Source organism: Schistocerca piceifrons, chromosome 2 (assembly GCF_021461385.2).
Source record: "Schistocerca piceifrons isolate TAMUIC-IGC-003096 chromosome 2, iqSchPice1.1, whole genome shotgun sequence".
NCBI lineage: Eukaryota > Metazoa > Arthropoda > Insecta > Orthoptera > Acrididae > Schistocerca > Schistocerca piceifrons.
The window spans coordinates 1,037,299,423-1,037,371,511 of NC_060139.1; the positions used below are offsets into that span (position 1 = coordinate 1,037,299,423).

The 72,089-nt window shown below is 45.1% G+C and overlaps 1 protein-coding gene across 1 annotated transcript; it reads right to left on the reverse strand.

Annotated features, from left to right (window-relative positions):
• Positions 1-16,350: 16,350 nt before the first annotated feature.
• LOC124777986 (facilitated trehalose transporter Tret1-like) lies at positions 16,351-49,461 on the reverse strand. Its single transcript, XM_047253553.1, has 8 exons — positions 49,137-49,461; positions 36,165-36,662; positions 23,097-23,222; positions 20,681-20,804; positions 20,278-20,586; positions 18,125-18,366; positions 17,702-18,005; positions 16,351-16,728 (listed from the first exon to the last, which is right to left on the reverse strand). Exons 1-8 carry the CDS (start codon positions 49,197-49,199, stop codon positions 16,451-16,453), a joined length of 1,944 nt encoding a protein of 647 aa, XP_047109509.1. The 5' UTR covers positions 49,200-49,461; the 3' UTR covers positions 16,351-16,450.
• Positions 49,462-72,089: the final 22,628 nt, after the last annotated feature.

A 72,089-nucleotide genomic window follows, 5' to 3' on the forward strand; every position in this document is an offset into this window, starting at 1 on the left:
ATCTCCAACAATTATTTGGCTTAGTTGCAGGGATGTATCGTTCACGGGTACACTGGCTTATTTTTCTTGCTCAGGAATAACTGTTGTTTCTCGAAGATCTCCAGGACTGGCTAATGGGTTGGGTTGTTTGGGGGAAGAGACCAAACTGCGAAGTCATCGGTCTCATCGGATTAGGGAAGGACAGGGAAGGAAGCCGGCCGTGCCCTTTCAAAGGAACCATCCCGGCATTTGCCTGGAGCGATTTAGAGAAATCAAGGAAAACCTAAATCAGGATGGCCGGACGCGGGTGCTAACCACTGCGCCACCTCGCTTGGTCGGCTTATGGGTATGGTGCTAATGTTGTCCTGATTTTCGGGCCAACGAACTTCAGCAGATGTCATCCGTGAGAGTAAGTAGCTCTAGGTGGCTACACTTGATTTACATCTGAAGACCCCAGCCTAAGTCGGTTGATTATCATCCATTTAGCGTAGGCCAGGCTAAAACCAGGTGCTGGTTTCATAGTAAGATGTAACACTGCTGTTGCCATAATGTTAGATTCTGTGAACCTGGTGTAACATATTTCCTGCCCGCGCCTCTGTGCTAATGGTGTGGCAGCTGTGTGTACCAGAGCCAGTTTCCATTCTCCAGGAAAGAGTCCTTTCAACAGTCTGAAGATGATACCTTGGTCTTTCCTAAATCCCCTTAAATGAGTGGTGAGAGAGACATAAGAGGCTACGAGTGATTTTCTATTTGGGAGAAGTGTTTCCCAGCACCTCTTGAAGTCTGTTTTTGAAAAGCCTGGGAGGATACTACGTTTTGCAGTGCGAAAGGGAAATTACCAATGAAATTGCCTGCATGCAGCTACTAAATCTGATTGCCTGGAAGGCCTGAATGTTAAAATAATTTCGTGAAGCGTTTTTGGAGCTCTGTAAATCGGGAGGTTGATCGGCAGTCAACCTGGGTGTCTGAGCTGGGTCTCTTGAGTGGAGGTGTTGATTAAAAAGTATTACTGATCTCTGTTTTCGAAGATTTGGTGATCCATGAAGTATTTCTTCCAGTCCACGATGGAATTTCTATGAATGACAATGCGCCATGTCACTGGACCAGAATTGTTCATGATTGGTTTGAAGAACATTGTGGACGATTCAAGCGAATTATGTGACCACCCAACTGACAAGCGTTTCTCGAGCGTGCATCTGGAGTGCTCAACGGGTTTTTCGTTTATGTAGGTGAGAGTTGACGTTTAGGGAGTGTGTGGTGCACGCGCTCAGTAGGCCTCAAACTACATCGGTTGTGGAGGCAAGTAGCTAACTGGACTGTCGTACTTTTGTGACTCAGCGAGATATAATAGAAGTCAAGAAATTAAATTTGTTTCCATGGAACTATGAGTGTGGAATTTTATTTGACTTTTCCCCTATTAATTTCTAACTGTATTCCTGTTTTGTTGTAGTGATTTATCGGCGGTAGTATCTTGTAGCTAGTTGGTGGCTGTGTATGAACTGTTTATGTGCTGTACAGTTTCCAGTCCAGTGACCTAATCTCTGAATCTTCCTGAGAGCAGTTAGCTGTTGGACATATAATTACTGACTTCGGAGTAGTAGTAATTTTAACCCTGTATCGCAAGTAGAATTGAGGACGACGAATCGTACTTCGACCTACAAGTTAGCAGTTCAGAAAAGTAATCCTGGTCCGGCAGTAAATATTTTCGATTAAATGTATGGAGCAGAACGTCGCGTAATTTGTTTAGCGCGCCGCACATCGCCACGAGTGCGTGGATTCCGGAAGCGGTAGCCAGCCACCCAATGGCTGAAGGATATGCTGATTCTGTGTGAATGGGGCGCACGGGAAATACGGATCCCGCAACGACCTTGTAACGTCACACTAGTTGCCTTGCCCAGCATATATCGCGAACGCTTCATCTGAGACCAGGCAGTAAATCAGTATACCAGTGGAAAGGTATCCATAAAGGCGTTAACTTTGTCGTATGGAGTGCATGTGTATATTTAAACGATCAGCTACGAAGTATTAAAGTGCTCTCAAATAGTAACTCGCTCCTCACTGGAGACGGCCGCTACAACACGCAAGTACTGTACTGTCACATGCTGTGATGTACGTGACAGGGCACTTACACTACGTGATCAAAAGTATTCGGACACATGACTGAAAATCACTTACTAGTTCGTAGCGACCTCCATCGATAATGCTGGAATTCAGTATGGTGTTGGCCCACCCTTTGCCTTGATGACAGCTTCCACTCTCGCAGGTATACTCTCACTCATGTGCCGAAAGGTTTCTCGGGGAATGGCAGCTCATTCTTCACGGTCGGTGAGGTCTGGCACACCCGTAGGTTGTATTTTTATTTATAGTACGCTACTGTAGAAAAATTAAAAAGTTCTTCTCAACCAGTTTGCTGATCTTCGTAAGTTGAAGAAGAATCATGATGTTCCGATTCTTCCTCAGATTCTCCTGAATGTGATTCCTCCCTGATTAGGCTACCGAGTCCCTTTCCATTTTATCTTTCCTTGGACTGTACTGTATGGATTTTTCCTTGGGATCAACAGGCTTAGGTCGTGTTCCTGCTCCATTCATCAACTTGCAGTTATAGGAGAGATAGGTTAGTTTTTCAGCTGTCTCTGATGAGAGTCTTTCTTTTTTACTGTGGATACATTCAAAAGTGCTGAAGGAATACTCTGTAGAAACAAATGTAACTGGTGCACGACCGAGCGAGGTGGCGCAGTGGTTAGACACTGGACTCGCATTCGGGAGGACGACGGTTCAATCCCGCGTCCGGCCATCCTGATTTAGGTTTTCCATGATTTCCCTAAATCGCTCCAGGCAAATGCCGGGATGGTTCCTTTCAAAGGGCACGGCCGACTTCCTTCCCCGTCCTTCCCTAATCCGATGAGACCGATGACCTCGCTGTCTGGTCTCCTTCCCCAAAACAACCAACCAACCAACCAACTGGTGCACCCAGAAGTTTTATGACAATTTCTGCCAATTCAGAAGTTCCTCCTAAACCTCAGCACCACAATAAAGTTTTTACACGAAGATTTTTATGTTCCTGAGGGAGAAGACCCACTCCTTCCCACGTAAAATATTTGGACCAAAATCCTTGTTTGTAGCCCAGTGTTCTTTGCTGTGCGACAAACAAAACTTATTGCATCAAGCCTCTCGGTAGGCTTCAGGTTATTATCTTGTTGTGCTGGATCAAGATGATTAGCTTCGATGAGACCTCCTTCCAACTTCTTGAACATTGTCACTCTTTTTTGGCCTTGAAGCTCATTTAAATCTAAAGCTGTAATCAAATGAACGATTGGGTTCATGAGCTCTATCATTTTCTCAGCTCTCATCCTGAAAATATGATCATCAAGAACTCTTTTCTTTATTTCTGACTGCAGGTATGACAGTGGTTTTTCATTTACAACTAAGGTTTGTAAGACAACTTCGTTTGACTGCAAACTTTTAAGACAAAAAAAATATGGCTCCACCATCTTGTCTTTCCTGGAAACTTCAGCTAAATAATGTCTTTGAATTTTTTTCAGCTGCTGTTTCATTGAACACTGGTCTAAAATGTGATTGTGTTTTATTGTTTTGACAACCTCTACTGCGTTTGTCATGAAAGTTTCGATTGTTTAACAGCCTAAAATATCTGAGCACAAGTTTAGTAGGCAAGATCGGCACCCAAATGCAACAGTGTGAGGGAACTTATCGTTTACCAGATTCAATGCATTTTTCATGTTTGCAGCATTGTCATCTGTCGCTATCAGTAACTTTTCTGGTCCATACTTCTGCGAAACATTTGTGATAATGTGAGCAAGATACTAGACATTGTGGCTGCTGTTTTTATCATTGCAGACTCGACGAAAAGTGGTTCAGACTATGAAACTATGAAGTTAGTAAAGAATTCATTTTTGAGATTGCTTCGGCTATCAAACTGCAGATGAAGATTTCTTGCCTTCTTTAGTTGCTTGTTTATATGAACTTGCATTTCTGTTTACTATGCATATAAGTAGAGGATAGCCCATATCGTGAAAGTAACTGGAAGCAAGGTTTAATGCTTTTGAAAAAAATCTATCAAAAGTGAATGTCCTGCCATGGACAAGACAGATCCACTGACGAATGTTGCTTTGGTGAGGCTTTGTCTTGGGGGGGGGGGGGGGGGGAGCTATAAGACTGAATAAGTGTGTCAAGCTAAAACTAAAAAAATACACAACTAAAATCATACAGTTCGCTAAAAATCTTGCCTTTACACCATCCCAAAAATAAGACTAAAAAGTTACAGCTGTCTGGAAATGAAGGTAAAAATTTCTCGATGTCATCGTCATTTGTCAGGATCTCGGATAAAAATATGGTTAATTATTATCTATTTAAAGTAAACTTCACGTTTTGTTGTAAACTCAAAAAAGCCTTTGGATGGGTAATAGTAGTGATAATAGCGGCCTCGTTTTTTAGAGCCTCTACCCTAGCCTACCTAATGTTTAGTATTTTGAATATTTCTACTTACATTGCTTTTGGTACCCTTAAGGTCAACATAGGACAAGATTCTCTGTGGAGTTGAGGCCGAAACAGGTTGTGGAAGCAGCTCAGTAGAGGAACCTGATTTAAATGATCCTGGTGAGCTTTGTCCATCCTGTTCCTGACTTCATCCAACAAGGGTTTATAAGGGCTTTTCCTTTGAATAGATTTCTCAAACACTGTACCTAACTCTAACACTTTTTCAAATTCCTGGGGCACCTGAAGCATTTTCGGATATGCTTTTCATTTTGTCGGAAGGTGCCTGTTTACATTCCTTAAAACAATATTTACAGGACACGCCTTTCTCTTTTAAATTGAAAAAAGTTCCAAACCGGTCCTTTTTTCTTGACCATCTTGCAACTTTTAAATTGAAAAAAGTTCCAAACCGGTCCTTTTTTCTTGACCATCTTGCAACTTATCAATATCCTATTGTCTATAACACTGTAAATAACACACAGACAAGGTTATGTTGCTTCTCTCTCAAGCACATATACAAGGATGACTGTGAGATCGTCAGACAAGTGCTGCCAATACCAATTAACGAAATAACCCAAAGAATTGCATGAATTACTTGAAATTACCAACCACACACTCAAAATTTCATCTTCTAATTGCAATAATATCAACAGTACTAATATTTTCTTAGAATAACTGGAATTAGATTAAAAAACAGTTTATCCATAATGACTGTACTTAGTGATATGTACAGATTCCACAATTCCAAGAATAGCGGATTCCCTAGAAATAGACCAGCATCGAAATTAGATTCCAGCGTCTAGGGCATCGATCCATTTGTAATTAATTTTTTTTCTTTTTTTTTGTTCCCATTTTATCTTCACACCCCGATTGGTAGAACGTTACACTTTCGTTGATTATTCAATTTTTATCTCATGGCCACCTTCCCCTTGTCAGTCCCCTCCCGGAGATCCGAATGGGGGACTATTCCAGAATCTTTTGCCAATGGAGAGATGATCATGACACTTTGCAATTACAGGCCACATGTTCTGTGGATACACGTTACGTGCCTTTAATACAGTGGTTTCCATTGCCTTCTGCACCCTCATGCCGTTGATCATTCCTGGTTCTTCCGCCTTTAGGGCCAGTTTCCCACCGCTAGGACAAGTGCGTGTCCTGAACCTTTTCCCCGATCCTCCGCCCTCTTCGGCAAGGCCGCTGACAGAATGAGGGTGACTTCTTTTGCCGGAAGTAGTCGGCCGCCAATGCTGATTATTAATCAAAATTTAAGCAGCGGCGGGATTCGAAGACGTTTTGATTATGAATCAAAGACGCTACCCTCCCCCCCCCCCTTTTGGTCCTTGCGGACGTCACATGACTTTCGGTCAGGTTCGTTTGTTGATACTTCCACTCAGTCTTTTATTACAGATGCCAACCGGCTCTCTGACCGAACACGCTGAGCTACCGTGCCGGCATCCCTAGACCACTGGATGTTATTGGCGCGTAACCATTCTGCCACAGGCCGTGCATTAGGAACAGGTGCTCGATCGTGTTAAAAAGATGCAATAGGCATCCCCAAATTACTCTTCAACAGTGGGAAGCAAGAAGGTGCTTAAAACATCAATGTAGGGCTGTGCTGTGATAGTGCTACGCAAAACAACAAGGGGTGGAAGCCCCCTCCGCCGGCTGCTGTGGCCGAGCGGTTCTAGGAGCTTCAGTCCGGAACCGCGCTGCTGCTACGGTATCAGGTTCTAGTCCTACCTCGGGCATGGATGTGTGTGATGTCTTTAGGTTAGTTAGGTTTAAGTAGTCTAAGGGACTGATGAGCTCAGATGTTAAGTCCCATAGTGCTTGGAGCCATTTGAACCATTTGATTTGAAGTCCCCCTCGATAAAAAACACGACCACACCAGAACACCACAGACCCCGAATTTTACTGTTGGCACTACACACGCTGGCAGATGACGTTCACTGGGCATTCGCCATACCCACACAGTGCCATCGGATCGCCACATTGCGTACCGTGATTCGTCCCTACACACAACGTTTTTCGACTGATCAATCGTCCAATGTTTACCCTCCTTACACCAAGCGAGGCGTCGTTTAGCATTTACCAGAGATATGTGTGGCTTATGAGCAGCCGCTCGACCATGAAATCCAAGTTTTCTCACCTCCCCCCTAAGTGTCGTAGTACTTGCAGTGGATCCTGATTCAGTTTGGAATTCCTGTGTGATGGTGTGGATAGATGTTTGCCTATTACACGTTACGACCCTCGTCAACTGTCGACGGTCTCTGTCAGTCAACAGACGAGGTCGGCCTGTACGCATTTGTGCTGTACGTGTCCCTTCACCTTTGCACGGAAACAGTGGACCTAGAGATGTTTACTAGTGTGGAAATCTGGTGTACAGACATATGACGCAAGTGACACACAATCACCTGACCACGTTCGAAGCCCGTGAGTTCCGCGGAGCGCCCCATTCTGCTCTCTCACGATGTTTAATGATTACTGAGGTCGCTGATATGGAGTACCTGGCAGTAGGTGGCACCACAATGCAACTAATACGAGAAACTTGTGTTTTTGGTGTTGTGGACTGGCAAGACAGCCAATCCACTATGACAGGTAGCCGAAAGGCACGCGTTTAAGCTCACGCAGGATGGCGTGAGGTCTGGAACAGGACAAGGTCTTTATAGTAGCAAAAATAGTACGTAGCTTCTGGAATACTTAACTTTAATCCATAATTGGTGAACATCGGTCTGACGGTACATGCATCACAAGATAAATAGCAATTGATAATGGCGCCTTGCTAGGTCGTAGCAAATGACGTAGCTGAAGGCTATGCTAACTATCGTCTCGGCAAATGAGAGCGTATTTTGTCAGTGAACCATCGCTAGCAAAGTCGGCTGTACAACTGGGGCGAGTGCTAGGAAGTCTCTCTAGACCTGCCGTGTGGCGGCGCTCGGTCTGCAATCACTGATAGTGGCGACACGCGGGTCCGACGTATACTACCGGACCGCGGCCGATTTAAAGGCTACCACCTAGCAAGTGTGGTGTCTGGCGGTGACACATTTGGTATGTTCGGATACTTTTGATGACATAGTGTAGCAACCCGCCTCTGAAGAGCTTCGATGTGTTCCTTCAATCGGACCTGTTGAGAATGAGTCGCACTGGCGTTCTGTATTTGGGTTCCTTCATAGATGAGCTACACTTTCCTAAATATCCCCCAGTAAGCTGAAGTCGACCATTCGCATTCGCTCCTACCGGCCCTACATGCTTGTTCCCTTCCTTAAGCCCACAGATTTAAACGACGTTACTGTGTCAAGCAGGATACTACAAATCTATATCCGAACACTACTGCATTTAGACGTAGCTGCCATCCGTCACACCAACTAGACATTTTGTCTACGTCATCTTGTATCCTCCTAGAGTCTCTCAACAACACCTTCCCGTACACCACAGCGTCATCCGCAAACAACTGCAGATTAACACTGGCCAGCTCGTCTAGGTATAAAAGGACGAGCCTGTCGCAATACGACGCGCCGCTTCGATTTAAACATCATCAATAATTTAGCCGTATACATGTTTTAAGCTCCAGTAGGCTAGTAACTGCACACTCTGTAATATGCGGATATGACGTCATATATGGAGGAAAGTCTTAGCACACGAATGAGTCGGGCTATTCTGTTTTCGTCGCCATGAGATCAACTAGTATACTATAGTGCTCACAATGTTTTAATTAACAGTTCAGTGTTAGTGATCATTTACATAACGTCCCGCAAAAGTTCTCTCTTGGCTTTTTACCTTAAGTATTTAAAAACGTCTCAGTATCCAAAGACCCACCGAGCGAGGTGTCGCAGAGGTCCACCACTGGTTTCGTCCGGTGGTTGACAGGTCAAATCATCAACCACTTAAGGCCAGTCCGGGATGATTCCTTTGAAAGGCCACGATCGATGTTCTTTCCCCCATTTGACGAACTTTAATTTCGTCTATTATGACTTCGGCGTTAGCGGGACGGTAAACCCCACCTTAACTTCCTTGTTTTCCGTAATTATCTTGAGGTGTCACTTATCTTGAGGTGCCACAGTCTTCCAGATCTTTGTGTTGCAGAGCAGAGATGCATGCGCGTGTTCCCATCGGGTCTGGTTTTTGGTTGATACGGTCGTAATAAGCTGCGCGCTGCTTTGATTGCTCATACCGCTTTTCATTCATTTTCTTTAAAAAGGCGGTAATGTATCGCCAGTGATACATCTGTATACTGTTTGACTTCTAGATGGATTGCAGATCCTTCATGTAGACTGTAGATGTATATAAGACGCACCCTAGATCAGACCATACACCATGACATAAGGAATTACTGCCCATTGTTAGATACGTGCTCCCCTGGCGAGTAGCAGTGGTTCGTAGAGGTGGTGTTTAACTCTCGACGCATCTCAGGTCAAACCCAGGTCCAGATGCACCAAGGAAAAAACTGATGCACCGTTACAGTATGTCACCCATACACACTGAGGTGTCAAGTCATGGGATACGTCCTTAAGTGAAGGCATAGGCCACTACGTTGTCTGTAATGGTTGAAATTTGGTATTCTCGGTACAGTCTTGACACTGTAGTTCTCGGAATACTGAATCCCCTAACGATTTCAGAAATGGAATACCTCATGCGCCTAACTCCAAGTACCATTCCGCGTTAGAAGTCTGTTAATTCCCGTCGTGGGGCCATAATCTCGTCGAAAACCTTTTCTGTGGTCGAGCGGTTCTAGGCGCTTCAGTCCGGAACCGCGCTGCTGCCACGGTCGCAAGTTTGAATCCTACCTCGGGCATGGAATTGTGTGATGTCCTTAGGTTAGTTAGGTTTAAGTAGTTGTAAGTCTAGAGGACTGATGACCTCAGATGTTAGTGCTTAGAGCCGTTTGAACCAATTTCGAAAACCTTTTCACATGAAACACCTGTGTACAAATGACTGCTACACCAATGGCGTATCTTTTTATAATTTGTGCACGCGAAACTGCCGCCATCTGCACATGCGCATATCGCTATCCCATGACTTTTGCCACCTCAGTGTAGACCGCAAACATCATTTTTCCCCTACGAAGTGCATGCATGTCGTAATGTGCTGGAAGTTATTCAAGGCACTACACTGATGAGCCAAAGCATAATGACCATTGCCCACAGCGACGTTGGATCCCGCCTGAAGGTGTTATGGGCACGGTAACGAAAGTATGAAAGCGCAGCAGACACGGACGGGAGATCATGCCGAAGAGAAGGACTGCAAATAGAGAAATCCGTTGAGATAAGCGGCTTTGCCAAAGGGCAAATTATTGTTGCGCAGAGCCTGTGATACGAGCTCAAAAACAGCGAAGTTGGTCGAATGTTTACATGCTACTGTCGTGAGCATCTATGGAAAGAGGTAGGACAGCGAAACTACCACTTGGCGCAAAATGGTTGGACGTCCACGACTCTTCACAGAATGTGGGGTTCGAAGGCTTGTTCGCTCTCTAAAGTAGGATAGATGGTGATCCGTGGCACCTCTGCCGAAAGAACACAATGCTGGTGCACGCACAAGTGTTTCGGATCACACCGTTCGTCGTATATTGTTGAACATGGAGCTCCATAGCGGACCATACCTACGTGTTCGACATTGTCAATTACGATTGCGGTGGGTACAGGACCATCAGGATTCGTCCATCGATCGGTGGAAACGTGTTGGCTCTTCGATTGAGTCACATTTTTGCTACACTGACCACATGCCCCTCCATATCCGTATCCAGTGACGCCTGTTGTCTGAGGATTACACGGCGGCCGGTCGGTACCGTTTGACCTTCATGACCTGTTCGGGCGGAGTTCAGTTTAGTTAGTGTCGATGGTCTTCTCCGCAAACGCCATCATCGATGTGAACGACTGCTCGAAACGTGCAGTGCGCCACGGATGCAGGTTGATGGAGCAATATTATGCTATGGGAGACATTTTCCTGCGCTTGCATGGGACCTGCGGTAGTCACCGAAGACAGGCTGACAGCTGTGAACCACCAGAATCCCTTCTTGCTTGATGTCTTCCCTGACGCTAATGTCATCTTTCAGCACTATAATTGTCCGTGTGTCGGAGCCAGAACGGTAATGCAGTGGTTTGAGGAGCATTCTAGGGAACTCACATTGATGTCTCGACGACCAAATTCCCCTGATGTAAATCCTATGGAACCCATGTGGGCCACGCCATCACCGCATACGCAAATCAGTGGTCCGTTATTTACGCGAATTCCACGACCTGTGCGTAGACGTGTAATGCGACATACCTCCACAAACCTACCAAGAAACTGTCAGATCCCGGATACGCAGAGAGTAATGTATTTCGTTACAAAGATGGACAAACAAGCTGTTAAGCAGGTGGTCATAATGTTTTGGCTCATCACTGTTGTTCTCTTGTTTTCACGACTGATTTCAGTCGTAATGCTTATGTCTCAGTTCAGAGCGTTTGTTTCTGTTGGGTATAATTTTACGAATTATCTTTTGTGCCTAGTGGTGGTAGCCAACGAAATTTTCTTGACAATATTTTAAATTTTACTTACCTCATTGTTGTCCCGTCCCTGTTCGGCGTACTGTTACTACTACTAGCAGCAGCAGTGGTAATAGTAGTAATAGTGCCATAGATATTGTACAACTGGCACTGTGCGCCCATGAGCTTTCATCGCGGACATTGTCGTGGCAGTAAAGTATATGTGCTTGTCAGTTGTGTATATTCAGCGCAGTAACTTGAGTTGACGTGTCTGAAGAGCAGAAAGGAGCTATACTGTTTGAATGTCCCATGACTCCTCCACGAATGACTATTTGTTATATCAATGTGGAGTGTCCAAAGTGTCTACAAGGAACTGCGTGCTACTTGCAGCTATGTAACACGACGTAAGAACAGTGGTCGCAAAAAGGTCCTAACTGAGGGGCCCTGAGACAAGGGTCACGCCTTGTCAGTGGCAGTTGAAATCGAAGCTGACAAGAACTGCTGCTGTCACTGAATGGCGGTGTGTCTTAAACAGTTTCTGTGCAAAAACTGAGTCTGCTACCTGGCAAAAGCGATTGCTGATAGTGCCGCGAAAGGCTGCACGTCTTTATTGTGCCAAACATACAAACTGGACATCAGCTGTTGGAAGGCGTTTAGTGGAGTGCAAAGAATCACAGATTTTGCCTCTTTTCAAAATTGTGCAAGGTGTTGACTGTATCGATTGTGTTTAACGTGCAGTGTGCAGAGGGTGCAATAGGCACTGGAGCACACTGGCTGGCCTGCTAAGTCACGCGATGGTTTTAACCCTCACAGAAAATGTCTGGGGCTATTTGGAACAGCAGACAAAATGCTATTATTCAACATCGTCGCAGTTTAGCTGTAAGTGGATGTGGACTATGTGACGAAACTTGTGAACTCGCTCCCTCTCCACACTGAAGCCAATATCAAGGCTAGAGGGTGTGTTGCCTGGTGTTAGCGTGATGTCACTTCGAGGTGCGTAATTTTTGTCCAGTGCGCTTAGTTATAGTAATCTGCTATTGAATGAATTTGTGTTCCCCCTTTCACACTTCGATGTTGATGAGATGTTAATCTGAATCTTCCTTCCTTTTCCTTTTTATTGCATACATTTGTAGTATATTCACTGTATGGGAGCCATCAACTTTCGACAGAGTTTTGTACCTCTGTAGTCGAACTAGCTGTTACTGTGGCTGTGTTCACATGCCAGTAGTTTTGCTATGATGAATGATGGTTAGTAAGTAAGCTATTGCATCTGCAATAACGTCAGCTGCTCTCGTGTGTCTGGCTGTTTGGGTAAGCATAGCCCTCCCCCACCCCTCCCTCCCCCTAGTGCCCCAAAAGCATGACAGCGGCTCGCGCAATGTCGCTGTCTATAGGGGCGTGCAAAGGGGCGTTGGAGGAGCGTGCATCGATATGCATTGTACTACTGAAGTAGCTACATATTATGTGATTTTTGTGTTCACTGATGTGAAAAAGGATCTTACATTTCTTACTTCTCCCAGTTGGGCGTCCGATTCTGTTCTTTGTGTTGTAATTTGAACTCTCCTTACAAATACTGTACTGCAACGATAACCTTGTGAGGAAGAGTGACGCAAATGGTTCTCAAATAATGTTTGGTAGATACTACAGTTTAAATCATCTACGTAGTTCTCTTGGACGTGTATATCAAGCTGGTGACGTTGTTCCTTGTCATGGAACAAATATTTCTTTTGGTTACATTACACTTCAAAAAATTCTTTCAACATTTCTCATGTCTTAAGTCTCCAATCTTTCTAAATCTGCAATCTGCATTCAACACTTCGTTTCTGCTTTCTGGATGAGCTTAAATATATCTCTAGAACAGCAGATACTGAAAAAGACTTTCACCAGTATCTGTGAAAGGCGGAGACTCATAAAAGTAAAACCTATAAGACCTTGTAAAATGTAAGCAAATATATGTTCCAACACATATTTACGTTCCTTTTAATGGACGCCCCAGATTATTTCTTATGCAGTCAATAACATGAAAAATCAAAAAAAGAGTGGCCTTGGTTGCATCGCAATACATTAATAACATCCCGAGAAATTGCAAAGCGAAGTTGACGCATGAAATAAACGACATGCGCCGAGATGCAAAGGTGATTCCCCCCCCCCCTCCACACACACCTTTGTTTGTGGCAGGAAATCCTGTTATCACTTTAGGTCCTCTGACACCACTGAAAGTAAGATTAAGTACGTCAATCGCGTCGCGATTATGAGCAACGTGGGGTTCACCTTTGCATCTCGAGATGTGCAAGAGCGGCGCTGCATCTCGAGATGCACATAGCGGCACGTCCCAAGCTAAATGTGCGCTTTAAAAAACCTAAAGTTGCTACAGAAATTATTTAATAATTTACGTAAAAGCGTTAACACTAAAGTCAGTCTTCTTTAACGTAGCCTTCATTGCTAGTTAGTTCAATTCAGAATTTACAGGAAGTTAATACTTTGATCTCTCACTTACTTAATGTAACTTCAATTCATTTAAAGAGCGGTGACGTTAAAAAGCGTTGCACGTTTCATAAGCCGTTTGTCCCTTTTCTCCGTACTGATCTTTCTCTTTTATAGCTTCCGAAATAACAGCTCTAGACGGAATAGGTATCTTATTAGCTAATTTACTTAATTTGGCCATGTCCAGAAAATACTCTGCGTTCTCAAACTACTGATTCAGGGCTGTGCGAAAGCTGCATTGTGGTTGGAAGGTGTAAATGCGAATTGAATACTGCAGACTGATGTGCCGACGGTCGTCGCGAACAAGGCCTGTGCCGACAAACAGCGTGTAAAGTGCCCTGTACTACTCACATCTGACGCTTGTGGCCTGGCGGGAAATTTGCATAACTTTGCGTGCGGTAGTGAACATGTTAAATGTCTCTCACTGCAGAATGTTTGCCTTTTCTATGGTCGACTGACCTCATTTTTTGCAAGTTAATGTTTTATTTTCTCTGTACGTTTTAGGTGGATTTCGTTGTCATTATGTTTAAATATATTTAATTTTTTCGTACATTATATGAAATATGATACAGTGAAGTGGTGTATAATTTTTATAACGTATTCTTCGTGGCGTGCATCCTTACGCAGTTCAATGTAAAATTGTATGTGTCTAAAGTAAGTAATCCTAACTACTACTGAGGACAAAATACAGTTTCCTTTCACGGCTTACGCGGCAAAATTTCACTAATGGATTATTCTGTGGATTCGAACGTAACATTTGTACAGTTGACATTGAAGTATTAACATGAAAATAAAAATAAAAGACCTGAATATGAACAATATACAGCGAAGGTTTGACGATGCGAGCTGTGTCGACTTGTCACTAAACAAATGAACAGCAGGTGTTACACACGTAACAGTCTTCACTTTTTATGGAATGACCCTGACCTTATCTTCACTGTTCGAATTTTGTTGTGACTTTTCTTTTTAATGTCTCGGCATAACTTTCTATGCACCGCACATTTTCAGATTTTGTTTATCATTTGTTATCTTAAAGCCAATAACTCTCAGAACACAACTTTTTCTCAGCAAACTGAACTCGTCTTTTCGTTATTCATTCGATGAATCTCTATTACCACCAATCATTGCTGTTATTTTCTCGAATGTTTTACTGTGTAACGTTGGAAGGGAAGGTCATAACAGAAAACGTTAGCTTTTGAACTTGCTTTGAATGGCTTAGAGATTTCACGACAAATAGTTTGGGTACATTTGCTACTAGCCAGTATCTGCAATGTGGTCCACCTTTCTTCAAACTGATACTGAACTGATGCTTGTCTGTGTGGTGCGACAAGACGAGAATTCATTTTGTGAAGATTATTTTTCCGGTGGTGGTGGTGGTATGATGATGCTGTTTTCCTCCTGGGTACACCTGTGTGCGTGTGTGCGTGTGTGCGTGTGTGCGTGTGTGCGTGTGTGCGTGTGTGCGTGTGTGCGTGTGTGCGTGTGTGCGTGTGTGCGTGTGTGCGTGTGTGCGTGTGCGCGTGTGTGCGTGTGTGTGTGTGTAGCCTCGTTACACTATGTTTAATTCAGTTAATTGTCGAGAATTTGCAGCAGAATAACGAATAAAATTTATAGTGAAATATCGAGTTTTTGTTTAGTACTGTAGGCAAGAGGACTCGGGGACAGTTTGTAAAAGGAAACGCTTTTGTAAAAAAATATCTTTAATGATCTCAATCGCAGTAGGTCCTACTGGAATGCTTACAACTAAAATATCACATGGTAGTATCAATAATTAAAAAAGACTGTGATACAATGTGTATCTTTTACATTGGAAGTCAAAGATTATACCATGGAAGTTACAGGTCATACCATAACTCCATAATATTGCTGCCTTCACGAAATAATGCGCAACAGAATGTTGCATATATCATAGAGTGGAATGTACTAGCACGCTGTGGAGTAAATTACTACCACAACAATTTAGAGGAACTAAATGCACTGAAAACTTGAACTTCATCTTCAACTCCCAATAATATCTCAAGAATTTATAGTTACTCTGTACAATATTTACATTTCAATGACTATAGTGTGATGTTGTCTAATAAATATTTAACATTTTATTTTAGGTAACAGAAATGCCATGGTAATTTTACAAAAACCTTCCATTGACAATGCTGTCTGTCCATTTTTCTGTTAGCTTTGCAGGTACAAATGTGTAACATTACACTGTGTACATTTGGAATTAATACTTTTCGTATCATGATACACACAAGCCTTCGATTTTGCCCTTGGGCTTACACAAAATTCTGATCCGTTTGTTTACAAAGCAGCATCACGGACACTTATGAAATTGTATTCAGTAATTTCGTTCTGTAAAAGAATACTTGGTCTGATTGTTAGGGGCGATTACCTAAATTCTGAATTTGATGTTGTTTTAATTTGATCTGAATTCCATAAACTCAAGCAGTTAAATTTTTGAAGATCTAGAACGAAACAGGTGCGCTAGAGTTTCATCCCGTCCTGTGCACTCTGCTTGCAAGATGGCGATTTTACTACTTTTAAAGAGAGTATGTATAAGTTTGTCTTTCCAGACTGCGTGGCACAATACGAAACAGTAAAATAAAAAATAAATTTGATTTCTTGGTGAATTATTTGTACAAAAATATCAAAACATTAGTTCTACAAGTCAAAGACTGATTGCATATTTGGTTTGATTCTCATTTGGCTTCAGTATTTTGTGGCCCCGTAATACATATATTTACAATGCACTGGCGCGGTGCAAGGGCTAATGGGCGCCCTCTTGCTGCGCCAGACCTATGGTGATGACGTCGACGTAGCTCGTGATGGAAGATCTATGTTCGATGACCAACATGAAGTGAGTAGATGGCGATGACATTGATCATAAATACTCTTGGGGGGGTTTTCTTAACCCGAGATTCACCAAAGTCAACGGAGGTTTGATTTCAGTTCCTTTATTCCACGCCGGTCTCGCGCGGCCAGCAGTCGTCGGCTCGCGACGGCTCGGAGAACATCATATACAGAGCCTTACAATTTCGTCAGACGGCCATCGGCATAGGCTTCAGGTTGGCGATCGAGCTCATTCGCCTGACGGGTCCGTTGAACTTCCTCTCGATGTCCTCGAGGCTCTTGCCCTGCGTCTCGGGAACGCAGAATTTCACGAAAATCAGCGAGAAGAAGCAGATGGTCGCGAAAATCCAGAACGCTCCGTACGGACCTACTGCTTCCTTGAGATCGCTGAAAGTCTTGGTGACGATGAAGGTGCACGCCCAGTTGAAAGCCGTGGCGATGGACGCTGCCGGTCCTCTAATCTTGGCTGTGGAAAGAGAGAAAATGGCGCTTTCAGTCAGGCACTAGAGTATTGGAATCAGAGCATAGATTACTGGCGTGGTTACTTATGAAATAAATCTCAGCGTCTTCTGTGGCTTTATTACTGCGTGTGAACTGTTCTAAACTGGTGTCATACAGTGCCACGCCAGTGAAACAAAAGTAATGAATATCGTCTCTTAATACCAGTTGTCATTTCATCTTGAGACAGTAACCTAAAGCCAGATGACAGGAAGGATTTCATAAATTTCGTGCTGCCTCCCCTACATCTGAGTCATACGGACTCCATAACTTGTACATGCTCTACATTCGACCTCCGCAACTTGCGCATAACTGCTCTTACCGCCAGTACAAGAAATTCGCAGTAAGAAGCACATGTGTACTTTTCTCTTGGCCACTCCCCGAAACACATCAGTACACCATATTGTAGGAGTGTGACAGTATTAGCCAAAGAGTGCCGTTACATTTTTATTGCGAAAGTTAAAAAAAAGGCAAATAGTTATATTAAATACCGTACGTGGAAGAAGGTAGACCAAAATTGTGTTCAAAGAAAAAAAGGAGCTTCAGATAAAAGTACTTTCTTGAATGATACTTGCTAAACTAGAGATTTTGAGTGTCAATTTTTTAATCTTCTCATGCTGCAGAAATGATGCTAGGGTGAGCCGATTGAAGCAAAGAGTTAAAACGCGACTGAAAACTCTCGCACATATTTGTTGTTCTCTAAATTGCAGAGGCCTCGTCTGGCTCTCAAAGCTGAAGGGCAAGTTGCGGAATTCGGCTTCGGCATTAGTGGATTCAACCTTGACTTTTTCCAAATTACGGAATTTGTTTCCCCCACCCCTCCCCCACACGACTGGCACACTCTTTCTTCTCTCCTGATTGTCTCCAGCCCATTTGCAGTAGTGCTTCTGATACTATGTTAATGATACTACTACGACAAAAATGTTGATGCATCAGCTTACCTGGTAGGATCTCCCCCATCATGAGCCACGGGATGGGCCCGAATCCTAGCGAGAACCCGATGACGAAGATGACGAAACTGGCCAGCGGCAGCCAGCCGTAGTCTTTCACGTCGTATCCCGTGTCTTGGAGGAAGAAGAACGCTCCCAGAGCGAGGAGGGATAGATTCATCGAGATGGCAGAGATGTACAGCAACACCTTGCGGCCGAGGCGGTCGATCAGCGCAGTCGCGATGAATGTGGAGCCGAGGTTGACGATGCCCACGATGATGGTGCTGAGGTTTCCGTCGATCGTGCTGCCAGCATCCTGCGAGAAGGAAGAATTGGTTTCCAACTTAGACATCAGACGCAATGTGCGATTATCGGTAGGGAGTCTTCACTTCGGCACAGTAAGAGAACAGTTGGCGAACTGGAGGCAATATTTACCCTGAAGATGTCGACGGTGTAGAAGATGACCGCGTTGATACCGCTAAGCTGCTGGAAGAACATGAGGCCTATGCTGACCATGATGGGCTTGATGTTGTTCCTGTTGAAGAGGTCGAGGGCAGACGCGGGGGCGTTCTTGATCGAGTCCAGGTGGTTCTTCTCGATCTCGTGCAGCTCTGCCGTCACGTCTGCGTCCTTGCCTCTCAGCCACTGCAGCGCCTTGTGCGCTCTCTTGTTTTTGTCTGCAACAGAAAGGTAAAGGGCGACGTCAGATTGGTGCATCTCCGTACAAATTTGTTCGCAATATCGGTGACAGTCTCATTGTAACAACACAGTCTGGAGAACAGAAGCACTGTGGAGAGATATAGACCAATGCGTCTGTAAAATCGGAATTAGTGTCGACTTTATTCTAGTAAAACCATTCTAGTGTGTGGCGTTGTGTAAAGAGATCTTCTCTGCTCGATGAATCTCTGTACTGTTTCTTTTTCCTCGTTTGTATATCAATGATTTTGGGTAGTTTTATTGTATTATGCAACCTCTGCTCTCTCCTGTGACACTTAGTCAAATTTTTGCTGTGTGTTCCGCCTCTGACATTTTTTTCTCCCTTGAAACCTATTTCGTAACTGCAACATCTTACTTTCCCATCGACCTGAGTGTATAGTTCAGGGTTTTGGTAAGACATACGTAACTGTGGTGCTGCGCGCACACATTTCGGGAGCGAAGTATTATCTACAACGTTTGCAGAAACCAGACTGCAGCTGTATGGTCGACGGACATGCAAAGGAGGCGGTGGTTTAGAAGGCAGTGAGACAATGTAGCCTATCCCTCCCATGTTATATGGAGTCAGTGATTGTGATTAAACATTTGTTTGTTAACATTTTAATTTGATTGCAAATTTAGAATTCAGATAAAAGTAAAAAAGTTGGAATGCGAACGTTTTAGTTAGACTTTATCATGATTTATGACTATGAACTGAACCTACAGATTACTATAACGCGTCACAATTGGTGTCACTCGTGCTGAGTGAACCAGAACACCGACAAAATTTCAGAATTTATTCAGGTTCATTTCCTCATTATTTTGGAACAGGAGACCTATGTTCTCCGGTAGCTTTGTACGTAGAAAGTAAATTTCATTTGCTTTCTGGAGTTTATCTATCATCTCCGTAAGGCTTTCGCGATTACTAGATGATCCTGTAACGAAGCGCGCTGCTCTCCGTTGAATCTTCTCCATCTCCTCTATCAACCCTATCTGGTACGGACCCCACACTGGAGAGCAGTATTCAAGCAGTGGGCCAACAAGTGTACTGTAACCTACTTCCTTTGTTTTCGGATTGCTTTTCCTTAGGATTATTCCAATGAATATCAGTTTGGCATCTGCTTTATAGACGATTAATTTTATGCGGTCATTCCATTTTAAATCACTCCTAATGCCTACTCCCAGATAATTTATGGAATTAACTGCTTCCAGTTGCTGACCTGCTATATTGTAGCTAAATGTAAAGGAACTTTCTTTCTGTGTATTCGCAGCACATTACACTTGTCTACATTGTGATTCAATTGCCATTCCCTGGACCATGCGTCGATACGTTGCAGATCCTCCTGCATTTCAGTACAATTTTCCATTGTTACAACCTCTCGATATACTACAGCACCGTCCGCAAAAAGCCTCAGTGAACTTCCGATGTTACCCACAAGGTCATTTATGTATATTGTGAATAGCAACGATCCTACGACACTCCCCTGCGGCACACCTGAAATCACTCTTACTTCGGAAGACTTCTCTCCATTGAGAATGACGTGGTGCGTTCTGTTATCTAGGTAGCCCATGTCTACTGGACTGTTTTGGGTTCGAATGATCGTTTCTGTCATAAACGTGAATGTTGACGGTTCGTTGTGTGACAGCGTGTGTAAGTATGAAGAAAGTCAGAGAGCCAATTCGTGAGGTCTGCTTATGAAATGTTGGATTTTTGGAGAAGTGAGGTCGGAGAGACGAAGAAATCAGTATATCTTGGGAGAGCTCTTTTCGTTTGGCAATGAAATGCAGGAGAAACTGGTAAACAGACTTTTTTTGAAAAAGTCTCTGGAACCTACGAAACAGTTGAAGTTTTTTTTATGAGGAATGTTAGGGAGTGCAGTGCTGAGGATACTCACTCTTGGAGATGTACCATCTCGGCGTCTCCGGCACGAAGCACGTGCAGACGAGGAAGGGCACGGGCAGGCAGGCGCCGAAGAGCGCCAGCTCCCACCAGTTGAGGCAGTTGCCGATGGCGTAGCACAGCAGGATGCCCAGGTTGCCGAACGTGGTCGAGATGAGGCCGAGCATGCCGCGCACTTCGGCCTGCACCGTCTCGCCCATGTACACGGGCAGGCAGAGCGAGGCGATGCCCACGCAAAAGCCGGCGATGGAGCGGCCCACCAGGATCATGGGCACGTTCACGGCCAGCCCGATCAGCAGGAACGCTGCACGGCACACGGGCGAGAGGCGGGAGTTAGACACGGGCCGGAGGGGGACAGCGCGGCGCATCGTAACTAGCGGCAGGCAGCAGATACTTACAGATGATGAACGGAATGGCCGTGGCCAGGATCGTCGTCTTTCTGCCGATGGCTTCGATCAGAGGGCCGCCTGCGATGCCTCCCAGCAAGGCCGCCAGCGGCATCAGGCTGCCTATCCAGGATTCCTGCACACCGACACAAACGCGCTGGTCAGTCGACAGTTGGTGGACGTCGCAGTCTAATACTGTGTGTATTCTCTATGTAGCCCAGTGGGTCAGCCAATTTTGCTTATCTTTCGTACGATTGTATCGTGTAATTTAAATGGGCGCGCCTCTGTGCTTAAATACCACAAAGCCAAACGTCTGCTGTTACAGCCCCATTGAGTCTGAGAACTTTTATGCTATTGACATTTCTTTCTCCTCCGGCAGTATTGTCGAAATTGCCGAGTTGTGCCGTGGTTTGAATCCACGTTAAACTGTAGGTCCTCCAATAAATGGTTGGATAGGTCAGTTTAAAGGTAGGTGGCAGGAAGGCCATACACCTACAGCGGGACCACGTAGTAAACCACTGTTCTGACGAATCGAACGGTTGATGACTGCTTTACCTACTCAGATGTAACACATGCAGCTCTTTTTTTTCTCATATTAAACCAAACCTATCGCTACAATAGTACTGATGTTCCGCAAGAAAAGAACAATAATAGTAATGGTAATAATTTTGGTAACATTCATAGCAAGGTAAAAAAGATATCGCGATGAAACCAACGTTTATTTATCGGTACATACATGCGCGTATTGGACTGACCTCATACTGGGCTACACCTGCTTCGAGTTATGTACACTTTTTGAAAGTCTCAGTAGGGTAAAAGCTGTGTCCCGTATTAGTGAAGTGAACCAGTATTGCCTGCTTTCGTACTCGATGTGTTGCACAGCGCTTCATTTCCATAGAAGTAGCTGATAGTGGTAAGACAACAGTTCATACTGGTGTAGAAGTGTTCGGCATATTAGAAAGAAAAAATTCAGTACTAGCAGACTTCGTTCGTCGCCTTAGCCGGTAGTGCTGACTACTACTCGAAAGCTGCCGCTGTGTATTGTGTTAAACTGGTTCCTAAAAGTTGGAATTTCGATTTCTCGAAAAAGCTTGAGGAGCGCATTGTACCAGAGCAGCACCTTTTACGTCCAGGTATGTACTACAATCGTGTGAAAGATGAGCAAAATTGGTGACCGGCAGCGTGTATTTTTCCCTTGTCAGTAATTACGTGCCAGACTATGGATACGAAGGTCTGGAGATCGATCTCCGGTGAGTCATAGGATCTTTGTCACTTTTCATCTCTGCGAATGTTTGGCAATTGTGGAAAACGCTGAGTTTTGGTTCTATGCTAAACTGTAGTTCCCCCCACAACTGGTTGGATAAATCGGTACAAAAGTCGGAGGGAGACAAGGGCATACCACGCCCAATTGCCCCGTAAAGCACTGTACCGTCCAAACCAACATTTGAGTACAGTTGAAGTCAGATTTAACCACTGCGCGGTCGCTCGATTACGCCCTGCACACCAACTGGAAGCGCATTTATCCCATCAGAACCAGCAAGGCGAAGGCTTTCTCACCATTCCGTCTGTTCGAAGAAAACAGCCTTGCGAGCGACCGCCTTGCATTGAAAAGGGCGGGTCGCCTGTTCGTCTATCCAGGCAACGCCTTTGCCGCGTTCCACCAGGCGGAGATGAGGTTTTCTGGGCCACGGTCGTTCACCACCTATCGCGTTGCAATGCTAATACAGGCACGGCGGGGCCGCACCACGTTGTTTTTACGGCGACAGCGGAACGCAACTGGTCTGAAGGTGAAGGTGCTCCTGGAAAATCCCGCAGGATACTTCTGCCTTTAATGAGGAGCCCTTCATTTCCTTCTTGTGATTGCCCTTAATTTTCATAAATGCAGGAAACTTGTTTACATTAGTCAGAGCGTAGGAATTATCTGAATACCAGTCCATAACAGTGTACTAACAATGTGTCCAGTGGAGTGTCTCTTGGACTGATATCTGTGAGGACGCATTTGATTAAACAAGAAAGCCGCATTATGGGACATAACTATTGCAACTTCGTTCACAAAAGCGAAATTTTCATCTCTGGTTGTATCAACTGCAATATTTTTCCGTAGCGCCTTACTTCCTTAGGTCGGATTCCAGCTGTAAGTTTCTTGTAACTTTTCTGACTTTTGTAGAATATACCCAGTGCGTACACCTAGCTGCAAAGTGAAATTCATTTTAGTAGGTGTCTTCGTTACAGATCCTGCTATTCTTTCAGTTGCCGTACTTCCCAGAACACCATATCTTATCACCAGGAAGTACGTGCAGTGGTGGGTTTCACATAAAAAGACACGGTTCTTACGATCCAGCGAAATATCGCAACAAACTTAGTTTCGACTCAATCTTGATTGTAAGTGCGATAAACGATAAATTAGACTCTTTGCTGGAAATCTTACCTGTTGTTTATCAACGGTGATCGTGCTGTTGGTGTCGGCTTTCATGGATGCAAGTGCTGGTGATGTGTAGGCGGAAGAAAATCCAACGACGAGAGATCCTATGGACACGGACACAGATGCCAGCACCTGAAAACAGAAAACGCATGTGTTTTTACTATTTGATAACGTAACAGAATTTACTAAGTAATATGGCCGGCTCCTATGAAAAGAAATTCATCTGAAGAAACTTTCACGTTAACAATAGCGATGTAAGTCAAAATGTAATGGCCAATGTAGTGATTACGGAAGATTATAATATATAGGTTTGGTTATTACTTTGATAATCGATTCATGATCGTGATAATAATAGCTGTGGCATCAGCTCTCGTTGACGGAGTGCGTATCACCTTCCCGACTATTAGATCACCACCTCAATAAAGAGTATTCCCAATCGTGGTCACGTTGGAATAGTAAGTCAGCGGATACGTGCCGTTGTTAGCAGCTTTACCTATAGGGCTCGTTTTCTCAGTTGACGTCAAGCCGGATTACCGTCCGGTCAAGAGTTCGTCGCCCGGTCATTAAGTATGGGCGTGGAGTTGGCCACTCGGCCGTATTTGGGTTCTGTATCCGCGGTTGTAATTGATGTCCTTACGGATTAGGCGCATGCCGCCGGTCACGTAGGTTCCTGGTAAGGAGCAGCGGCCAGGATCTGCGCCGAACAAAGCGTGGTAAAGGGGTAGGGGGGAGGGCCGCTTCGATAGTATGCTGAGACAGTCTACCGGAAATCACATTGCGGTTGAGAATACAATAGCAGGGTATCTGCGCTGACATTTGAACGACGGTCGCCAGATCTTCCCGTGGAAACAATATCGTTGGAGCAAATGATATAGCGGACAATTTAGAGCTGACCATATATTAATTAGTATGCACTTTAATCTTTAAATGTCAATAGCTATGGAATGGTGTATATATAATGTTTCATTACAAAAATTACCTAGAGACTACCTGTGAAATATTAATGTTTGTGTTTTGGTTATGTACATATTAACAATTAATAGCGGATTAAATTTTTCGGGAGAAATGGTCGTTACAGGTCTACTCGCAACTTTTATGTGATACAATCTATTGCATTGTTGTGCGTGGACGACATTAGTCGTAAATCAGAATCCAGTGAAAACCAGATAATGCAGAAGTATGTACCCGAATTTTCCACCCTGCATCTTGTTCTAATATTTATTGAACACCGTGGAACACCCTGTACGTGATAACACGTGCCAATGTGTAAACTTTGAAACGAATTTACTGTAGAACCCTGAATAATATGAAACGTTGCGGAACCCAGTGAGATCTGGAAATTTGTTGACCTTATTTGCAGCACTTTTTCTGGTACGAGTTCGTTTACCGTATAATGAGTCAGTATAAGGCGGACCAATGTCTGTCTGTCTTCTTAAGAATTTCAAATTGTTGGGAAGTATGAATACTTGCGAGAGAGGTGGACTAGCACCTACTGGTTACTATTCGTTCAGTTTGTAGCAGAATGATTTATCCCTATACAGTTGATTTCGAGCCGTGTTCCTGCTCCTCGCCGAAGCGACAAGCGCGCGGGCTGTGTCAACTAACGAGTTGCCGGTGGTCTCAGTGCGTTGACTGGGAAAGTTCCACGGGAGTAATTTTTTTTTAACGAAACAGTTCTTTCCTAGAGTGTTGCTTCATCTGTAATGGCCTGACTGCCGTATCGAGGCTGTACAGTCTCAGCCACAAAACAAGGCGTGCTCGTTAAGAGCACAGCCGAATGAATTTCTAATCATCCGAGGCGCCAACAGCCGCTGGTTCTCTGCGCGGCCCAGGAGTCTTACGCCATTTCAGAAGTCAGCATTGAGCTTTCTAGGGGTGAGACGATTCCGTTGATACAGTTTTTCTTTTCTTTTTCCCTTATTACCACCCCTTCTTACACAGAATTCTAAAGGAACGCGAACTTGGCAAACATGAGCCACAGTCTTCTGATGACACGTGCATCATTCGGCCACCGAAGAAAAGGACTTCTTTTTTTAATTTTTTTTAAATTGAGCTTCAACAAAAGTTGGCTGTACTTCGTGCACTGAAATCCGGAAATCTTGCTTAGAGGTGGGCATTTCGGTAATTATTAATACCCTACAGTTTTGTGACGAGTCAAGTGAGATAAACAAAAAGCACAGAACATACAGCGTTTGAAAGACATTACTCGTAAATTATTCAGTGTCACTAAAGTCCGTGTGTTTTCCTAGACGTCATAAGGCACGTCCCAAGATTCCAGTCAGCGACACTAAGAACTTAAACAAAGAAGGGGCAGAGCATTTTGATAAGTTATAAAACCCGTTTCCGTTGTGCACAGTTAACTGCCTGTTTGGTTCGAAAGCTTTGACGACTTATGGACAGGTATGTGCCACTCAGAATTGACGTATGGTGGCATTTCTGTCACCTAGATAGGCTCGAAGCCATGCAGCTAATGCGGTAAGGTACCAAGTGTACAGGCCCCAGGATAAAATTTCGCGTCGCCATCAGGGCTTCAAAAGAATAACGCCTGGGCAATATCAAGACTACTTAATTGAGTAAACACTATTATTAATGAACAAGCCAGTGAAGTAGCGAATCCCCACAAGTAGCCTAGAATTAGTACCTGAGATTCATACTATTTTGTTTCAAACATTATTGTGGCCACTACGGACAAAATGCTGCACGAAAATCTATCCAATTGCTAGGACACCGCGTGGAATCGCGCCGTTCTACTGACAGAACAGAAAGATCTGATTTCAATAATCGATAATACCTACATGTTTCCAGGTGCACTGCCCATGTCGAACAATTCACTGGCGATTTACATGTACCTTCTTATACCGGGTGGTTACAATTATAGTGCAGCTCACGGAGAACCAGTGTGGGCTGTAATTATCGTGTGGCAACGAAACTAGGTACATATGCTAATGCGTTAATGCTGAACCGATTTCAGCTGAAAAAAATTAGTTCCAATTACCGCCACCAGCTGCAAATCTCGCGCTGTGCAGAATTTCGTCGTCATTTCCAGTGCTGATATTGAACAAATTGTGCAAGCGGCGATTAATGATACAGTCAGCATTATGACACTCTCACTTTTTGACCTATTCTTCCTACTTCCCGTTCCTAATACATTACATGTGGTAACGTTTCCTTACGCCTTCCTTGCATTCACAGCGCCTGATTTGCACTTGGTGGCCAAAATAGGAACTAATTTTTTCCAGCGTAAATCAGTTCCGCATTAACGTATTAGAATATCTACCGAGTTCGCTGACATACGATAATTACAAGTCCGCACTGGACCTCTGTGAGTTGCTGCACTTTAATTATAACCATCTGGTACCTAAGGGAGGAGAGGCACCCAGCAATTAGCCGCAATCCCATCGCTTTTTATCGTTCTTGCATATCTAGGTTTCGGCTGTCGACAGCCATCTTCAGTGCATTTGAGTTACAGTCCAACAAACTCGCGGTGGTACATGTCACCATTAGATTTTACTGGTGTAAAGAAGGAAAAACTGCCTATACACCAGTAAGATACTATGGTGACATGTACCACCGCGAGTTTGTTCGATTGTAACTAAAATGCACTAAAGATCGCTATTTATAGCAGAAATATCGACATGCAAGGGTAAAAAACGAACAAACAGAAAAAAAGATTCGCGACTGATTGCTGTGTCTCTTTCCTTATAGTTTACGATGACTGTGCACGGCAGTTCCTTATGGAATCAAAAATGACCCAGTACCTATACATACACTAAGCTTTCATACTGGGTGTCTGTAACGTATAGTGCCACAGTTAAATTGAAAATAGTTTTCATGACATCCGTTTCTAAACAAGGTTTTCGGGAGGTTTCCCACGATTTTAAGGCAATTCCCTTCTAATTGTTCCCAGTTGGGAACCAGCTCGCCTGGTATAAGGCTGGGCAGTGAGTGAGAGTATAGCATGAGATATTAGTCCAGAATACCTAGAGAATAAGAAATCAAGTGTTGCTTCAATATATCAAGCAGTTAACTTTCATACCCCCAATGCACTAATCCTGAGACATTACAAAGCGAATTTCATATCAGAATCTTGAGAGACCTATTCCAAAGTCTAGCGTAGATCGGTTTATAATCACACACATTGAGGGTGGATTCATGCAGAGTAAACGGGTGGCGGCGTCTACCTGTGACCAGGTGCACTTCGGTTTTGGGCCGGTCTGCGGCACATTAATGTTAATGTGCGTGTCGGCCCGCATCAACATCTTGACCATCTTGGCGCGTCGTTCGTTGTCGGCTGTTCCCCCGGAGACGATAGGGACGCTCGGCGGGTCCCGAGGAGCACACGCACTGTCTCAGGCGGGGTCGTCGAACGCGTTCCCGCAGCACTCGCGCAAGTGAGTTCGCAGCAAACGGGCGGTGAGCGGCTGAGTCGCGAGACACACTGAGGATCGGCCGCCGGCCGGGCCACACTTATATTACCGCTGTCCCCGCTTAACTCGGCTCACCTTGCGTGCCGCCGCTTTTGTTTCAGACGCACGCATCGCATCGTATCGCTCCTCGCGTCCTGTCCTCCCTCCCTCCCTCCTTTCTTCCTTCCTGACCCGTGCGCTCCCCCTCCCCTCTTTCCCCGCCAATCATTGCCGGCGTCGACTTCGACGTCGCCGCGACGTGCCCACAGCCAGGCTACTTTGCTGTCCAATTGTGACGCCCTTTTGTCCGAGCGTTTATTTCAATTGCCCCGTTGCGTCGTCTCGTGGCTACGTCACCGCCCCCCCCTCACCCCACCCCCCTATCAATCAGAACGGGAGCCTTCTCCTCCTCCCTCCCATCTACAGTTTCTCTTGTGTCCCCTCCTAGTCTCTCTGCTTTTTCATCATTTGTCGAAATTTTGTTATGGTAGATGTGACGCCTCAGGCTACCATACCCTTTCGTCGTTACACTGAGGTGACAAAAATCATAGGGTACCTCCTAATAACGTGTCGGACCTCCATTTATCCGGTGTAGTGCAGCAACTAGATGTGGCATGGACTCAACAAGTCGTTGGAAGACACCCTGCAAAAACACTGAGCCATACTGCCACTGTAGCAGTCCACAACTGCAAAAAAATGTTGCCGGTGTCGGGCGACCTTGGTGGCCAAATCATCTGCTCGAATTGCCCAGAATGTTCCTCCAGGCAGTTGCCAACAATTGTGGCTCGGTGACATGGCACATTGCTGTCCATAAAAATTGTTTGGCTACAAATGGTCTCGAAGTAGCAAAACATAACCATTTCCAGTCAATGGTCGGTTCAGCTGGGCGAGAGGACCCAGTCAATTTCGTGTAAACACAGTCCACACCATGATGGAACCGCCAGGAGCTTGTACACTGCCTTGTTGACAGCTTGGGTCCATGGGTTCGTGGGGTCCGCGCCACACTGGAACCCTGCCATCAGCTCTTACCAGCTGTAATCGGGTCTCATCTGACTAGGCCACGGTGTCCCAGTTGTCTAGTGTCCAATCGATACGGCTACGAGACCGGGAAGGGTGCTGCAGGCACGTCGTGATTTTAGAAAAAAACACTTGCATCGGTCGGTTGCTGCCACAGCCCATTAGCTCCTAATTTCGCCGCAGTCCTAACGGAAACGGATACGTTCGTCGCACGCCCCGCATTGTTTTCTGCGGTTATTTCACGCAGTGTTGCTTGTCTGTCAGCACTGACAACTGTACGCAAACGCTGCTGCACTCTGTCCTAGGTGAGAGGTAATGCCTGAAATTTGCTAGTCTCTGTACACTCTTGACACTGTCGAAGTCGGAATATTGAGTTCCGTGGCGATTTCTGAAATGTAATGTCCCATGCGTCTAGCTCCAACTACCATTCGCCATTTAAAGTTGTTAATTCCCGCTGCGCGGCCATAATCAGCTCGGAAAAATTTTCACGTGAATCACGTGAGTACAAACAACGGCGCCGCCAGTGCATTGCCCTTTTACATCTTGTGTACGCGATACTACCACCATTTGTATATATGCCTATCGGTATCCTATTACTTTTGTCACCTCAGCATATACAGAATACAATCGATAAAAGCATTGCATTGGCGAAAATATGAATTTTGCTGAGCCAGTTGAAGATAAAGTGCGAAATGCGGCCGGACACAAAATTATACCTCTGTAAAGTGCTTGGTTGGTATATTTCGCTAAAATAATTTAGTCCACAGTTACGGAGCTCAACTGCTGTTAACATGGCTGAAGTAAGAGTTATGACTGAATTGCACTTTAGCAGCAGAGCTTCAACACCTTATCTTGGCTAAAAACTCGGGCCTTTCTTTCACGGATAGGGGAATTTTCAATGCGCCCCGCAGTGCGGGAAGTTGCGGGTGTTCTGCGAAACGGTGACCACCAAAGGGCCTCGAGTAGTGCTTTGCTATTCGCCGCGTGACAGGCGCGACCGCCTTGGCGGCGAAGGGTCGCCTGCATCGCACATGCGCGCTGCCACGTACGGAAGGCCGTGTACCGGTATATCACAGGGTCCGGTCACCAGAGAGAGAGAGAGAGAGAGAGAGAGAGAGAGAGAGAGAGAGAGAGCTAGCTTTTCTGCCCAGACCTTCCTACTTCTAGTGCCGTTCGGCCGAAAAAAACCGCATTAGCATTTTTAACGGTTACGGCGGCGCGTTCACCTCTACCCACGCCAGTCGCCACACCGGAAGACGGCCCAGGAAGGACTCGTGTGCCACGTTCGACGAGCCTTTCGCCTTCCGCTCTTGTGTTGCCGAACGGCAGTTGGGTCGTGATAGAGACGGCGCATCAGCCAAAGTGGGCCGTGTGAGCCTCTTCCAGGTACTATATAGCGTCTTCCTCCGCTCCGTCCCGGAAGATTTCCAGAAAGAGAGAGAGAGAGAGAGAGAGAGAGAGAGAGAGAGAGAGAGAAACACTAACCCAGTTGGATAACGAATCTGGAGTGACGTCAGAGGAACAGTTTCTGTCTTCACTTGAGATGGCTGTGAGATCCCGATCGTGCAATTTTTGCCCTAGTTAAAAGTATGTGAAGTTTCGAAATTTGTGTGTGCTGTGGCCAGTGCACACGATCTGAAAGTAACCCAACTTGTTTAGAATTTGGGTACCGGAGTGGTATGTTGTTTTTCGAATGTGGTCAATAATCACACATCAGAACAAAACCAGCTGTATATCCTTTGTTAACGGGTTACAAAACTCCCTCTCAAAAAACTAGTAATTGTCTGATATGATTATCCAACAAGTGAAGCAAATTTCTTGTTTGTGATGGGAAAGTGCCGATGCTAGATACGATGAGGTACAGTAGAGGGAACCGTGTAGTATATGGGATGGCAGCCTCTCTGGTGATGGGGGATTTGACATCTGGAGAGTCAACAGCGAATTTAGTGTCCGACGCAAACAAGACGCTGAATTCAGTAACCGGCTATGCCTAAGCGAACAGCGCGCGCGCCTGTGTGTGTGTGTGTGTGTGTGTGTGTGTGTGTGTGTGTGTGTGAGGGAGAGGAGAAGTGGGGGGAGACGCTAGTTCCGCCGATTGCAACAGACAGGTGTTAGTCAGGAGCACAACGACGGGCTGCCAAAGGAGCAGACCTGCCACCAGCTGGCCGTTGTCACGCCAATCGTTGTTGACGCGCTGCGCTCTAAGCTTCCTGCTGCTTGTCGGCATTCAGAGGCGAGCTCTTACATTGTGGCGCAGCCTTCCGGTCTCCATTGTGGTCGCCGCTCGCGTGCCCCGGGTCGAGATACCCCTACGTCAACACCAGACGCCGTGCGGGTTCTTGTATAGCGCTCTCAAAGCTGCCCGACTCCCCTGTTTCTTTGCGGGCGTCACAACATTTCGCCGAAAATGTTGACAAAAGAGGCGTTCAGGTGAATTCGACTTCACTCTTGAACGCCTGTATCTGCTGTCCTGTTCTCCACTACACTGACACTTGCTGGAGAGATAGAAAGCCGTAAAACGACAGTGGCGACGAAAGACACGGAGCGAGAGGTTTCATTTGCGGGCAGTTGATACACACACCGTTTAAAACAATTAATGCGGCATTTTCCTCCGCCAACTGGACAATTCTGGTACGCCCCTGACACGCTAAGCGTCGGGTACTGCTACAATGTCCTAACAACTCGTGTCAGCCGAACTAACACGGAACAATCTGCTGATAGCACCAGTGTAGTCTAGTCTGTCTTTATCTACTAAAATAGAGATAACAGTATATTCTGGAATGAAAAAGTAAAATAATACTAGCCGGCTAGAGTGGCAGAGAGGTTCTATGCGCTACAGTTTGGAACCGCGCGACCGCTACGGACGCAGGTTCGAACCTTGCCTCGGGCATGGATGTGTGTGATGTCCTTAGGTTGGTTAGGTTTAAGTAGTTATAAGTTCTAGGGGACTGATGACCTCAGATTTTAAGTCCCATAGTGCTCAGAGCCATTTGAACCATTTTTAAAAGAATACCAAGTATCACCAATAAAACTAGGACGAAAGGATGTGTTGAAGTAAACTGTCTGACATTTTTAGACGATTTTTCTGAACTATCTGAAAATCTATCAGAAATGCAAATCGATCTCTTGGAACAGATTTCCAGTCGGGTATGTTTAAGAATCTCTGCAGAAAGAGCCAAACTTATTACTAACATAAAAACCGTCAGAATTTTTATACACACAGCCACTGATTCGACAGGAAAGGTCAAAAAGCTTAAGTAACAAGGAGAGGTCATTCAACGAAATGGGTTAGGGAAATATGCCCATAAATGAAATGGTAGTACTGGTGCTAGGGAAGTCTTTATTTCCTTTTGTTCGATGGCAGGCTCCCGGTTATCACACTAGTCGAATGTTTGGTGCACAAGTTGGCTGGCACAAGATGCTCCGCTACTGGACAAGAGGGGATGTCGCCACATCTGACAATTAAATTGTTACGGGTAACTGTCCCGTTGTGACAGCGGGCTGCGGCGCAGTTGAACTCTCATCCAATCTGTGCCTCCCGCCTCTTAAGTGGGCGTGGCGCCGAAGGCGCGGCCAGCGATTGACCCCCAAGTCGGTCGCGAAATCTGTGGCCGTGTCAGTCTTCGTCACGGAGCATCGGCGACTGCTTACGACGCCTGTTTACAGCGACTGGCAACGTGACCACGAGCAGACAGCGCATGTTTACCGCTTTTCTCGTGGTCCACCGCCCATAAAGCACTGTTTGCGTGTGTGTGTGTGATTTGCCTCACTGATCGTTTGTGACAGAACGAAACCTTTCATGTAGTTTAATTCGAGGAGCATACTTCTTTTTTGCATACCCCAGCAGGATGTAAGGGAGGCAAAAACACTGCATTCCAGTTGCTGAACCGTTTTGGCTAGTGGTGGTAGGACATTTGTGCTGTCGTGAACGAGGGGCGGTAAGTGTTAAAAGATCGGGAATTTGAGGCACCATCATTCCAACTGCACAGTTTCAATTCGCAAACTGAGCTGTAGTGTCTGCTGTACTGCGATGAAGACAGCAAACGCGAATATTTTACTTCAGATTGGCGACACAGTATGTGTTGCATATTTTTAGTGTTAAAGATCTCTGTAACTAGACTTTTTATTGGAGCTAATTACACTGACGGAAATGGAAAGTGTTATACCATGAACACCGTGATCTAATGCTACCAAACTGATACTCCAGCAATTCCATGCCTGTGGGATATGGTGATTAAAATTTCATCCTTACGCGTGCGTACTTTTCAGTACTGAAGGATCAATAACTCCGGATGAAGCAGGGTGTGAGCATATGATGGCTAGAATTTTTCATGCCCAAAGAGCATGCACCTTATTGCTGTCTTTCTGGCTTCGAAAAAGGTCGAATCATTAACTTGAGAGACACGTGAGTATCGTACCGTTAGACATCACCAGCTGCAGTACAATTACTGTAGAACCGGTGGTATGAGGAGGACCCACGGCAACAATGGGGCAGAACTGAATACAGCGGTCCTCCTATAAGAAGTGCACCACTACAAGACCCTAATTCTGTACGACTGACACTGGACTCGCATTCTGGAGGACGACGGTTCAATCCCGTCTCCAACCATCCTGATTTAGGTTTTCCGTGATTTCCCCAAATCGTTTCAGGCAAATGCCGGGATGGTTCCTTTGAAAGGGCACGGCCGATTTCCTTCCCAATCCTTCCCTAACCCGAGCTTGCGCTCCGTCTCTAATGACCTCGTTGTCGACGGGACGTTAAACACTAACTACCTACCTACCTGTACGACTGGCTCTGGCGAATAGACGGATGAGAACATTGCAGCTCAAAGCAGTAATTTGACATTTTTTTTTACAGATGACAGCTGTTCTTGAGAGCCACACCTCCGCAACGCTTCAGTCATGGTGTAGAAATGTGCTGGATATGAAAACATACCTGATTAGGAAAACCCTCGTTAACAAACCCTTCTTGGCCAAGGTACTATATGATGTATTTCAGCAGCCCACGCCACGAACGCCTTGAGTAATATACGCCCCCTTTTTTTTTTGGCCTCCCCTGTCCTTTGGTTTGAGAATGTCAGCAAAGCGATGATAAGGATGTGTCCACCGGCAATTCATGAACTTACACAGCACGTGTTGCAGGAATGGCATCCTGAAGACGACACTCGGAGGATGTCGGCTACAACTAATGCAAGAGTGTATTCGTGTCTTTGCGATAACACCTGATGTTGATTACGGACATCGGTTCGGACTGGTGCTTGACGGTGTAACGCTTTGCACTTCCGTCGGTGTAAGTAAGGCGCAAAATGAGAATTTTACCCTACGGTGGGCAAGTCAACGACGCGCGTGCCGTCCGGTGAGGTGCGGAAGAGGCCGGAGAGAGCGGATGGTGAGGACCGGGGGGTGACCCGCAAGTCCGGCCACGGCGGCGGGCCCTCAGCCGGCGGGGTCGCAGCTTCCGTCATGGCCGGGGGCGGCGGGGCGTCCGGCGGCGGTCGTCATTCGCGTCGTCCTCCGTCCACCGTCCACCTCCAACCGATCGCCGTCGCCCAGCAACGGCCCGAGGCCATTGTCACGACCGGACGTTGTCTCGGCCCTACGTCTGAACAGTGATCACCACTGCCCTATAGCTCTTGTTTTAGGGCGAGATCTTTTCTAGGTCAAGGCTTTCAGCTTCTCCACGATCTTCTCCCTCATTTTACGAATATTTTCTTTGCACGTCCTAAATGGTCGGTCCTGGTAGTCTATCGCAGAAGTGCGTGTCTGGGAACCGAAAGGCCGCGTAATCGAATTCCGGTCGAAACACTCTCTCTTGAACCTAGCCTTCACCTCTCAACGATGTGAAGATTCGCCAGGAATGACAGGCGGTTCGGATTCCGCGTTAAACTGCAGGCCCCAATCCCTCGATAGGGTTACCAGTGTAGGCTAGTAGCATCCAATTGAGACTTGCACCAGGGCGTTTAGCCTCGCAGAATTATTATTATGTGGGTCCCAAGATGATGAACAGTTTTCTCGGGAAATATCAGTTCCACAGCTACATTTAATTGTTTTTCTTTACATTCCTAGCTCTGTGATTCGTTTCAGGGTTGCAGCCCGTTTCTCAGATGCTCAACCTTGTAATCAGCCAAGCTGGAGCTTGGCACCATCACTGGCCGCAGCAAGGTGGTTTTCTTTTTGCTGCGGTCATTGTCGATGCCAGTTCCAGAATGACAACATGTCTGAGTACAAGGATGACAAATAACAGAACTTGAAAACGGGGCTGCAACTCTGAAACTCGTCGCGGAGGTAAGAATAAAAACAATGAAACGCAGGTGTGGAAATACTTTGATGAAAGCTGGAGGAAAAAATGTCAGCTCTTCGTTCCTTTGAACACCACTCAGCTTTTCTCGATTTGGGCCTGTCGAATGTGCCGTACACGCTTGTCTTCTTCATACAGAGCATAAAGGCAAAACCGAATGGCAGACAAAGTTGTAATCCCAACCACTTTGAGATAAGAAACTTAAGTCACATGAAGTAATGACAGAAAACAACCTGTCTGCTCTTGGAGGAGTCATCTGATAGTTTACCAACCAAATCAGTCTCGAATAATTATCTGAGCCTTATGTCACGAAACAGTCTTCGTGCTCAGGGGAGGAGGGCGGTAATATTGGTGTAATCGCACGCTGATGCCACAGCAGTCAACCCTTAAAACTTGTCACACTGTGCGGCTGTTGCAGTGAAACTATTAGAAATAATCACAGAAGCTGAGGTCGTTCACTTCTGAAAACACACACACACACACACACACACACACACACACACACAACCTGCTGCAGGTAATCACTAATCGCGATCGAACGACACGCTAGTCTGTCTTAAATTGGTAAAGTCCACTGGAGTTACTTCGGAAACAAGGTTGTTATTTCTGATGAAGACTCCTTAGAATCGTAACGAGCTAAGTGCGAAATATTTGCCTGATGTAATCAAGGGATTATCTATTTAAATTAAACATTTTTTTTTTACATCGCCACGTCGTGATAGCAGGGCGGCTGTTGTAGGACTTCGTCCGTTTTCCCAAGCTGCGACATGGTCGCGAAGCGAACAGCGATCCAGAAAGTATAGAATAAACTTCTTTATTTCCGTTTACGATCACAGAATGTTAGGTCGTCAGACTACCGATTTCGGGCAGCAATGACCGTCTTCAGATATGTTTTAAAAACATGTCCTGATGTAATGGAGCCATAGAGGCATCGTCAAAAGATAAATACACAGTCAGCTCCATTATATTAGGACATGTATTTAAAACAGATCTGAAGATAGTCATTGCTGACCGAAACCGGTTGTCTGAGGACGTAACATTTTGTGATCATAGGCGGAAATAAAGAAGTTTATTCGTCCTTTTTATCCAAATGTTCTGCCTAGCTGGGACTGAGGCAGATGGAATCCCAACTGGGAATGTTTGGGAGAGGATTTCCGCCTGATGACCAACGGAAACTTCCCTGAAAACATTGGTCGAACTGTGGGGTTGCGACTATTTTAATACGTTTCTGGGACATTTATTCTCTCAGTTTTTGTGTGGGACATCAATCATCGGTCACCAGTGGAACAGTACGCTCAACCTAGAGACTGACCAGCGTGTGGGGACCGGTGGGGAAGGCTGCGCCTCTCCTACCTGTGTCCAGAGGCGCCCGCGGCCCACCCTCGCGGGGACGTCACCATCCTCGACCGTGTCGATCTGCTTGGTGTCGACCAGCCCCGAAAGGCCAGACAGTCGGCTGCACGCGATCACGTGCGCCTCCTGCGACGCCGCCAGCTTCTTATCCTCCTGCGACGCCACTGGCGCCAATTCCGCCGCCAGCAGCAGGTTCAGTTCCCTCTGGGTCGCCATGCTCTCGTCCTTGTACTGTTGCCGTTTGCGTTCCTGTTGCTGCTGGAGCTCCAGCTGCTGCTGTTCTTGCTCTTGCTGCTGCTGCTGCTGCTGTAGCTGATCCTGCTGCTGCTGCTGATGCGTCAGCTGCTGCAGTTCGTGCTGGTTGGGGCGCTGGTTCTTCTTCTGGCGCTGGTCGAGCGACACGATGCTGATGCCAGAGTTGGTGAGTACGGTCAGCCGCGATGAAGCCGCCGTCGATGGTGGGCTGCCGCCGCGCTTCAGGAGCGCCTCGGATGAGCTCTGAAACAAGACGGGACCCGTTAGTGGCGAGGCGATTCGGCAAACGCTTACGACTCTTTGGCTCCCACCGGCTGCGTCACTGGAGCCGTCGTACCTATAGACACCTTCACGCGACAATCAATCACTTTCTTCCTGCCACGGCAGACAAACTGCATATCTTTGATCAAGGACTTCTTGTCGCGTCACATTTGTATGCTGCGTCAGGCTTACGACGACTTGCTCCGTCTTCATCGCCAGGAATAATCTGGACTCCGTATTGTGTTTTATTTACTTGGCCGCATTTTGTCATGGAAGTTCTATGGCTCCCTGACGCCTCCAGGACAAAAATTAGACCAACTAAATAAAGCACCACACAGCCTACAGATTACGCCTAAGGACGAAGACGGAAGAAATCGTCGAAAGCCTAGATCCGCATAAAAATGTGATGCGGCAAGTAATCCTTGAAGGGAGACCTGAGTTTCTCGCGGGTTAAACAATGTTCAGGCAGTTTAGGGGAATGCAGACGGATGTTGGTGGTGACAACCGCCGGTATTTTGACAGGTCATTTCCATGGCAAGACTGCAGCAAGTAAGTGCTGTGTAAGTGAATTTAAAACGGTGATTTGTAGACCAATTCCCAAATTGCTGTGCAAACCGAGGTTTGAAATTCAACTGCACAGCGCTTATTCGCTGCAATTTTGGCTTGAAAATGGCAGGATGATCACCTGTCGAAATACCGAACCTTATCGATGAACTCAGACGGTTGCATTCCTGTAAGTTACTTGATATCCGTGGAGCATGTATCTAAGAATGTCGCTGCGAAGAGCTACGTTCACAAAGCGAATATCTACAAGACGGTACCACTACAGTATTTCTCTACTCGTAATAAATAGCTCAGTTATCAAGACGATGTGAAGATTATTAGGTAAGGTATCCGAATCATCTGATGACTTGCTAATACATGGGGACCGGTAATTATCGTGTGTGACCGCTTGTGTGAATTGGAGCCGAAATGTACGAGCAATGTTTTCATCACGCTGACGGAATTGTGTGTCGTGGCTTATCTGCCGATGTTCAACCCCGACCGTTCTAGAAGACCTTGTTTGTGCGCTAGTCCGCTGCCTATATCGCCATCACGGACGTAATGGTGTCATAAGGTCGTAGCGTGGCCAGCGGGCACACAAGGGTTTGAAATTTGTGACGCACGTTCTTGTTGATTAATTGCCTCTCTTTATCTGCAATAGTTCCTAGCCTCGTATTGACGTCCTGTATGCTACTTCCAACATGCGTCATTATTCTGTACTGCACGGTTTGCAGAGAACGAAATGTGTGCGTAGGTAAGCGTACCACACTCCATTTTAAAGAGAATGACACAGCAGAATAGCGAAATGTATTCGCTAATTACAAAAGCAGGAATCCTAACTAACAGCATTCTTGCTCTGCAAGCCGACGCCCCCTGTTATGGTTGGCTCAAATGGCTCTGAGCACTATGCGACTTAACTTCTGAGGTCATTAGTCGCCTAGAACTTAGAACTAATCAAACCTAACTAACCTAAGGACATCACACACATCCATGCCCGAGGCAGGATTCGAACCTGCGACTGTAGCGGTCGCTCGGTTCCACACTGCAGCGCCTAGAACCGCACGGCCACTCCGGCCGGCTGTTATTGTTGAGAAGTGGCAGAAGAAATTCGTTGCTGCACCGTACGTTTCGCCAGCTTACAAACACACACACACACACACACACACACACACACACACAATAGTGTGTTTGCTTTCTGTGAAACCAAATGCATCTAAATAATTGTGTGTGTGTGTGTGTGTGTGTGTGTGTGTGTGTGTGTGTGTGTAAGCTGGCAAAATGTGCACTGCTTGAATCAGGTTGTTATGGATATCCCGAGGCAGTGCAATCAGCACGATCTTAGTCCTTAGCCGCACATGGTTCGAGAATTAATGTTGCTGTAACACCTCAATCTGAGGGCCTGCAATGTCTCGGAAATTAGTTAAGGCTGCAATACATCGTGTAAAACTCAAAAGCCACAGGTAGCATTTTACACCTTCATTACTGGTCAATTACAATTCGTCTATAGTGAACATAACTTGTCGTACGGTGCCTAGAAATCTGGCTTCGCGCTTCACGTTTCCGAATCAAAGAAGTGGCGAAACAGAGGGAAAGAAGAGATGCACACAGGGACGTTACCTGCAATCAATGTTGCTAGAGGGCGGTTGCGGGCGCGGCTAGACGGTCGCCGCGTCGCTGTGGTGGTAGCGTGGCGTGGTGTGCGGTGCGTTCGCTGTCTCGGCTGCTAGTGCAGACCCGGGCGCCTCGGGGCCCTTCTTGTACCCGCTGGCTTATCGCCTAACCCCGGAGACCTACCGGCCTCCTCAGATGTGCGTAAACACTTGGCACTTGGTCTTTTTTTTTGGTGTTCTCTAGGCTTTCCCTTGCAGTTATCGACTGTCGTGAGTAACTTTGTCCGCGAGATTTGTGAACGGCGCGAAATTTGAGGAGGAGGAGGAGGAGGAGGAGGAGGGGGGGAGGGATGCGCATTTGCGTTATTGCAGCCTCGTGGCGTGTGTGGGGACGTAAGGCGGGGGGCGTGATTTCAGGGATATATTTCCGCGGACTGCCGTAATCTTTGCTCGCCTACTGGAATGGTCAAGGGCGCCGCATGGAGGGTGCGTGATCGCAGTGACGCTTGTTTACCCCTGCAGCGCTATAGCTGCAAGTTTCGACAGATTCTAGATGACGCACAAGGCAACTGCGAGAGGAGCACGTGGCCGGAAAGTGACAGATGTCATCCTGTGGCGGTACGAAAAAAAATGTAACAGGCGCACCTCAGGAGACTTGAGGCTTACTATGTAGCCAACAAGTTGACTGGTACTTTGATCGATTTTATTAAACTGTTCATTTGCTTGGTCTGTTGGCTGTCGCGTTGATTCGACATCGGAATATTTGTAGACAGCATTTCCGGAAAGCTCACTCCCGAGGTATACCGGGTGATCAAAAAGTGAGTATAAATTTGAAAACTGAATAAATCACGGAATAATGTAGATACAGAGGTACAAATTGACACACGTACTTGGAATGACATTGGGTTTTATTAGAACCAAAAAAATACGAAAGCTCAAAAAATGTCCGACACATGGCGCTTCATCTGATCAGAATAGCAATAATTAGCATAACAAAGTAAGACAAAGCAAAGATGATGTTCTTTACAGGAAATGCTCAATATTTCCACCATCATTCCTCAACAATAGCTGTAATCGAGGAATAATGTTGTGAAAGCACTGTAAAGCATGTCCGGAGTTATGGTGAGGCATGTTGTCTTTTAGCACCCCTAGAGATGTTAGTCGATCTCGATACACTTGCGACTTCAGGTAACCCCAAAGCCAATAATCGCACGGACTGAGATCTGGGGACCTGGAAGATCGAGCATGACGAAAGTGGCGGCTGAGCACACGATCATCACCAAACGACGCTCGCAAGAGATCTTTCACGCGTCTAGCAATATGGGATTTTTTTTGTTCTAATAAAACCCCATGTCATTCCAAGCATGTGTGTCAATTTTTACCTCTCTGTCTACATTATTCCGTGGTTTATTAAGTTTTCAAATTTATACTGACTTTTTGATCACCCGGTACTTATCTCTGTAACAACTTCCATCACTTTGTGCCTGTACGGCAGGTGTCCTTCTAATCGACTGCTTCGCCCTTCAGTATAACTAAACCAGTGAAAGGATTATGATAGAAGCTTATCTTGTAACTAAACAGCTAATGAGTAACTCTGGAGTTACCACACCTTGAGTTCATAAAAAATGTCCCTTTGTCGATTAGAAAGTCCATAAAGAAAAATATACTGATTTGTTTGGGCCATATTAACCATAATAAACTTCCTCCCCTATTTGCGCCAGCAGATGATAGCGCCCCCAGCACAGCCATATGCCGATCTCGGAGACTTAACTACCCACCTTTTCTGCAGGCGCCGAAAGCTCACCCCATTCCCGAGCTGAATGAGTATCACCACGTCACCTAAGACCGTGGGCTCAGCCTAGATGGATAATGGTAAGCTTCGATACCTCGTAGCGGTATCGATATCTGTGCTCTTACGAGCCCTGGTAATCAAATGGCTCTGAGCACTATGGGACTTAACATCTGAGGTCATCAGTCCCTTAGAACTTATAACTACTTAAACCTAACTAACCTAAGGACATCACACACATCCATGCCCGAGGCAGGATTCGAACCTGCGACCGTAGCAGTCTCACGGTTCCGGACTGAAGCGCCTAGAACCGCACGGCCACCGCGGTCGGCCCCTGGTAATCGCTTCGATTCGGTCAGGAAGACTGTCGACTTTCGTCAGGTATGCCATGTTCAGCCGAAGCCAGTCATTGATCATTACATCCCACAGAACTACCAAATTGCTGACATGTTTACAGTTAAGTTTCACGCGCTGCTGGAGTACGACATTTTCTATGAGATTAAGATCAGGTGATTTATTGGACCATGTGTTGTCTTGGAAGACGGCAGTGCCCACAGTGGACGCGTCATGAAGATGTATAAGAAAGGGCAACGCTTGAGGTATGCACCGTGCTTCATTTTCACGTTTACCTGAATGAGTGGGACCAAGTCATATTACGGAAAAAAACACCCTCAGCACGTCACAGAACCACCACCTGCTTGAACTACAGCCTCTACGCAATGAGGGTTCAATCGCGTTTGGTACCTTTCCTGTTGTAGGTGCTGTCCTCAGTAAAAGCTATGAAGAGTATTACTTCAAAAGCTGTGAAAGGACTTCATGCTGGCATCGGTGAAGTACACCACATGTTAACAGCATGAATGAGTATTTAATAATATTGTGCGTTTCGTGATATGTGTCACGTGTAGTAACTTAACAGTTTATTGTTTGAAAGACTTCTGGAAGATGTTCGGGGAAGAAAATGTAATTGGAAAAGGTCACTCACATATTGTTAGTTTGCTGTGTGTGTCTATGAATTGCAGAAGTTACGCAGAAGGTAACTCCGTATAACACTGCAGCTTGCAATTAAGTACTGTAAAATTGTTCTACCTGTGAAAAACTCATTTCTCTGTAAAATTAGTACTTCCGAGAGTGTTCACTAAAAATATGTCCATTGTACATCTTATTAATTCTAGGGAGTGCATGTAGAGAAACTGAAGTTTTTCCCACGGAGAAGGTTCGCCGAATCGAGACAAGTTATATTTGTTCTGTGGCAGGAAGGAAGACACAGTCAAAGGGTTGTTTGGTTGTGTCCTGCTGGCGAGGGTCATCGCCTTGATCAGAAGTCCTTATCTAATGACAGGGGGACGGTTTCCTTAGGAAACAGATACAACTGGTTTTTAATTCAAAGCTTCTCCCCTTTACAACGTCGAATGTGTCTTTCCCCTTGATCACTCTGTGTCAGATTACTGAATATTACGGCATTATTCGTTCATTTTCATAATGCGGTTTAAAATGGAAGGCGACTGTGGACAAATTTTACAAAAGCAGCGTGCACAGAGGATAAATAAAGCGTTGATAATAAATGCGCCTCCTTATATTATCGACCGTGCATGTGGAAGTAAAACTGTGGTTTATTGCCGCAGATCATAGAACCTTTAGAGAAGGTGCTCCTACGCATGTAGGCGAGTCCGTATTGGTTGGTCCAACTGAGTGTTGTTTTTCTTGAGAAGCCTCCCCCGTTGCTCAGTGTCGACCTTGCGGTGCGTGCGTAGCCGCCCGTCTATTTACGGTGGATAGCGATGTGGCCGCTGATTACCCTATAAATACCTGGCAGCCTTACCGTGACCCGCTGACTCACAGCTGATCAAAATATTCGATTTTTGTGCGAGGAGACAGTTCGCGAGCCGCTCGTGCGTAAATCATGACGTTTCACCCTGTGTCGCACAGTCTGTATTTCGACACGTTCTCGATCGATAAGAGCCCGTTGTCTGCATATTTTAAAGTTTTTATGGTCGAAGGTTGAGTTGACACGAATTTTTGTCAGTCAGTATAGTTACGCGGCATAAAACTCTTTCGTGTGAGAAATCTGGAAAATATAGGCCCGCTTCTCCTACCGCCTCCCTCCGTATTGTACAAAAAAGTGTCTCCGTCGTATACAAGAAGTGCATGCGTAAACTAGTAAAGTTGACTAGGGCTATGGTCACTAAGTTCGTATGCAGGAAGAGCGAAATTGAAATATCGACCGATGCGGCGATTACGATTTGGGTTGTTTGCTGAGATTGAGTATACTGAGTGAGTCCTCTGCCTACAATGAACGACCTCAGTGTCAGCGAAACGTTAAACAATACCGTCTTCTTCTACACCTCTTTGCCTCGCAATATTAAAACAACACATTCATGGGATAGGTGAAGGAGTGTCTGGCCGTATGAAAACATGAACGACTTGTAAATCCATTCTCGTACCAGATGGCAGAGTTTTGTCGTAAACGTATTTTTTTGTAATTATTTCGTTTTACATGTACTTGGGGAGCTTTTACAGTATGTAGGCTAGACAGCCTATTTGGGGTTGTTCCAAGGGCGTCATTTTCGGCTGATAGCTGTATAACTTTACCTTTCCTTTTTTGAGAGCTAAAACATTGTCATGGATACATTAATGATGCCTTCCAAGAAGTATACCATTACTTCTAATTCCAGATGTCCGGCGGTATACCGAAAATTTGCCGTGCGGATTAGGCGAGCGGTCTCAGGCGCTCAGTCATGGACTGTGCGGCTGGTCCTGGCGGAGGTTCGAGTCCTCCCTCGGGCGTGTGTGTGTGTGTGTGTGTGTGTGTGTGTGTGTGTGTGTGTGTGTGTGTGTGTGTGTGTTTGTCCTTAGGATAATTTAGCTTAAGTAGTGTGTAAGTTTATGGACTGATGACCTTAGCAGTTAAGTCCCATAAGACTTCACACACACACACACACACACACACACACACACACACACACACACACACATACCGAAAACTTATGCTTGGCAAGGGCGCAACGCGGAAACTGCAACAGTAGCATGGCAACTTCTATAAACATAAGTGGAAAGTGATGAACCTTTAAAAAAAATTCATACTGGCTGTAGACTCGTGCTGCAAGCAGCATTTGGAGTTCTTGTTAAATGTGACTCTGGAAATGATGGTTTTCTGTCGTGTAGGAAAGAGTTAATTCACCATTCGTAGAGCGTATTTCATGGGGAAAAAATTACCCGCTCTACCCTTTGTCGTCAAGAGGTGCAGGCAATCAGTTATTGTAGAGTTTGAGATCGTCCCGCCGCGCGGTATCCGGGATGACGCGATCGCGCGCGCATCTGCTGTTTTTCCAAAAAATCCCTGACGTCCGTCCGTCGGTATCGGCGTCGGGGTCAGCGGGTCATCTCTCGTGCACGGCGGAGCTGCGTGGTTGTGACGTCACACGCCAGCCGGCCAGTCTGCCGGGCGTCGCGCCGCCCGCTGACCTGCCTTACGTCACAAGGCACCGCTGCTACCTGGGCGCCGGCACGGGTGCAAAATACTGGAAATGTGAGAGAATGCTTTGTGTCTGAGGTATTTTGTACTGCTGCGAAGTAAGGCAAGTCATCTTCACCCATGCAGCATGGGAAAAATTCTCCAATGTAGTAGTATTTAAATTTTAAAGTTTTGAAAAGTAGAGGGTGTCCGCAGCTGTTGTTATAAAAAAAATAGCGTCGATGCCTGTAGATCACGGGGTCCAGGGTTCGATTTCCGGCCGGCTAGTTGGTTTTCTTCGCTCGGGGACGGGGTGTTCCTGTCGTCCTAATGATTTCCTCGACACGCAAGTCGCCGAGGTGGCATCAAATAGAAAGACTTGTTCTAAGCGACCGAACAACGACCCAGCCAATTCGCTCATTTCTCTTCAGCTAGTCGGTGGGTTTGCTCCCACCACTAGTCCACCAGTGTCTTGCCACTACAGCTGCGCAAAGCATTATGCCTGCCAATTATCAGTGAGTCGTTGCAGTAGGACGTTCGAAAAACGTTTAGTTTCGCGCGATAATGCGATTAAACTGGCCGAAAGTGGTGCGTCGGGGGGACACTACGCACGTCTACACCATACGTGAATTTGAGAATTTTTGCGTAATTTTTGTAAAAGACGGAAACTTTAAATGTCATACGTGTTAAGTGTTAAATATTGACAAAAAGCTATCTTCCGAAGCTTATACATAAAGAATACTATTCGACATTTAACCTCGGAAAGGTCCATCACTGAGCGAAATGTTTTGGTAATCAAGGAAGAAAAAGTATTTTAGTGAGTTTCGTAGTTTTCGAGGTATGACTGATTGCTGGATGGGGAAATTTCAACCGTCTAGCGAAGAAAATAACGTACTCAGACCCTAAATACTAGTGAGAACAGGCTTCAGACATGCTTAGACACACTAAGGCGATCTGTATTATACATTGGTTTAAGGTTTTTTACGTTACTTTTGTTGGAGAGACTGACTTCAAAGCGACTTTATGTCGCCACGGAGAGTTCTAGCGGCATCCCACACAGAATACTTGTAGCGACGATGACGCAACTTTGGACTTGAAACTACAGATGTCAAAAGTCGGAATACAGGTTGTTTGGCTACTACTGGTCCCGTGGCTGTTTCTCTATACAACCCCTCAGATTTTTCTTCTGGAAAGGAGTGATCACGGACGGGACTGATCGACCTCATTAATTAGACGTTCACCGTTAGTCTTTGTTGATGTCCATTTTATGACTTCTTTTCCGAGACACTATCCATGCGATTAAACTGCTCTTCCAAATCTTTTGTGCCTCTGTCAGAATTACAATGCCGCCGGCAAATGCAAAACATATTTCTTCCCTCTGAAATATTTTTCCTGTCTTACATTTCCCTTTCTTTCCCTTACTGCTAGCTCAGTGTACAGACTGAGTAACGCCGGGAATAGGCATAAAAGTAAACGGACTGCTCGTCCAGTGCAAGCGGCCCGATCTTGCCCCTGGGTGGTAGGCGACCCGGCAAGCAGACGCCGGCAGGGGTTGACGTGTCTGTCTAGTGACAGCGGGTACTTTTCCTCTGTTGTCTCGCTGCGATGCTCCGTGATTAGCGTCAAGACTAATTTGGCCCGTATCGATTCTTCTCCTCTTCTGTGGATTCCCCGCATGCGAGGAGACAGCTGACGAGCTTAACGGGGAGAGGACGATGACGATCGGCGAGCGCAACTAATTAAAGCGGAAAGACGCCGGAAGGCCATGTTGCTTTTCTTCTTTTCTGGGGATGGCCTGTCTGAGCTGTGCGACCCGATGTAAGGAATTCTGTGCAGCTGGTTCCTCCGACTAGCAAGGTTCTGTATTTCTAAGGCTGTTACCATACTGTCAACGAATGACAAGTTGTGTTTTTGGCAGTATGGTAACTCTTTAACAAAATTAAAAATCAGCTACCAAGCAGTAAAGCTATTTTCTTTATTTGTTTACATCGCTGTGGCGTTTTCCAAACCGAAGCATTAAATTAAAGGCCGGGTACAGTTCAAACAGGAACAACATATGTTAACGATATGGGCATTGAATATAACATATTCAGTCCAGTGGAACCATTCATCGATAAAAATCTTTAGTTACGGATAGATGACGCTCAAATTTTTTATGTAGTCATGTTATTCGTAATTTCACCATACATTTTGCCAGATCAAAGTCACTTTCTTTGAACTACCCCCACTATAACAACTACTACTGCTGCTGCTACTACTACTACTACTACTACTACTACTACTACTACTACTATTGTAGTAGTAGTAGTAGTAGTAGTAGTAGTAATAATAATAGCTATCGTCAATAAATTTTTTCTGGGTTTGTGAACGCACATTCAGTATGTGAAACTACCGACATTTCAGTCACTGTTGCAAGTGGAAAAGATCACCTGCAATAGTGACCGAAACGTCTGTAGTTATACATATTCGCAACGCGGACACAAACCCAAAAAATTATTTACTATGACAATGGCTGCGGAAGCCTACGCTTATAAATAATAGCTCTTATCAATAATCATATAAAGTAATTCGTCATTATAAACGTTAAATTTTCTGAACTCTTGCGTACATATGTTTCATCGAGGAGACCACCTAGAAGATGCAGTATTGCTAATTAACTTTCTTGATTCAGTACCTGTTCCATGGCATATCAAGAACACCTCATAATATATAGGTATTTCGTAGATAATATTCTTCCACATCTTTCTTTACTGTCTTTTCGCCTATCTCTCTCTCCCCTCCCTCCCTCGTCCTTCCCTCCCCTCGTTGTTTAATACCTCCCTAATATTCTAAAAACAGAAGTGGTATTTACGAAATGCATTTCATGTTCTTGATTCATCACTTTTTCAGAGAGTATTGTGTTTGGCTGATTGAATTCGTGGAAAGAGTAATTCACGTGGGACTCACCACCAAGTCCTAACTAGAATAACTGTGCAAGAATGTTCAGGATGACGACTTACGGAAACTGCTGAAAGTGTTTCTATGAATTATACATTGAATTTCAGAGTGGCTTCTTGCAGTCACTGAAAGGGCATTTTCATAACTACTTAAGATGCTCAAAAAGTTGAGTTTTCTGTTTAATATTAAGACGAGTATTTTTGTGGCTTTTCCACGCAGAGCCGCAAAGTGTTTGTGCTAAAGTTTGGAACTGATGAGAAAGTAAACTGAAGCAGAAACAACTTTGTGTTTGACAACACAATTTTGTGCTGATCTACAGTATTGGAAAATTTCAATTTCGTTAAAGACATCAGTGTAAGCAATGATAATACATTGTTGCTCTAAAATTATATAATTAGACATGGCTTTCGTACTGCAGGTAAATACGAAAGACTTAGGAAGTTTCGCGGGGTACTGGAACACTAATGAATATGCTATTATTTGCTTTATTCTTCTAGAGGGCTACAGCAATATGCTACCGTAATTATATGGGCTCTTCTTTTCAGATTCATTCCAGCGCATTCGAGATAATTGCACCGCCACGGAAACGACGTTCCGATCCAGTACTGTCCACAAGTGAGGCATTGCCCGGTAGATGGTTCTGGCGCTTGCGTTGCTGGTCCAGTTGACGTAACCGTTACTAGATAGCGCTGCGATCGCCCTCCCAGCAGCCGTCGCTCAGCGCCCCGTTCAAACTCTCGGAACCGGCGAACAAATATTGCGCCGATATCAGTACGTAACTGAGTTTTCATTGGGAAAGAAAAGAATCTTAACTACATTCTACAATTAGTTTTTAACCACGCTGATCGCGGTGGCGATCTTGCTGTGGCGGTAGTTGATAAAGATGCTGTAGAATTCGGAAAGTGTGTTACCTAACATATTGCTCTTACTAACCACTACTCTACCCATGTATTTACAAGCCAACTGGGTTAGAGGTGGGCGTTAGAATGGGAGGGAAAAGATAATGCTGATACATTGATGTGTATTGTCGTAGTTTATTGTCATGGCAACTCTCTCAGCTGTAGCGCGAGCAGCTCTTTGGCTGACAGCTGCGTGGAATTTTCTAGAGCGAGCACGCAGGACGATCGATGCTCCTCCCATGGCTGCTGAGTATTCAGCGCATAACCGCACACACCTCTCAACTAGTGTGTACACACCCATTTACTTGTGTGTAACCTCGTAAGACATTCGTGTTTTCAGAAGGCAAACACACTTACGGTCTGCTGTCTTAGGAACGCGATGCGTCCAAGCCTCTCGCAGTGTTTGAGCTTTTAGCGATACGTGACAGGTATTCTGTATTTTGAAAACCGGAAAGAGATTTGTTTTAACTAATGCATTTACGTGGCTGTCGTTAGCTGGACGCAGTGAGTTTGACAAGTTTGATATTTCAGGACAGTTCACAATACTGCCAGAAGGCATTTCGTTACGTGACAGTCAACCCTCGGAACTTGGGTTCTGGCCCTCGTGTTCCACAACCGCTTTGTCACTAAATTTCTTCCTATTTCTTGAATAATATTGCAAAGCATTGATACGAGTGTGGCAATTACATCCCTCGCTGCAATGAAAGTAATGTCTTAACGTTCCATATGTTTCACTTTTCAAATCAGTTAATAGCTTGCAACCATTTACGCGATGCGAGAAAGTTATTTCATGTTAATGAACTGAACCAGCGTACGAAGAATGTGTGAATCAGTAGTTTTAGAATTTTCGAAACGCCTTATTCTTACTTTGCGTCCACAGGACTTCGTATCTGTATGCATAACAGATTGCGACTGTGGCCAGTCATGACAATGAGGACACTGCACAGGAATAAAAATACAAAATTATTTACACGAAATGAAATATTTTTAAGACAGCCTGTCGCAGTGCCATAATAAATTGATTATTATTTTAATGCTGATAGATGACGACTGAGATTAAAGAGGAGTTAGACTGCTGTCGTTATTGTTTCTAACAATACCCTAGCAGACGTTGAGGGGTGAGGGTACAGGGGAACAGCCTTGACACTGTCAATACTACTAAGTACAGTAAAAAAAAGGGCCTGAAATCGTAATAATTACGTAAGGACACAATGGAGACTAACTCACCGTATACGTTGTGAACCTCTGCTTCCGGGGCGAGGTGAATAGGCGCTGATAAAGGCTCTCCATGATGATTGTTGATGAAGTCCCAGACACAAGTAAAGTTCAAAAAACAAGGTCCAATATCAAAAGAGGACAGTATAATCACACAGATACCGATACGTCAACAAAAGTAGTCCCCTGTTGTCTGTCACGGTAAACACATTGAATCAATGGCCCAATGACGAAAACCGTTTTATTTGGCGATCTTCTATGACTCTTCACTGACAGCTGCTAAGAATGCACTGCTGGTGGTAGTAACACTCTTTCGCGCAAAGATACTCCGCCAAGTACGAACTTGCGTCGGGTAGTAAGGTTGTGTTTATATATAGTACTCCTTTCGGTGCAACTCTTCGTTTTTCAGCCGCGGTCCCCCACCTCTCCCCGCCTCCTCGCCTCCCTCTCTCTCCCCCCCTCCCCTTTCCTTCTCTCTCTCTCTCTCTCTCTCTCTCTCTCTCTCTCACTCTCTCTCTCTCCCCCCCCCCCTCTCCCCCCTCCCCCACTCGCTTCTTCCGCCGCTTCCGACGGCGGGCGTCTACGAGCCGGCGTCGCCGATTGGACAATTAGCGACGTGTCAGCATTTTTTTTTCTTTTTCTTTGCGTCCCTTTTCTGTCCATTGTCTCGCTGCGTCCGAGAGGCGCGTCCCAGGACCCACGATTCAGCGATGGTTTCGCGAGGGCAAGAGCCACCGAGGCACACAATTGACCCCCGTAAGGGTTTGCTTATGTGACTGACCGCGCAGAAGCCGATCCGGGGTGCTCCCGCCCGCGAAGCCGTGTGACGTCGGTTGGTCTCTGCCAATCGCGAGCCCGCTACCCCCTCCACGGGCGCACCGCCGCGTGCCCGTACCTTTGGTCATTCAGGTGAGAACCGTGCCAGGGAGTGGATGTGTTTCGTAGTACTCTCCCACACTCAACGGACTGGCCGTTGCACGCAATCCGCAGTTTTTCCCGGTCACTTCCTGACTCTCGTATTGCACACAGCAAACTTTGTGGCGTCTATTCCTGACGTTTACTGTCGGTTGCGTTGTTTCTCCTAGGTAGCAAAGTTTTATATGGCGCGTGTAGGATGTGGCCAACAGTGAGTATTCCAAGTACTGGATTTATATACCACTTAATGATTTCTCCCCTCAGTATTCAGCAATTAACGGTTACGTTTCGCGTGGTTTTGGTGCCACATAACGCCAGTGTGTCACTGTTTTGACTGCATAAAGGTGTGTGTGTGTGTGTGTGTGTGTGTGTGTGTGTGTGTGTGTGTGATTTCCATGGTGTACAACAACAAATTCTTTCGCGGCCTCTTTTACACCGAAATATGAGATGAAACAATCTTCAGTATTCTTTCCGCGACTTCTGTCGTTGAAGCAGTACAACGGGAATCCTCATCAGGAATGTAGCCGCTGTTACGCCGTGACGAGTATTACGAAAATGTGTGTGTGTGGGGGGGGGGGGGGGGGGGAGGGGTGTATGTGTGTGTTCAACGTATAGGAGAATGTATATGTCAAATGATCCATTACCCCATTATTTAATAATTCCATATTGTCTTGCATCACACTCTGGGGAACGAATATCCATTGCCGAAGATGACTATCTCTGCATTTATGTTGCAGTATATTATCCGTCTGCTTATTGGTATTGCAACGTTAAAACATTTTCAGTGCGTCTTTCTCCGATAATTCTCGATCGTGTAAGCCATCAGTGTATATGCTCCAAACTCGTCAGTAAATATTTTCATGTAGTGGCAAGTTTTAAGAAATATATGCGCTCGTTATTTTGTGTGTGTATGTGTATGTATATATATGTGTGTGTGTGTGTGTGTGTGTGTGTGTGTGTGTGTAGATATAAGTGCTTATTGATCGCATGTATCGGAGTGAAACCCACCAGCCGTGGCCGAGACCGGCGTCTAGAACCTTCCATGCCGCAGACTGCTGCCCCCCTCTCTTTAGAAACCAGTTTCTTGCCACGTTCGTGCGTGCGATGCCTGGCAGGTCTCGCCAAATATTCGTTCGTAAATTACCCCTGTTTGCAGTTAAACCTACAGGTCAGGCTGTGTATCACACTAAAGTGCGACACACACTTTTTTCGTTGAATACCTTAGAGGTCTGTAGCAGTAACCCATTGCTAAAAGGAAAAAGAAAACTGTGTCATACTTCCAGTAGTAAGTCGCTTTTCTTTTGTTTCTCTCTTCGTTTTTTCCAAAGCGATCCCCGTAAAAGAGTAATGTTAACGGTTTTGACAGGCGGCAGTCATGAGAAAAACAAAACTTCCCGAGGATGTTTTAATTTTGCTTATGACCATGCTAATTCTGTATCCGCATTTTTTTTTTCGCAAACATTGAAGCCGAATCTAACTTAATAAGTTTCATTCGTGGCTGTCTATTGGTCAGCTTTTCGCATTGCGTGTTCAACGAGTCGACAGAGACGCCATGTCAGTCTTAATAAAAGGTTTAGCTTTTGAGAACAGTCGATACTTAAACATGTTTTATGTTGCAGCGATCACTTTTTTTTTTTTTAGCTGACACTTTCAGGATGTACGTACACCTCGCGCTGTATACCTTATCGCACAACTTGTCTATCGTTATAACACATTATCCAGCTATGTAGAATGTGCTTTGACGGAACCTGTAGGAGTCCCTATGATGTCATACTCGATTTGACAACTGTTACAAAATTACAAACGCTTCTGACAGTATTAAAATTTCGATGTACTTCGTAAAATGGTCCCCTTTTCCGCAGCACTTTTTAAAAACCTGTATTGGCTTTAAGTAATCACCCAATTTACACGTTAAGTATTGGCGAAGTAGTAAGGTTACGTAGCAACTCCACCTGCTAAACTTTCTAGCGGTCCTGTTCTAGACTGTATGGTTGCAAACGGGTCTTCCTTCTGCACGAATAACTTATTTGCTCCAGGGGTATTGAAGTGGCTAAGATATCGCGTTGGAATCCTTAACCAGCCATTCTAATTTAGTTCCTTCCTATATTTCTTTTAACGCAACAGCGAATGTCAGAACAGTTGTTTAAGAGTGGCGTGATGTATTTGCTTCATTTATCCATCAACAGAGAGCCTAATCTTCTGTGTGTAGTATAATAGCTGTCACTTCGACGTTAATCAGAAACAACAGTTGCAATAAATAAGTTACTTGTTGCTTCATATTACTTTGCAAGCAAGCCTATACTTTCTGACGGTGCTATTACTCTTGTCCGTGATGTTTGATTTGTTAATGTGAAAATACTAGTGTAGCGTCAATTGAGTCGGAAGCAGTTTAAGAGTAAAAAAATGTTCAGACATTCGGAGTGAATGAATACAATTCGTAGAATTGTATGTGGTATGTATTTGGAGCGGGAAATAAATTTGAATGTGTTCCTGCAACGGATCTTAATGTGGTAATAACATCCCGTTTTCCTATTCTGAGTATTGCCGTCTATAGTGGCGTACACTCTGCAATGAGTTCATGAAAGCTTTAAACTGTTGTCGGACCATAAGTAGAATCCATACCCTTGCCCTTCGTGGACGGTGCTTTTAGAGCTGTGGCCAAGCCATTAGAGATTTACTCGCAAATATTGTAGCCCTGCGAAGGTTCGTTGCTGGCCCTACGAATGCCCTTCGAGGTTTTGTATGGTACCTGTATAGCTCATTTGGTGTGACATTTATCTTCGAAATCAAGGTACTGGGTTAAAGTGCCGGTCTGGGAAATGATTCTGTTAACCTAAAAAAGTTTTATCCAAATTTACTTTTCAATTAACGGGCCTACTTCACGTTTAAGACTGAATGCAGGCATGAGTTACCTCGTTGGGTGTGTGTAGGCCAGGGGTGCTCAACCTTTTTAGGCTTGAGATACTACTACACACAATTTAGTAGATTTGGAGATCTACTAAGTTAAAAATTAATAGTAGTTTAAGTACAAAACACCACCATAGCCAAAACTAACCACTGTAATGAAACCAAATACATGAAAGGTAATTTTCTGGCCATTAAACGTTGTAGGCCTACTACTCAATTTTCAAGGTACTTCACATGTGAAAAAATTAAAACATACATGATCGTAAATGTTGAAAAAATTTTAGTGAGATACTTGGCTTTACATGCCATAGGCAAGTCTGTTATATCTGGTGACTAATTTGTGAGAGCCAAACTTAAGAGTCTGAACGATGAGCATCAGTCAGATTATTTCTACACTTGGATTTCATTATATTTATCGCTGAAAAGGTTGTCTCACATATGTAAATTGTTAAAAAAAAGGAAAGAAAAGAAAAAGATAACACGATGCCACCTGTATACAACGTAAGGATAGGTTTTTACACTCACTAATTTCCCAAAGTTGTCTTCATTGTATTCTGACTTTACGAAGATGTCATTCTCAAATCGATCTACTTCATTATTGTTTCGTGGAAGCCCGAAAACGGAGGATTGTGTTGCCCACTGGGGCGGATCTCGCTGCACAACCTGAGAGCTCTACCCACAACTCTCGCTCTCAACGCGAATAGTAACCTCACCATGCAGGTGGGAAGACTGTTGCTTGGCGCGAGCCTTAAAGGTGTCACAAAAGGGGCAGAGACAGTGTTGTCAGATTTACCGCCTACAAACACCATGCGGAACACTCAGACAACAAACTCGTATCTTACAGAAAAACTTACTTAAACAGATATCTGACAAAGATTTCGAAAGATCGACTTGTAAAGCCATGGCGATCGACGGGCTGAGCACACTTGATCAAGGGCAAATCCATTGGTGATTGTCTGTCAACAGGACCATAAAAAAAGCCTTTTCATTTGTAGCGTATTCTACTTTGGAATTGGTAATTTTGCAGAACGGACATGGTTGAGATAAATGCTACCTTGTGACGTGGGCTTTGTGGGGCTACTCCTTGTTTAGTGGTGACGGGCTTCGAACCTTGGCCTGATTTGAGTGCTGCAGTTCAAAGTATACTTCCCGGTCCTAAACATCACTGCGAAACCTGTGCGGAAGCAATTTTATTTAATTTGTCTTCGCCAACTTGGCATTGCCTCTACACTTTCACTTGGTAGTTCAGTTTTCAGTTTATTATATAATTACGTTCAATAAACGACGTAAAAAAATTCATTACAGAGGGTCGCACATGTCGTTTCCCTGCCGGCCCTGGCACAAATTCCGCCGCACTACACCAGTCCGTGGTTAGATAATTAACCGCGGGAATTACTCTGTTAAAAAATTAAAAAAAAAAGAGGAGAAAGCACTCTACGTGCCTATAAAGTGCTCCTACGTTCCCTTCCATCTCGTACTGTTGGATTCCAGTGTCATAAACCGTTCCTATTTTTCCTTCTTAGACTAGCAAGAAGCTGCTCCTCCAGCCATTCTTACAAATGGACATTGAGGGATTTTTTTGTAAAAATGTAAACGTGCGATCTTTTGTGGTTAAATTTGTGTGATGACTATTGTTCCTGTTGTGTTCAGTAGTAGTTGACAGCGGGCGAGATCGATGAAGTTACGAGCCTTTTACCGCGTGGAGCATTACGGTAATGCAGTTTCGATTGCTGTGAATATCATGGGGTACTGCTAGCACGTTTAGTCGCTCAGTCATTTGTAGTTGGCAGCCGAGGGGATAGAGTGCGGCGTAGCTATGGGATGAAATATGGTGTTGATCCTTTTGATAAGTCAAGATATAAAGGAAATAAAGACATTAGGGGCCAGAGGGCATTGATTTAAATCAATGGGGAAAGGTGAAAATTTGTGGCGCCCTGGGATTCAAACCCGAGTCTCCCGTCTACTTGGCAGATGCGCAGACTACTAAACCTTCCGGTTATCACAACTGCACGGATTACCCTAGCACGCCTCTCGTCAGACGAAAATTCTCATTTTATCCACACACTACTGACGTATTAGTTCTTGCCCATTATTCTCATTACTCCCGGCGTTTGGCCGATTCTCGTAAGAGTTAGAGCTTGGTGTACATCTGCTCTGAAGGGATAATTGGCCGCCCTCACCTTTTGATAAGTGTTTTACATGGCTTTTATAAATACCACGGTGCTGCTGTACAGCTTGGCAACTCCTTTTGATATTAATGGGAATGCTACGGTCTGAAAGATAATATAATTGTTCACACTTCCTATGAATTTTTTAATTTAATGTTGTATTTTTACGAGAAATTGGCGTCTTATTCTCGTGGTTTCGTCAGTAACCGTCATTATGTGTGTAATAATGCTTAGTGCTAAGGACAAGTGGTTAGTTCTGTTAGGGGAAAAAAATAAATAAAGAGCGTCCAGAGGATAGTGTGATGACTACGCGCCACTTTACACTTATGCCCAACGGCGACATTGGAAGATGAAGACACCACTTTGTGTTAATTAGTGCATGAATATCATGCTGGTTCGTTGTCCTCACGGTGTAGGTAAAGAATGGTGGAAACGGAGTCAGGAGAAAAAGTGGTGATGTTTTCTTAGAGTTTCAACAGAATACCGAACTTTAGAATGCTGCTTCACCTAGCTCCCGGATGACAAACACTATGCTTTGTGTTATCGAGAAGTTTTGCCATTGTTTGCAGCGGTGAAGTTGGCTGTTGCCGAAGTTCACATTCAGCTCTAAGGTTCAGTTCCGTTGTCCATGCTGTTGTAAGTTCTTGCGTCTATACTCTCCAGTCATGTTGTGACAACTTGTCAAAAGCCTGGATAACCATCTTTTGCAGCAGGGGCCGCTGTGAGACGTGCAGATCGAGAGTCATTAACGTTCTGGGAGGTGTAGACGGGGATGTGGAGCCATACAGACTCCAGTGCTGTGGCTGGCTGCTCTAAGTTTTCTCGCTGAGAATCCATAGCATGAACAGCCTGATCGAGGTGATCCAACAGATTCTCGATTGGATTTAAATCCGGGGAGTTTGGAGGCCATTGGGGCACGGTAAACTCATGCTGGTGGTCTTCGAAAACAAGCACGCACCTTGTGAGCTGTATGACACATCGCCTTGTCCTGCTGGTAGATACCATCGTGCCGAGGAAAAATAAACTGCATGTTGGGGTGGACATGGTCCCAAGGATAGATGCATACCGGTGTTGATCCATTGTGCCTTCTAAAATGACGAAATCACCCAGAAAAGCTCACGAAAACAATTCCCAAACCATAAGGTTCCTTCCTTCCAGCCTGGGCCCCTCCGACAGTTATTGCAGGGTGTTTGCCAATGGAGCCTAAAACGTGATTTATCTGTAAAAATCACATGTGGCCACGCTGTGTACGTCCACTCGCGGTATTGGCGTGCAATTTCCAGCCTTCGTCGCCAGTGGACAGCAGTCAGCATGGGTGCATGAACGAAGCATCTGCTGTGGAGGCCCATATGCAGCAACGTTCGCTGAACGTTCGTAAATGTTCGCTGAACGTTCGTAAATGTTCGCTGAACGTTCGTAAATGTTCGCTGAACGTTCGTAAATGTTCGCTGAACGTTCGTAAATGTTCGCTGAACGTTCGTAAATGTTCGCTGAACGTTCGTAAATGTTCGATGAACCATCGTGAACGTTCGTAAACGTTCGCTGAACCTTCGTGAACGTTCGGTGATGAGACACTGTCGGCAGCCCATTGGTTCATCTGGATGGTCAGTTGCTCAACAGTTGCACGTCTGTGCACCCATGCACATCTTCGCATGCTTCGTTCATCTATGGAAGTTTTTGGTGTGCGTAGTCTTCCCGTGCTGGGCCCCTGGTTACGCCAGGCGGACCCATGTCTACCATGGAGGAGTCCGCGGCTCTCCGACACTTCCATGGTCGTCCCTCGGAGACGCCGCTCACCCCGGCTTCCAGTCGCGCCTGATGTTCCGTCCACCTCACAGAGGGCGAAGGATCGTTTGGATCGCGCTAAGCGCCACAAATCGCCGTTGGATACCAGCGACACTGAGACAAAGTCTGTGCTGTGCCAAAGTTGCCTCGGCGCCTGTTTTGGGTAGCGCCATTTTGCCTTGCGTGGTATACTTCAACCACAGCGGCATGCGACAGTTCACAAACTTAGGCGTTTCGGAAATGCTTCCACCCTTGGCCCGAAAGCCAATGATCATGTCCGTTTGGTCGTCAGATAAATCGCTCCGTTTCAGGATTACGACGAAGACTGCACTGTTTTCCGCGTCGCCCCACACGATTTATACACCATACACTGCTAATACTGTCACTTGCTGTCTGTGAGTAGATATTGCGGTTGACATCGAACATCGCAGGAGGTCGTGTTAATGTGACTGGGCCGTGTGTTATACGTATACACATGGATTTTCATATATACGCTGTACAGGTTGTGATACTTCATATTGAGCCTAGCCCGACGAGCAAATGAGCGAACCCCAAGTACACGTCACATTTTACCAGGACATGGAGAAGTCTGCTGCGATGAACGCGAGCCTCTGGTGCCAAATTTCCAATTTCTCCCTCGACGCCTCTTGTGCCTACTCGTTACGTGCCAACTCCGAACGACCACGGCTGCCCTCGAAACAACTTTCGTATATTCATCTCAACGCCACCACACTTTCTTCCTAGTCTGTTGGGGAAGTGAAAGTACTTGTGTGTCGTTTGCTTTTGTACACCCATTAGGGAAGAGACTTCACGACGTCAGATTCTTCAGACTCTGCTGTGACTTCTACATTTTTCGCGATATCTGTAGTACAGTACAGTAATACAGGTCCTTCAGGCGCAAATGTACACCCAAACATGGTACGGATTTCACTTCGTTATGTACCGTCTCTTGCTCCGGGAAAAAGTATAGTTATTTTCGTTATTCATGACGGGCTCCTCGTACCTAAAGCAGAGATTTGTGCGATATCAAACGATGTCTTAAACTGCTGTTACTTGACTGCAAGTTACCGACCTTTCCTTTATAATCATCATGTTTTTATCTTTTAATTTGTTCTATATTGCATACACATTCCTGTCATAAATAGGCTATTATTTCGTTTCTGTTTTCAGTAGACATGTGGTTTTTGTCTCGTGTGGTTCACTGCCTGAAGTGACTAATAAAGGTTTATAGCTGACATAGGTCGTGAAAGTAAGGTTGTCGCATTCATCGCTTCCTGAGAAGAGACCCTGATTTTATTTAATGTTACTGCCACTGTCTTGCTCATTATTGGCACACTGGCCATATAGTTTGCGTGAGATCAGAGTTCCGTTACACTTTAGGTAGACGTTACTGAGCTCGGCACTCTAGTGACGCAGCTTTTTGAACTTATCTCGTGGCTTATCTCACTGCGGCTAATACCTGCCCTATCGTGCGATTCAACACATCTGTGCTTAATCTTCTTCCCCTTACACCCCCCCCCCCCCAACCACCATCCCACCACCGTCCTCCTCCATAGACACCTACACACGTAGTCCTGACAAACACGGAGATTTCGCGTGTTCCAGACGTGTGTGGAGATACTAGTTCGGAAACGGAAAGTGGTCGCCGTGTGACTGCAAGAGAAGTATCACCGGACAAGGTGACCGGGAGCAAATGTAGTCATGAATAAACAGAGTTCGAATTTGAGTAGTGATCCATATGCGGCACCGGATAGTCGCCCAGGCTTCGGCGGCTTGGAAGCTTCTGCAATCTATGTGTTGTTTGCCACAGTGTGAGGCAAAGCATTATACAGACAGATTCTTATTAATGTTTAAAGGACCCCGAAGCGACGTAGATGAGGCTGAGACAACTAATTTAACATAAGACAAATGGGACCGCAAATTTTGGGGAAGTGCCCCAAAAGTGGTTGACAGATGTTGAAAGAGTGACGCCACCAGATGACGTGGCTCGCATTACGTGCAACGATTGAGCTTGTCGATCCTACCCTCACCAGCAGGGGCCAGTAGCTACACATCGCTCCACTAGGCTACTGTTTTCGAACACCTTTCGTAAGTGTGATCTGTTATAACAAAAAAGTTACAAAATTGCCCTCGCTATAACCAAGCGATAATTTGTTATAATTTTGTGTTTCTTTCATTTTGTCCCTTTTTTTACAAACTTTATTTGGTAAAGCACACGTAGGTCATTTACTGCTACCGATGCAATTCCAAAGCCTATACTTAGCTGTGAGGCAGTACGGTAGGTTTCTGCTATACTGTACTTTGCAATTAACCAGCTGAGATTGCTAGACCGATAAATAAAATAATTATTACCTCACTGGAAACACTCAATTGTCAAACGCGATGCAAAAAAAAAAAAAAAAAAAAAAAAACACTGCCTGCCACACGCAAGGCTCCAAACCTGAGCCACATGCGCTGACGCCACGCACATAGGCACGGAGCCACATGTACGTGAATACTTGACCTGGGTTGGGATGATCTGGTGCGTTAGGAGTTCAAATGGCTCTGAGCACTATGGGACTCAACTGCTGAGGTCATTAGTCCCCTAGAACTTAGAACTAGTTAAACCCGACTAACCTAAGGACATCACAAACATCCATGCCCGAGGCAGGATTCGAACCTGCGACCGTAGCGGTCTTGCGGTTCCAGACTGCAGCGCCTTTAACCGCACGGCCACTTCGGCCGGCTAGGTGCGTTAGACCGATAGGCTCCACCGCTGCACGTGCGTTTTTAAGAAAGGCTACACAATTAAAGATTTATATCGTTGACGTCAATCTGTTGTAGAAATATGGGACATGTTTTATGCTCAACAATTATGAAATTTTTGGAAAATGAACATCTCCTCTATAAAAGTGAATATGGATTTCGTAATCAGAGATGCTGCCAAACTCGGCTCGCAGCACAGTGTATGACGGCGCTCAGGTCACTGCCGTGTTCCTTGATTTCAGTAAGGCATTTGACACCGTCTCGTACTGCCGTTTAATGAGCTGACTTGCGATTGGATTCAAGACTTTCTTGCAGTGTGGAAATGAAGCGAGCGTTTGGCGTCATTGGCCGGGAGGCCCCTTACGGGGCAGGTCCGACTGCCTTGGTGCAGGTCTTATTACATTCGACGCCACATCGGGCGACCTGCGCGCCGTATGGGGATGAAATGATGATGAAGACAACACAACACCCATTCCCTGAGCGGAGAAAATCCCCGACCTAGCCGGATATCGAACCCGGGCCCCTTAGGACTCCAGTCGGTCACGCTGACCATTCAGCCATCGGGACGGACTTTCATGCAGTTAGAGGTCAACACATCGCTCTTAACAGATCAAAATCGGCAGATGTAAAGGTAATATGCAGAGTACCCCGGGAAATGTGATAGCACCGTTGCTGTTTACAGTATATATAAATGATCTAGTAGAAAGCGTCGGATGCTCTTTAAGGCTATTCGCAGACGATGCAGTTGTCTATACCAAAGTAGTATCGCCAGAAGATAGTAAGAATTTGCAGAACGACCTGCAGAGAATTGATGGCTGGTGCACGCCCTGGCAGTTGATCCTGAACGTAAATAATTGTAACGTATTGCACATACACAGGAAAAGAACACTACTGTACGGCTACGTTATTGATGGCAACAGCTGGAGACAGCGTCTGTCGTAAAATATCTAGGCGCTACATCCAGAGCGACCTTAAGTAGAATGACCACATAAAACAGATAGTGGGAAAAGCAGATACCAGACTCAAATTCATCGGAAGAATCTTAAGAAAATCTAACTCGTCCAGGAAGGAAGTGGCTTATAAGGCGCTTGTTCGCCCGATTCTTGAGTATTGTTCATCTATCTGGGATCCCCATCAGATAGGACTAATACAGGAGATAGAGAAGAACCAACGAAGAGCTGTGCGTTTCGTCACGGGATCGTTTAGCTGGCGAGAGAGCGTTACGGAGATGCTAAACAAACTCCACCGGCAGACATTACAAAAGAGGCGTTGTGCATTATGAGAGATTTACTATTGAAATTTCGGAACAGCACTTTGCAGGAGTCGGACAACGTATTACTTTCCCCCATATACATATCCCGTATTGACCACGAGGAGAAAATTCGAGGAATTAGGGCCAGTACAGAGGCTTACCGACAATCATTCTTCCCAAGCACTATACGCGAGTGGAACAGGGTTGGAGGGTTCAGATAGTGGTACCGAAAGTACCCTCCGCCACACACCATTATGTGGCTTGCGGTGAATGATGCATATGTAGATGCGGCGAGGTACGCCATCTGGTGACGTCACATGTTCATCCAATTTGGAGGTATTTCCCGACATTTGCGGCTCCCATGTGTCTTACATTAAGTTACTTGTCTCAGCGTTAATGTACGTCGCTTCGAGGTTTTTTAAACGTTACCAAGAATCACCCTGTATAACAGTCAACTCTTAATTCATTGCTACATCTTCCTGCTGAATCTTTCCAGATTTACGCAGTTCTTACACTCGCTGAGATGCCACTCACAGAAACCGTCCTAATGTGGGAGGTTGTTTGATGGGACGCCTCAGTAGACCAGTAGTTAACTTTCTAGAAAAACGGACGCTCGACCCAATTCCCACGGAGTACAATTTTCCGAAAGAAGTTGCTCTACAGTGCGATCACTTGCTCCCGTAAGGCCTGCCGCGCAACTATTACCATCAGCCAGCTTACGCCCTTTGCAGACAATTCGCCGAAAGGGCTTCAGGTCGAAAGATTCGTACCATCACCTAGTTAAACAAGGTACGATCCTGTTATAACAAGAGCTGAGTGTGCCTTAGATTCAAAAGAACAGGAAGACTCTATGATACCCATGGGCACATCTTAGTATCGTTATAGGTCGGGGTTGATTGGAGAGGTTCAAAGGATTTTCTTTACAGGTATAGGGAGAGGCCCACATACAAAGACATTTCCGAGTGTGGATGAGGTCACGATTCTTGACTAATAAATTTTTTTTTTTTGTCAGTGAAACGGGGTTGGGTTTTTCCTCTCTTGCGGCGCCGAGGCGATCAAGTCTGCTGCAGCCTTTACTCGCTCGTAAGAATTTCCGGAGATGTATCAGCCGCGTGAATAATGGTTGATCCGGTGAAATCCACTCATCAGGTTTTCTCGGTGAGATTGGTTAAGGTTGTGCTTGCAGTTGTTCAGCGAAACTGTTCATTCCAGTTCGTGCACAATAGTTCGACGACCGATCGAGTCACTTCTAGTGCTGCGGTGTTGTTATGCTCTACCGCGCTTTGTTGGAGTTTGGTTGGATTCCAGGCAACTAATACGTATAACAACACATTTCGCATTATTAGAAAAAGGCGACTGGAATATTGTGCATAAAATGGAAACAACTCGGGTGGAGGGCGTCATGCGCGTATTTAAACATTCACCAAGATTAGTGCTCAGAGCTGCCTGGAGGTAATTGCCTGTCTGCAGAAATACCTGCCGTAATTCTTCTGGTGCAGTTTGGTTGAAATCGCGAGATTTCCGGTCGTTTTACGTGTAAACTTTTCAGCTTCGGCAGCTTGCAATAGTTACAGAATACTAATTTATAATTCGAGGATGAAGTTTTCGGTGCTACTATCTGCGTAACCTGGTGAGAGCCACTTTGCTTCCTATTCCTCAGTACATAGCACTCTCATTAACCGCGCTGTATTTTCGTCACTGAAGCGAGCCAGCAGAAAGGCGGCTGTCTTATATGTAACTGTGATTCTAGGAAACAGCAGTGTGTCCCCATGTCGATCACCCCAAGTTTGGATTTTTGGATAACTGTCTACATGTATTCAAGCGGAACCCCGTTGGTCCAAATATTACCCTTACACTGCTCTATTCGTATAAACGCTTATTTACATTTTGGCAAAGTAGGTAATTTCAGATTCAGATTTGAAATTATTATCTACTCCTGTTTTATGTAAGAGGACACTTACGTACCACTACCTTCTTGCCCCCACCCCCTCCCCCCTCCCTTCCTCCTTTTCTGTTCTGTTCGCGAATGGTACGCGGAAAGAACGACTGTTGATCAGCTTTCATACGAACCCTATTTTTTTCCTAATTTACTATCGTAGCCATTTCGAGAGATTTATGTGGGGGGAAATACAACTCTTCTTGAAGCACAAGCTCTCGGAGTTTTGTGGTGCACAACACCCTGATGTTTTTGTTCAGCGTCCAAAATTAGCAAATACAATCCACTCGGTAGGTAGAATTTTGTTGTTGAATTCACCGAGCGCGCTACTCAATGTTCTCTGTCGGAGCATTCTGACTTCCTTCAGTTTCTGTTTGTCAACAAAGCTCTGTTGTTTTACAACTGCTTCAGCGGTCGTTCATTACAATCCATTTCATCCGCCAAATTTTGTAGTATTCACCGTGCAGGGCAGTTTAATGTGAAACCTCTACGTAAGTCTAACTGCCTGAGGAGTTTACTCCACGAATCTAATGCGAAGTTACAATGTTTTCAGACCGCATGTAACAGTCCCCGAAGCTGAGAGCACCAACCCGGCACATACACTGTAATCTCGTTAAAATGAGATAAAGCCGCTTTATCGCATTTTCGGTGATCCCAGAGTTTGTTCTAGACCTGTAATAACCGGTACTTTTCCTTTCGGCTAGGGCCTCTCGAAAACTTATCTCGATTTTTGTAGTTTTCCACTGTCAAAGTATATCGGTCGCCGCTCTTCACCGCACGCGCTGTCTTACAAGACCTTGTTGGAGAGCGGATGATGCAATATTTATTTTAGAGCAGCTCTCCATTAACAACTGACACTAGACAGTTCATTTACACAATAAATAAACTGATGGAACGTTGTAAGTTGAGGGCTGCCAACAGGAGAACTAAGAATTTCGATCTTTTTTTTTAAATAAAAAAATCCGTGACATAATTACCTTACCTGGACCATTTTGATCATTTCAGTCACTTTCCAGTCAGTATGCATCAGCGGTTACGTGGCATATCCGGGTGCCTACCTGGGGAAAAAAAACTACTACCTACTGATCTGAGGATCACTCTTTGATATGCTCGAAGCTGGCCACTTAATAATGTAAATAGGTTGCGCTAGGAAATAAACAGAGCTACAGTGTAATAATCACGGGAGTATCCATTAGACTGTCGCACTTCATAAAATCTGCGGAGTAAGTGTAAACTTAAAAGTACTGAGTTAGCTCTGTTATACGTAATGCAGTTTGTACAGTCGATAATATCTCGTACAGGGTGTATCAAAAGGTATGTTACAAGGCGTGGTGGTTGGTATGTGGGTACCCTGTGACCATATTGTGCTAATAAACTTACTTTCGGAAATGCTTCGTTTGCTTGCAAGCGTCTCTGTAGCGCGGAGGAATATGTAGGCAGTTCGGACCACACAAGCTACACAAGGAGTAAAGGACAGAATGTACATTGGCTTCAGGGAGGTGCTCAGTATGACACCCACCAACTTCGATATGTTACAGTACGTGACCACACGTCAGTCTACTCAAGATACAAAACAAGAGGTTAATATCTAGCCGTCGAAAGTAAAAAACCCAACCAACGGAAAATTACAAATTTGCCAGGTGCGAGTAGAACTCACGCTATGAGGGTTTCATACAAATTTAATTTTGCATATACACTGTTCATACACCATCGACAATGTTTTAATTTCACATTTGAAGTCGGATAACAAATAAGACCTTTTTGGTGTGATACAATTACAAAGTAACCTTTTCTGATTTTTTCCCTTTACTTGTACTGTCAGAACATGCTTTCTGACAAATTTTCTGATTCTAGGTCCACGGGAAGTACTCTATACATTTTTATGAGTGAGTTTGCGAATATCAAAATGTGTGACATAAATGGCCATATCTTGTGACTGCATTGACGTAGAAGCTTAACTCTGTTACACCACCAAGGGTCCATAGATCTCTGTATGTAACAAATTTCAGATGTCTACGCGTTCCTGAGAAAAAGAGTTTTTAACAGTCGGGCGTACATACGTACGGACAGACAACAAAGTGATGCTATAAGAGTTCCGATTTTACCTATTTGATGTACGGAAACCTAAAAAGGCGAAGCGATCATCAACTTGAAGGTTGGTTTGGACAACACTGCTTTACTAGGCGTGCTCCTGTTGCAGATGGTGCGCCACTGCCTTCCTTCGATTTTTGAATTTCCGTTGCCAGAGGTGAGTGAAGTAATAAATGACAACTGTCCAGCGAAGCCTTGGATCCCTAGTCTGGTGCTTTATCACTGACTCAGGTAGCCACATGGCACGTAAAAAAGAAACACGGCACTCTGCTCTGAATGCGTCCACCAGCCATCTTACGAGACCGTTACATTTTACCGCCACAGCATTCACTCATTTTAGAGCAATGGTTCCAAACCTTTCTTAGAACATTACCCCGGAGTGCAACTGAACACATGCGTGGAAAAACGGGCTAGCCCTCAGATTAAAGGCTTAGATAAGCCATATTCTGGGGTGAGACTAATGTCAATTTTGATAGTGGCCGTACCCAGCAACAGATGGAAACACTTAGGTCTAAGCGTCTACATCTGAGGACCAGCCCGACTTTCCGCGCATGTCCCCAACTAGACCCACGCCTCCCCCACATTATCGCCTACTTTAGCACCTAACTAAACTCTAGAATGAAAGATTTTTCTTGGTACGCTTTTATTTTGAAAATGATGAAGGATGAATGTTTTTTAAGAATGAATGTCGAAGGAATTGTGCTGCAGTAAGAAAGGTAACTATCCACAGTGAAAGTAGACACGTGTTATAAAAAATAATTTCCTGCATTACTCCTCTCCATTGCGGCAGAAATTTTAAGATTTCGAGCTATTGTTGCTTTTTGTCTGACCACAGCCACTAATAATAATAATAATAATAATAATAATAATAATAATAATAATAATAATAATAATAATGTGTACAGCACTATAGTGTCCCGTATGTAATTACTGGGGTATCGTGCTGTCAGTTAATTCATTTGTTTCCAAGCGAGTAAAGAAGCAATTTCTAGACTACTGCAGGTACTGTCTGCAATTTGGCGAAGACATTTTCTTGAGATATTTAGTATTTATTACGTACATATCTCAGTTTTATCATCAGAGATGTTTAGGACGAAGAGTAACATGTGTCTAATGGATTGACTATGTGAGGAATCTGTAACCTCCATCGCATTAATGTTACTGCTTGAGAAAAAGTAAATATTGCCAACATATAATCTGTATTAGAGACTTAAAAATTGTGATAAAAGTAATGATCTTTTAAAAATAATTTAGTTTCGTGACCGAAACAAAACCGAATCGTTTAGTTTTTACCCATCAGAAAATTTCATGTTACCCCTCTGGGGGTAATTACCTCAGGTTGGGAACTAATATCTTAAAGGATGCCAAAAACCTTTCTGATTAGACCGGCACACCTCTGACCTGTTTTGCCACCCATTCTACCTTATTGACTGCTTTGTCATTGATTGTACTGCAGAATCCAAGACTACAGAAGTTTTCGTACGTCGTGGAAATAGGCTACAGTAAAGAGGATAATTCTCAGGTCTGTTTCAGAACGCCATTCCCGAAACGTTCACTGACGTACGACGCAGAAGTTGCGAAAATCACTCTTTTTGTCTTGTAGCAGATAACCACGCTGTACTCCAACGCGCCGTCGTATATCTCGATACCTTGAGGGGTACGTACACAATTGCCGCCAGCTGCATGTTCCCAGACCTGACGTCTTTGACCTGTCCGTCAAGTACCCTACCTGGCCGTGAGACGGTGTGCAGTCAGTCTACGATTAGAACCGGTTTCCGCGCGTAGAGAGAAGCGAGGTACTTGTGAGCTTTGTTTCGAAAACACCTACGCTGTCGTTTATTATTGCCGCAATCAAGTGCACGGTAATAAAAAATACTTCCACCGATTTCACAAGACTATGTCTTGTACATGAATGAAGACAGAAACTGCAGCTAAATGCGGGAGTACACGTGTTTATTTGGAAAAGAACCATCCGATTTTACAAGGGTATATATCTTACTTACATGCACGTAAAACCTTGGGATGCTTTTTAAAATTACGTTTTTTTTATTTACCTTTTACAAATGTTCAGTGTCACTCTATCGGACGCACGTCAAATTTTCAGACGTTTATGTTATTATTATTATTATGGCCTTTAGTCCAAAGACTGGTTTGATGCATGCCTCCATCCTACTCTATCCTGTGCAAGCCTCTTTATTTCCGAATAACTATTGCAACCTACATCTTTCCAAACCTGCTTACTGTACTACTCTAAACAATTTTTACCCCCGCCCCTACTTCGCTCCAGTAGTAAATTAGTGATCCGTTCAGGTATCACAACGTGTCCTATCAACCGATTCCTTCTTGTACTCAAGTTGTGCCGCAAATTTTCGCCTGTGATTTTTCAGTATGAATATAAAAAAGAACTCAGGAGCGCTCAACCACGTGGTTATCAGCGCCCTTAGAAATACTGTAGGAAGCGAATACGGATAAAGGAGCTAAAAATCTTGTCACACCATAGAAGTAAACTCACAAAATTAGTTCCACACTCCAGTTCCATTCAGTACCACCTCATTAGTTACATGATCTACCCAAATTGATCTACAGCATACTCCTGCAGCACCATATTACGAAAGCTTGTATTCTCTTCCTGCCTGAACTCCTTATCGTCCACATTTCACATTCATACAAGTCTGCGCTCCAGATGTTCAGGCAAGACTTCCTAGCATTTAAATCTAGACTGAGGCGAAGGGAGTCACGGGGTACCTTCATTCATATAGAAGACACTCTTGTGAGATCGGATGTAGCTTTCTGAAACACCGTGTAAAACTGAAGCACTAGGAATTCGCAGAAGCAAACAAGTACGCTGTATGAAAATTCCTTCAGCAATGAAGGCTGCCACGAAATCTGATTGGCCTCTGGTCTCCCGCCTTACTCCGAGTACAGTGTTGCCGTGTCAGAAGCAAGGAGAAATACTGCATCTTCAACTGAATTTCAGGTTGCTCGAAAGACAATTAGAAACTGTTCAGCCGCTTTGAGTCGGTTCATGCCGAGGTGCTGAAGATGGGATGATGTCCCATGTTGTTAGCGTGAAAAGTTTTCTTCCTGCATTAGTACTTACAAGGGGAGGCCACGACGTTTGGAACGCGGATTTACTGCAAACTTCCTACACTCGTAGTAGTCCATGAGAACGACAAAATGTGTAAGCAGTAGCGCGTACTTCTCAAGCGTTATTGAGAAAATCGCAAGATAATTTCGGTCGTCAAATATATACCTGTGCGTGGCCATTTTTACCAGGAAGCGGCGACAGCCGACTGGTTAGCGTTCAAGCCCCGTAATCGCTGGACAGCCGGATCGAGTCCCGTTTTTATTCCTAACACAGTCATTTTCTTTAGTATTTATATTACAATTGATCTAGTGGGAAAAATACGTGTAATCAGATGAACTTTTATTAAATTTACAATGTTATTTGGCAGTCTACAATTTTTTATTATCACAAATAATATAATATTCATAACTATCGACTAGTAAACGACCAAACGCATAAAGTGATACTGAGAATGTATGCTTGTTCGCGATTTGAGAAATCCCTTGTACCTGGAAGCAGCCCGAAACGACTTGTTACCTCCAAGTTTTGGCCGGCACAGACGGCTTTCGAAAGATGTACAATTAATCGTTGCTTTCGACATTACGAGTACAAGCTGGAGGATGGTATTTTTCGTAAAAACATGGAAAACATACCGAGCGAGGTGGCGCAGTGGTTAGCACACTGGACTCGCATTCGGGAGGACGACGGTTCAATCCCGCGTCCGGCCATCCTGATTTAGGTTTTCCGTGATTTCCCTAAATCGCTCCAGGCAAATGCCGGGATGGTTCCTCTGAAAGGGCACGGCCGACTTCCTTCCCTGTCCTTCCCTAATCCGATGAGACCGATGACCTCGCTGTTTGGTCTCTTTCCCAAAAACCAACCAACCATGGAAAACATAAAAGTTAAACGACACCTGCGGCACTGAATAAATGCTATGTTTCCGCATACGCAAGGTCTTTTGAAGTTTTCCGTGGAAAAACAAACCTCGTTGTTAACATTTTTCAAAAACCTCTCTTTCAGCCGATAATTTGGAAGCAAACCATGCATAACGCAGCATTTCCTTATATATCAGCGCTGATAATTGGTCATGCAGTATCGTGTGTATTTTAATAGCGTCTTCACGAGAAGCAATTTCTCGTTCTCTTTCGATTAAATACGAACAATTTTGAAGACATGGAGAAGCATACATTTTCAGTATCACTTTATGCGTTTGGTCGTTTACTAGTCGATAGTTATGAATATTATATTATTTGTGGTAATAAAAATTTGTAGACTGCCAAATAACATTGTAAATTTAATAAAAGTTCATCCGATTCTTTAGATCAATTGTAATATAAATCGTAAAGAAAATGACTGTGTTAGGAATAAAAAAGACTGACGAACGGGACTCGATCCTGCGATCCAGCGATTACGGGGCTTGAACGCAACCAGTCGGCTGCCGCCGCTTCGTGGTAATAACGGCCACGCCCAGGTATATATTTGACAACCGAAATTCTCTTGCGATTTTGTCAGTAACGCTTGAGAAGTACGCGTTACTGCTTACACATTTTGTTGTCGTCATTGGAGTACTACGAGTATATGAAGTTTGCAGTAAATCCGCGTTCCAAACGTCGTGGCTTCCCATTGTTAGTCTAAGACTGCGTCTTAGGTATATCATGGCGTGAACTGATTCGTAACGAATGAATGTGACCTAATGTTAACTCCCACAACAGATTTCGCTGGCTGATAATGTTGGTAGTACAGAGTAGCAGGGGACGCATTGTTGTGTCATCGACATCTATCATTTCTGGCCTCCCCCCCTCCCCTTCCCCCCCCCCTCTCAAATACCACTGTCGTCTCTCCCCCCCTCTCTCTCTCTCTCTCTCGTTTTTAGTGATCTGCAGCCGTTTCTTCCTCCCCAAGGAGCCCCTCCGCTGTGCGCTGCGACCTTCACCGAAGACTTCTGCGTCGCGAGGCCAGCCAGGCGTGTACAGGAGCAACGAAGCGCCCCGAAAACACGTGTCCCTTTGTCGCTGCTCACGTAGCTCGTCTAGCCAGTCACCGACTAACAAAGATCATGAAGAGCAACGAAGGGCCATCTGGACGGAATTGCTTGCGCGTTACGGGGCTGGTCCTGACAATTTTTCGTCGAACGTTGTGACAGGCGACGAAACATGGCTTCGAACCGGAAACAAACGGCATTCCATGAGGTGGCGTCACATCACATCTCCTCCCAACAAAAAGTTCAAAGCCACACCCTCAGCCAGTAGTCATGGCGACGGACTGCTGGGACTCTGAAGGGGTTATTATTCTGTTTGATGTCCTCCCTCATGGTGCGACGATCAACTCTGAAGTTGGAGAAGTGTAGAACTGAGCTTTAATGGCCTATGGGTACGCCATTCCATGCTGATTCAACGCTTTGCCAGAATTCATCAGGTGTGGCAGTTGCTCGGCAGAACGTTGTGGCCAAGGCTACAGTTGAACACCATCTGTGTCGAGTAAGGTCAGCACGGACAACTTGAGGTTTTGCGTTATCCTGTTGACAGCCAACATTACGGTGACCTCGAGGACAGACGACAGACACTGGCCATAACGCTTCGGAAATGTAATGCCTACTGTCCAAATTACTGGCTATGCCAATCAGAGGTGATAGTGCCGTGTGCCCAGTGGCACGCCAGGTGTTGCGCCCGTATGAGGATGACGAATCCAGTATGGCAATATTTGCTCACCTAGGACCCTCAGTAAAGGTATTCGTCGGTTGTGATACTATACCCAGGATCAGGTCTCGTCTGAACTGACATGTAGTCGATGCGCGCATTACTCTCTGTTACGTTGTCAAGGGAAGCTGCAACCATGGGCATCGTGCTGACTGTCCATGGCGCTTCAAACGTAAAAAAAAAATGGCTCTGAGCACTATGGGACATAACTGCTACGGTCATCAGTCCCCTAGAACTTAGAACTACTTAAACCTAACTAACCTAAGGACAGCACACAACACCCAGCCATCACGAGGCAGAGAAAATCCCTGACCCCGCCGGGAATCGAACCCGGGAACCCGGGCGTGGGAAGCGAGAACGCTACCGCACGACCACGAGATGCGGGCTTCAAACGTCCTCCGACTGCTTGTGTGCATACTTATTTGTCCTTCTGCTCACAGACCTTTTTATCAGAAGATACGTGGCGAGGCTGTACGATTCTGCTAGGGCAAACAAACAGTGTGGTAGTCCTCTCGGGTGCTAGTCGCGTGGACCATTAAAATCCTGCATGAATTGAGTACGATCGTCGTGAGCGCATCAATTCATTTCCGTGTAACATTCGTCTGATCCCTACCAATATGAGCAGCAGTTTTGTAGAACAGTAAACCACGACTCGATACGCTACGATATTGCCATAGTTTAATTCGGATGCTGTTCGACATTTTTCCTTCTTACACTAGGCATAACACGATCTTCTCAGAAACAAACAATATTCATAAACGATTTCTGAATCAGAAACCTACTGTGTAAGTTTTTCTTGTACAGGGTATACAGAACTAGCGACATGCCCCAGCTTCGCACAGGTAGCACCAAGTGTCTACAGCCGAACCACTTGTGTGCCATACTTACTTACTCCTTGGCGCTACAGCCCATGTAGGGCCTCGGTCTCTCTGATGATCACAGCCCAATCCTGACCATTTGCTGCTCGTTTCCTTCACCTCCAGACTCCAATCTTTCTCAAATCATTTTCCACAGCCTCCAGCCATCGTTTCCGGGGTCTCCCTTTCTACATCTACATCTACATTTATACTCCGCAAGCCACCCAACGGTGTGTGGCGGAGGGCACTTCACGCACTTTACGTACCACTGTCATTATCTCCGTTTCCTATTCCAGTCGCGTATGGTTCGCGGGAAGAACGACTGCCGGAAAGCCTCCGTGCACGCTCGAATCTCTCTAATTTTACATTCGTGATCTTCTCGGGAGGTATAAGTAGGGGGAAGCAATATATTCGATACCTCATACAGAAACGCACCCTCTCGAAACCTGGACAGCAAGCTACACCGCGATGCCGAGCGCCTCTCTTGCAGAGTCTCCCTTTGCTCCTTTTGCCACCTAGATCTCCTTTGTAAACCTTTTTGACAGC

Bases quoted from the DNA above. Each gene is read 5' to 3' on its own strand.
- LOC124777986 (XM_047253553.1), bottom strand. From the start codon at position 49,199: ATGGAGAGCCTTTATCAGCGCCTATTCACCTCGCCCCGGAAGCAGAGG. The intron at 36,663-49,136 runs GTGAGTTAGTCT...GTCTTGTTTCAG, and splicing joins AGAGGTTCACAACGTATACG to AGCTCATCCGAGGCGCTCCT. The intron at 23,223-36,164 runs GTAGGAGAGGCG...TTCTGTTTTCAG, and splicing joins GCGGGCGCCTCTGGACACAG to GTGCTGGCATCTGTGTCCGT.